Source organism: Salmo trutta, chromosome 38, assembly GCF_901001165.1.
Source record: "Salmo trutta chromosome 38, fSalTru1.1, whole genome shotgun sequence".
NCBI lineage: Eukaryota > Metazoa > Chordata > Actinopteri > Salmoniformes > Salmonidae > Salmo > Salmo trutta.
In genome coordinates, this window is record NC_042994.1 from 21295324 (window position 1) to 21367412 (window position 72089).

General features: G+C 42.0%; 3 protein-coding genes across 5 annotated transcripts; 1 reads left to right on the forward strand and 2 right to left on the reverse strand.

The window, feature by feature from the left end:
* Nucleotides 1-15947: 15947 nt before the first annotated feature.
* LOC115177591 (egl nine homolog 1) lies at nucleotides 15948-58945 on the forward strand. Of its 3 annotated transcripts, none has more exons than XM_029738472.1 (5): nucleotides 15948-17000; nucleotides 34453-34572; nucleotides 50538-50674; nucleotides 51572-51681; nucleotides 57148-58945. In XM_029738472.1, the coding sequence occupies exons 1-5, from the start codon at nucleotides 16212-16214 to the stop codon at nucleotides 57201-57203; spliced, it is 1212 nt and encodes a 403-aa protein (XP_029594332.1). In that variant the 5' UTR covers nucleotides 15948-16211; the 3' UTR covers nucleotides 57204-58945. The 3 variants fall into 3 exon arrangements, with proteins under 3 accessions (XP_029594332.1, XP_029594334.1, XP_029594333.1); XM_029738473.1 differs by having other exon boundaries at nucleotides 16212-17000; nucleotides 51572-51639; XM_029738474.1 differs by lacking the exon at nucleotides 51572-51681.
* Nucleotides 58946-61095: 2150 nt separating this feature from the next.
* On the reverse strand, nucleotides 61096-62760 carry LOC115178012 (C-reactive protein-like). The gene has a single exon (XM_029739022.1). It carries the CDS (start codon nucleotides 61714-61716, stop codon nucleotides 61096-61098), a length of 621 nt encoding a protein of 206 aa, XP_029594882.1. The 5' UTR covers nucleotides 61717-62760.
* A 2770-nt stretch (nucleotides 62761-65530) lies between these two features.
* Nucleotides 65531-67195, reverse strand: LOC115178013 (C-reactive protein-like). The gene has a single exon (XM_029739023.1). It carries the CDS (start codon nucleotides 66149-66151, stop codon nucleotides 65531-65533), a length of 621 nt encoding a protein of 206 aa, XP_029594883.1. The 5' UTR covers nucleotides 66152-67195.
* Between the last annotated feature and the right edge of the window lie 4894 nt (nucleotides 67196-72089).

Sequence of the window (72089 nt, forward strand, 5' to 3'; positions counted from 1 at the left end):
TTTTGTCATTCTTTAGTTTTTTATCTTATGTTTGTTGTGTAGTAAATATTTCTGCTTTTATTTTAATTGTTTTTTATTTGTTTTTTCCTTTGAAGCACATTGCGTTGCATTCCATGTCTGAAATGTGATGCGTAAATAAGGCTTGATTTGATTTGATTTGATGGGTCTCAGAGATATACGTTTTTTTGCATGTGGTCGCTGTTTAGGTATATTTTAAAACAAACCATAACCAAAACCAATTACATCTGTGAGAATAATAAGCCAATAAGCACACTTCAAATAAACTGTAATAATAAACACAGGGCGGGGGGGAATCTGCACCGCCCGCAACCGCAGAGTTCTCCAGAGGCCGGTGCGGTCTGCCCGACGCATCACCGGGGGCAAACTACCTGCCCTCCAGGACATCAACAGCATCCGATGTCACAGGAAGGCCAAAAAGATAATCAAGGACAACAACCACCGAAGCCACTGCTTGTTCACGCCGCTATCATCCAGAAGGCGAGGTCAGTACAGGGCATCAAAGCTGGGACCGAGAGACTGAAAAACAGCCTCTATCTCAAGGCCATCAGACTGTTAAATAGCCATCACTAGCACATAGAGGCTGCTGCCTAATACATACAGTTGAAGTCGGAAGATTGCATACACCTTAGCCAAATACATTTAAACTCAGTTTTTCACAATTCCTGACATTTATCCTAGTAAGAATTCCCTGTCTTAGGTCAGTTAGGATCACCACTTTATTTTAAGAATGTGACATTTCAGAATAATAGTAGAGAGAATGATTTATTTCAGCTTTTATTTCTTTCATCACATTCCCAGTGGGTCAGAAGTTTACATACACTCAATTAGTATTTGGTAGCATTGCCTTTAAATTGTTTAACTTGGGTCAAATGTTTCGGGTAGCCTTCCACAAGCGTCCCACAATAAGTTGGGTGAATTTTGGCCCCTTCCTCCTGACAGAGCGGTGTAACTGAGTCAGGTTTGTAGGTCTCCTTGTGCGCACAAGCGGTTTCAGTTCTGCCCACAGATTTTCTATGGGATTGAGGTCAGGGCTTTGTGATGGCCACTCCGATACCTTGACTTTGTTAAGCCATTTTGTCACAACTTTGGAAGTATGCTTGGGGTCATTGTTCATTTGGAAGACCCATTTGCGACCAAGCTTTAACTACCTGACTGATGTCTTGAGATGATGCTTCAATATATCCACATAATTTTCCTTCCTCATGATGCCATCTATTTTGTGAAGTGCACCAGTCCCTCCTGCAGCAAAGCACCCCCACAACATGATGCTGCCACCCCCGTGCTTTACGGTTGGGATGGTGTTCTTCGGCTTGCAAGCCTTCCCCTTTTTCCTCCCCTTTTTCAAAACATGGTCATTATGGCCAAACAGTTCTATTTTTGTTTCCTCAGACCAGAGGACATTTCTCCCAAAAGTACGATCTTTGTCCCCATGTGCAGTTGCAAACCGTAGTCTGGATTTTTTTATGTCGGTTTTGGAGCAGTGGCTTCTTCCTTGCTGAGCTCCCTTTCAGGTTATGTCGGTATAGGACTCGTTTTACTGTGGATATAGATGTGGACATCTTCACAAGGTCCTTTGCTGTTGTTCTGGGATTGATTTGTACTTTTCGCACCAAAATACGTTAATCTCTAGGAGACAGAACACATCTCCTTCCTGAGCAGTATGATGGCTGCATGTCCCATGGTGTTTATACTTGGGTACTATTGTTTGTACAGATGAACGTAGTACCTTCAGGTGTTTGGAAATTGCTCCCAAGGATGAACTACACTTGTGGAGGTCTACAATTTTCCCATGATGTCAAGCAAAGAGGCACTGAGTTTGAAGGTAGGCCTTGAAACCTCCAATTGACTCAAATTATGTCAATTACCTTATCAGAAGTTTCTAAAGCCATGACATCATTTTCTGGAATTTTCCAAGCTGTTTAAAGCCACAGTCAACTTAGTTTATGTAAACTTCTGACCCACTGGAATTGTGATACAGTGAATTATAAGTGAAATAATCTGTCTGTAAAAAATTGTTGGAAAAATGACTTGTGTCATGCACACAGTAGATGTCATAACCGACTTGCCAAAACTATAGTTTGTTAACAAGAAATTTGTGGAGTGGTTGAAAAACAAGTTTTAATGACTCCAACCTAAGTGTATGTAAACTTCTGACTTCAACTGTAGACTTCCACTTTAATAAATGGAACAGTAGTTACTTAAATAATGTTTACATATCCTGCATTACTAATCTCAAATGTATATTCCTTATTCTATACTATTCTACTGTATCTTAGTTTATGCCGCTCTGACATGGCTCGTCCATATATTTATATATTCTTCATTACATTCCTTTACTTAGATTTGTGTGTATTGGGTATATGTTGTGAAATTGTTAGACGTTACTTGATAGATATTACTGTACTGTTGGAGCTAGAAACACAAGCATTTCGCTACACCGCAATAACATCTGCTAAACACTTGTATGTGATCCCAAAAAATGTATTTGATTTGATAACCTTAACCTTAGCCAGAACTTTAAGTATAACCATAACCATTTAACTTGCTCCATTTTTGACATACTGTGCATGCATTTTTAATCATAAGCATAACCATATGGCTTCCTGCATTTTCACCATACTGTAGCCTACATGCATTGATTATAGCTTGTGAAATCCAGCCGACTGGAAACTATGACCACTAGATTAATCAAGTGTACAGAATGTTTTAATCAAGGTCATGAACCTTCCATTCACACACAAACACACACGCAGAGAGATACTTTTGCCTGCAGATAAGCGTAGTAACTCTAGGCTCCATCTTGTTTCACCCATGGCCAAACTCACTGTAGCCAGAAAAGAGAGAGAGACAGGGAGACAGAGAACAGAGAGAACAGAGAGAGAGAGAACAGAGAAAAAGGAGAGAAGAGAGAGGGAAAAGGTCACACCAGTTAGGCAACACAGAGGTAGGGGAGAGTTCTCCAAATCGTATCGTGGGGAGGCCAAGGGAGGCCAAGCTGAGGGCCCTGACAGAGGCAATGCTCAACCCACTGACTCATCAAAAACAGGAGGGATTAGATCAAATAAACAACCATAAAACATTTTTGGGGAAGTTTCTATTTTGATTGTGGTTCCGGGCAACTGCTGTCCCTTGGCTCTCAGCTCTCACATATATTTGACTTCGCAATGGGGGTGATTTCTATTTACAAATTTCACGTGCGCCAAAGTGACGCAACTAGGCCACACTGGCAGATGGGAGAGGCTGGTTTGTGTAAATCATGAAAGAGGACAAGACCCCCCCCCCCCCCCCCCCCCGACACTCCCTTAACAACTACTAGTGGCCCAGTGAAGCGCAGTATGTTGACCAGACAGACGCCTTGTTGACCTGTTGTAATGCGTTCATCCGCCAGGCGTGAGTGTAACTACTCAAAATTGGAGCACTGATGAGCCCAAGTTTGGGTCATGTTCATTAGGACATGCAACAGAAAATGTTTTAAAAGGTTTCACAATGAAATACTGAAACAAGTAGTTCTTATTGGACAAGTACAGATAGTGCCTCCCCATTTCACTCCATTTCAGTGCGTTTCCCTCCGTTTCATGCCTACTGAACACAACTACGGTCTAGTGGTAGTGCTGAGGCAAACCTGCCCATCCAACTGGGACAAACATCCAACTGGGGCAAACATCCAACGTATGTCCGAATGCATGTGACTGTAACATTTAAGTCATTTACATTTAAGTCATTTAGCAGACGCTCTTATCCAGAGCGACTTACAAATTGGTGCATTCACCCGTAACAACTGAATACTGGTCTGAGTTAGAGTAAGCATAGATGAAACTTGTTGAATTTCATTCATAGACAGATGAACCTCTACAACACTATAGGAATAGCGACTTCAGTCGATTGATGTGGTTCTTTTTCAAACAGTTTTATAGTGGTATTTTATTTTCATATACTGTATCTGTAGTATGTAAGACTGAAGTTGCTGAGGACCAGTTACCTGTATTACAGCGACCTCTACTGGAAGCATGTTTGAATGGTTTCGTGACAGCTCTTTTGAATTGATGGCTTGACAGATATTTTTTTGTCATGATGATAATAAAATAATTGATTTGACATTTGACGTCAAGATATGTTGTGCTGCTTGTGTGACACTGAATATTTACAGTAAATAGTGAAGGAAGCAATAAATACTATGCGATATCCTTACATTTGTATATTTTCACCAGTAGATGTGTTTTTCTCTTATTTTGAACTTTTTTTCTCTCTTATATTGTGCGCTTTAGTTATAATGATTAGCACCCAACCACAGAATAATAGACGGTACAATATCATCTCAAAATAATCTCCATCCAGTACATTTGCGGAACTGTGACACTGAGGGAAAAAAACAAGGAAAAGATTGTAGCCTATACATGAACTGTAAATCATCAAGCATATATAAAAGACCAGAAAAGTAGCTGAGCCACAAAATCAACACAGTTTAGCTAGTATTTCATCAACTAGATGGGACTCTTAATGACAACCATGAATACAAATGAGGTTATATGAGGTCTTGAGCGGCCCAACAGTAAACAATAGCTACAGGCCCAATAGCCACAGGAAGGAGAGTTTGGCACTTGGATCTATTTTTACTACGGTAATTAACATCAAAGAATGTGATATCTCTCCATTCTTTGGCCACAGTCTGACACGTAGCTTCGTCGAATGTTGGATGGCTCCTTTCAACGCTGCTGCTATCACTTGGATTGTCTCCATCTGTTGCAAGAGCATACCTCCATGATACAGATAGAAGGGAGATTGTGGTGTGAGAGAGGAAGGGAAAGGGAGCTATAAAGAGAGAGAGATAACCATGCCCCATTCAAAAAATGTAGAACCAGGAACAAATATAGGTCTTGGTTCACCCCAGACTTGACTGCCCTTGACCAGCACAAAAACATCATGTGGCGTACTGCATTAGCATCGAATAGCCCCCGCGATATGCAACTCTTCAGGGAAGTTAGGAACCAATATATACACAGGCAGTTAGGAAAGCAAAGGCTAGCTTTTTCATACAGAAATTTGCATCCTGTAGCACAAACTCAAAAAAGTTCTGGGACACTGTAATGTCCATGGATAATAAGAACACCTCCTCCCAGCTGCCCACTGCACTGAGGCTGGGAAACACTGTCAGCACCGATAAATCCACGATAATTGAGAATTTCAATAAGTATTTTTCTACGACTGGCCATGCTTTCCACCTGGCTACCCCTACCCCGGTCAACAGCCCTGCACCCCCCACAGCAACTTGCCCAAGCCTCCCCCATTTCTCCTTCACCCAAATCCAGATAGTTGATGTTCTGAAAGAGCTGCAAAATCTGGACCCCTAACATCAGCCGGGCTAGACAATCTGGACCCTCTCTTTCTAAAATTATCCGCCGCAATTGTTGCAACCCCTATTACTAACCTCTCTTTCGTATCGTCTGAGATCCCCAAAGATTGGAAAACTGCCACGGTCATCCCCCTCTTCAAAGGGGGAGACACTCTAAATCAAATCAAATCAAATGTATTTATATAGCCCTTCTTACATCAGCTGATATCTCAAAGTGCTGTACAGAAACCCAGCCTAAAACCCCAAACAGCAAGCAATGCAGGTGTAGAAGCAAGGTGGCAAGGAAAAACTCCCTAGAAAGGCCAAAACCTAGGAAGAAACCTAGACAGGAACCAGGCTATGAGGGGTGGCCAGTCCTCTTCTGGCTGTGCCGGGTGGAGATTATAACAGAACATGGCCAAGATGTTCAAATGTTCATAAATGACCAGCATGGTCAAATAATAATAATCACAGTTGTCGAGGGTGCAACAAGTCAGCACCTCAAGAGTAAATGTCAGTTGGCTTTTCATAGCCGATCATTGAGAGTATCTCTACCGCTCCTGCTGTCTCTAGAGAGTTGAAAACAGCAGGTCTGGGACAGGTAGCACGTCCGGTGAACAGGTCAGGGTTCCATAGCCGCAGGCAGAACAGTTGAAACTGGAGCAGCAGCACGGCCAGGTAGACTGGGGACAGCAAGGAGTCATCATGTCAGGTAGTCCTGAGGCATGGTCCTAGGGCTCAGGTCCTCCGAAAGAGAAAAAGAAAGAAAGAGAGAAAGAGAGAGAGAGAATTAGAGAGAGCATACTTAAATTCACACAGGACACCGGAAAAGACAGGAGAAATACTCCAGATATAACAGCCCCCCGACACATAAACTAGTGCAGCATAAATACTGGAGGCTGAGACAGGAGGGGTCAGGAGACACTGTGGCCCCATCCGACGATACCCCCGGACAGGGCCAAACAGGAAGGATACTCTAGACCCAAACTGTTACAGACCTATATCTATCCTACCCTGCCTTTCTAAAGTCTTCAAAAGCCAAGTCAACAAACAGATCACCGACCATTTTGAATACCACAGTACCTTCTCCGCTATGCAATCTGGTTTCCGAGCTGGTCGTGGGTACACCTCAGCCCCGCTCAAGGTCCTAAACGATATCATAACCCCCATCGATAAGACACAATACTGTGCAGCTGTATTCATCGACCTGGCCAAGGCTTTCGACTCTGTCAATCACCACATTCTTATCGGCAGACTCAAAAGCCTTGGTTTCTCAAATGACTGCCTCGCCTGGTTCACCAACTACTTCTCAGACAGATTTCAGTGTGTCAAATCGGAGGGCCTGTTGTCCGGACCTCTGACAGTCTCTATGAGGGTGCCACAGGGTTCAATTCTCGGGCCGACTCTTTTCTCTGTAAACATCAATGATGTCGCTCTTGCTGCTGGTGATTCTCTGATCCAACTCTACGCAGACGACACCATTCTGTATACATCTGGCCCTTCTTTGGACACTGTGTGAACTAACCTTCAGACGAGCTTCAATGCCATACAACTCTCCTTCCGTGGCCTCCAACTGCTCTTAAATGCAAGTAAAACTAAATGCATGCTCTTCAACCGATCACTGCCCGCACCTGCCCGCCCGTCTAGCATCAGTACTCTGGACGGTTCTGACTTAGAATATGTGGACAACTACAAATACCTAGGTGTCTGGTTAGACTGTAAACTCTCCTTCCAGACTCACATTAAGCATCTCCAATCCAAAATTAAATTTAGAATCAGCTTCCTATTTTGCAACAAAGCATCCTTCACTCATGCTGCCAAACATTCCCTCCTAAAACTGACTATCCTACCGATCCTTGACTTTGGCGATGTCATTTACAAAATAGCCTCCAACACTCTACTCAGCAAATTGGATGCAGTCTATCACAGTGCCATCCGTTTTGTCACCAAAGCCCCATATACTACCCACCATTGCGACCTGTATGCTCTCGTTGGCTGGTCCTCGCTTCATATTTGTCGCCAAACCCACTGGCTCCAGGTCATCTATAAGTCTTTGCTAGGTAAAGCCCCGCCTTATCTCAGCTCACTGGTCACCATAGCAGGACCCACACATAGCACGCGCTCCAGCAGGTATGTTTCACTGGTCACCCCCAAAGCCAATTTCTCCTTTGGCCGCCTTTCCTTCCAGTTCTCTGCTGCCAATAACTGGAACGAATTGCAAAAATCACTGAAACTGGAGACTCATATCTCCCTCTCTAACTTTAAGCACCAGCTGTCAGAACAGCTCACAGATCACTGCACCTGTACATAGCCCATATTTAAATAGCCCATCCAACTACCTCATCCCCATACTGTTATTTATTTATTTTTTGCTCCTTTGCACCCCAGTATCTCTACTTGCACATTCATCTTCTGCACATCTATCACTCCAGTTTTGAATTGCTAAATTGTAATTATTTCTCCTCTATGGTCTATTTATTGCCTTACCTCCCTTATCTTACCTCATTTGCACACACTGTATATAGACTTTTCTATTGTGGTATTGACTGTATGTTTGTTTATTCCATGTGTAACTCTGTGTTGTTGTTTGTGTCGCACTGCTTTGCTTTATCTTGTACAGGTCACAGTTGTAAATGAGAACTTGTTCTTAACTGGCCTACCTGGTTTAATAAAAGTGAAAAAAAATTATTATAATATTCCGGTAAAGCCAACACCATCGTGTTACGTTACATTTGAGCTGTTTGTTTAAGTACAGTTAACAAGAACACTTGTTATGCTTACTCAAACATTGACAGTACAGTATACTCAAATAATATATTTTTTTACTCAATTGGTTTAATGCAATCGGTTTCCTCAAACCATTTGAGTTAATGTAACTAATCAGGTTTTACAGTGATAGTTGCCCTATGTATGGGTGCATGTGTGGGTGCATGTGAAAATATGTTATAAATAGGTTTGGGAAAACCTGCTTATTACCTCATAACAATGGGGTAGAGTATAGCTGCCCTATGGCCTGAAACATTGCTGACTTTTGTCTACCTTATGACAACCTTATATCTACCTTATGACTTACGACAGGGTAGTTATGTCAGCGTGTGACAAGTTGTTATGTTTACCTTTTGACAAGGCAGGCACACAAACCCTTCCTCGCCAAGCTTGTGTGTTTTGTTTTTCTCTGTATTTGTTTGTTTGTTTTCTCTAAACTCTCTGTTTTCTCTAAACCACATCCCCACCCCCAGGAGTGGCAGCGCAGAGCAGTGTAGGGTGATAAATGTGTCAGAGAGGTGCCTGGCAGTGCCCATGTTTGGATGATTTGTGGCGTGTCCCCTTGGCACTTTGGCAGTAATGTGCCATTAAGCAGTCAAGGTGACTATTAGGTGACTCGTGGAGTATTGGATCAGTGGATTGGCAAGAGACGAGGCTTAAACTTTTCCCACCTTTCCCTAACATGGGTTGAGTCATTATTTCGCAAAAAGGTAGGACAGTAATTCCCAAACCCATGAGAAAATCCATTGTGCAATGCTTAAAAAAGTATTGTGGTCATTTCGATTAGGGCTATTATAAAACATGTTTAATACGTTAAAGTAAACTATATATACAAAGTAACTCAAAGGTTACTTACATGAAACACAAAATTCATTTTCAATTCAACATTCAGCAATGTTTCAGGCCACACTTTCCCCCTACGCTGATGATCTGAAATAACCCAGGGACCGTCTGGTTTATTTAAGGTGACGAGGAGAAAAGGAAGAGAAGGATAGAGAAAAAAAGACAGCACACCTGACTTTCTCCACAATAAACAGTTGTGATCCATCCCAAATGGCACCCAGAGGTGGGACCAAGTCATTGTTTTACAAGTCACAAGTAAGTCTCAAATCTTAGCACTCAAGTCCCAAGTCAAGACGGGCAAGTCCGAGTCAAGTCTCAAGTCAAGACCGTCAAGTATCAAGTCAAGTCTCAAGTCCTAAACTTTGAGTTTCGAATCCTAAACAAGTCATAATGTGCTCTTCACCAAATGTAATACCATTTCATATTTTTAACAAGAGAAAGTTAGTATATTACATTTACGCAAATCATGAATGCTTTTAAAAATATCTAGATATTTATTACTTTCAAAATAAATGTTATATTTCCATGGAAATACATGGGTAGCCATGAGAAAGACACATCCCCCCCAATAGTGATCGACTATCGAGGACCGCTGTGGGGCGCAATCGGGTGATGTAGGCTTGTACACAATCGCCCAACCCAACCTTTAACACACACACACACACACACACTCTCAGTGTGTGGTTACAGTAGGCTAACGTATATCAATGGTTCTAGGAACAGCAGTAACATCAGGCAGGATTTAGGCTACCAACTGCCTAGCCAGTTGTAGCTCAATCTCGGTGCAATGATTACGTTCCCGCACTGACTGACTGTGTGGAGGCTCATTGATTTAACGTTACGTTAGCCTACACTAGTAAAGTAATAAAACATATAGCTGTCGGCTATATTAGCCACAACTTACCGTTCTTTGTGCAGCTTCAAATGTTGAACAAAGTTGGAAATTGTTGCGCCTCCGTCTGTAGTTTTCTTCCTGCATGTTTTGCAAGTTGCAATCCGTTTTTTGTTGATACAGTGTAGTCTTTATATCAGATTTTTTTTGGGGGGGGGTATCATCTTTCCAAGGGCTCCATCTGAATTCACCCGCCGACGTTCCTCTGCACTGCCACGCACAACTTTTTCTCAGCTGGCACAATTTGATTGGCTGCTGTCCGATTCAAACTGTAATCCATTAAATGAAGAGTTGATGCATTGCACACTTTTTTAATAGCAGAATTTTTTATATTTGGGCTTGGGGAGGGTATCAAGTCAGGTCGAGTCATAAGGCTCAAGTCCAAGTCAAGCCACGAGTCATTGGTGTTAAAGTCAAAGTCGAGTTGCAAGTCATCATATTTGTGACTCGAGTCTGACTCGAGTCCAAGTCATATGACTCGAGTCCACACCTCTGCTATTTCCTGTGTAGTGCATAGGGCTCTGGTCAAAAGTGCACTAGATAGGAAAGAATATAGGGTGCCATTTCAGATGCAACCTCGAAAATGAGCTGGCGTGGTAGGCATCCAAGAATATCAAAACCTGCCCACATCGACAAAACCTCAAGAAGACACCGGGTCCCTTGTTTTCCATGGGAGCGGTGAACCGCATAAGTGACATAAAAATTAGGGCAAAACACAGACGGTTAAATAGTATATTAACGACCTCCATCTTTTGCAACACCTTCTAAAGGGGGTTGGTATATTGTCACACCCTCTAAAGGAAGTGGTAATAGAGCAGCCGTGTAGATAGGGGCAGGAATTTATATCTGGTATGCATCTGTTAAAAAGCCCAGTGCGCTTATCACTTTGGGTCGACTGGGCCTTTCCTAGTGAGACAATACACATCACAGACTGAGAGATGTGGGAGTTTATGTGGGTCATGAATGCGCAGTTGCTTGAGTCCTCTCTCCGCATTCTCTTTAAATGCTTACAGCCTTCTTCTGTGAAGGTATGGCTTATTCAAAGCCCCCATGTGAGAATAATGGATAAATTGCAACGATTTAAGGATAGCTTAGACTATTTATCCATAAATTGCTGTGTTCATTCTATCCAATCATTGATTAATCATTGATTATGATTTTGACTCTGCCTCCATAACGAACTGGTGTTGTGCACTTTTCATCCATAACACTGCAAAAGGTCACTTTACACACAGCTGTTTTGCATACACGTGCATCGGAGAGGCACACACAACTGCAAGCCAAGACTGGCAATGCCAATACTGTGATGCTTCCAACACTACGGGTGGGTTCAGGTCTACCCGCAGGTGCCAACGTCAGCACCACTACCACCATGGCAGGGCCTAACAAAGCGTTCAGTGTTGGGGCGAGTGAAGTCACTGCCGCCGTCAGATGGAGCAGAAAGGAGAAGGTGAGTTATTGCCAAACATACCCTGTGCCCCCTTGCCAATGTTATTGAGTCATTTTATATGTGGCAGCAAAGTGGGTCTAATAAGCAACCGAGGAGATGACAGTCAGGCTGGCCATGAAGTGAATATAAAGGCCTACCTACTATCCAAACATACAGTACCGGTCAAAAGTTTGGACACACCTACTCATTCAAGGGTTTTTCTTTATTTAAAAAAAAACTATTTTCTGCATTGTAGAATAAGAGTGAAAACATCAAAACTATTAAATAACACATGCGGAATCATGTAGTAAACAAAAAAAAGTTATATTTGAAATTCTTCAAAGTAGCCACCCATTGCCTTGATGACAGCTTTGCACACTCTTGGCCTTCTCTCAACCAGCTTCACCTGGAATGCTTTTCCAACAGTCTTGAAGGAGTTCCCCCAGGTATGTTGAGCATTTGTTGGCTGCTTTTCCTTCACTCTGCGGTCCAACTCATCCCAAACCATCTCAATTGGGTTGAGTTTGGGTGATTGTGGAGGCCAGGTCATCTGATGCAGCACTCCATCACTCTCCTTCTTGGTCAAATAGCCCTTACACAGCCTGGAGGTGCGTTTTAGGTCATTGTCCAAATGATAGTCCCACTAAGCGCAAACCAGATGGGATGGCGTATCGCTGCAGAATGCTGTGGTAGCCATGCTGGTTAAGTGTGCTTTGAATTCTAAATAAATCACTGACAGTGTCACCAGCAAAGCACCCCCAGACCATCACACCTTCTCCTCCATGCTTCACGGTGGGAACCACACATCATTCGTTCACCTACTCTGCGTCTCACAAAGACACGGCGGTTGGAACCAAAAATCTCAAATTTGGACTCATCAGACCAAAGGACAGATTTCCACCAGTCTAATGTCCATTGCTCGTGTTTCTTGGCCCAAGCAGGTCTCTTCTTATTATTGGTGTCCTTTAGTAGTGGTTTCTTTGCAGCAATTCGACCATGAAGGCCATGTTTCGCATTGACTGACCTACATGTCTTAAAGTAATGATGGACTGTCCTTTCTCTTTGCTTATTTGAGCTGTTCTAATATGGACTTGGTCTTTTACCAAATAGGGCTATCTTCTATATACCACCTCTACCTTGTCACAACACAACTATTTGGCTCAAACACATTAAGAAGGAAATGAATCCCACAAATTAACTTTTAACAAGGTGCACCTGTTAATTGAAATGCATTACAGGTGACTACCTCATGAAGCTGGTTGAGAGAATGACAAGAGTATGCAAAGCTGTCATCAATGCAAAGGGTGGCTACTTTGAAGAGTCTCAAATATTGTCATGTCCTGACCAGTATAAGGGGTTATTTGTTATTGTAGTTTGGTCAGGAAGTGGCAGGGGGTGTTTGTTTAGTGTTTCGGGGTTTGTTGGGCTATGTGCTTATGTAAGAGGGGTGTTTGTTTTATGTGTTTCGGGGTTTGTGGTTAATGTTCTATGTTAGTATATTTCTATGTTCGTTCTAGTCTTTCTATTTCTATGTTTAGTTAATGGGGTTGACCTTCAATTGGAAGCAGCTGCTCCTCGTTGCTTCTAATTGAAGGTCCTATTTAAGAGGGGTGTGTTTTCTATGGGATTTTGTGGGTAGTTGTTCCTTGTTTAGTGTTTGTGCACCTGACAGGACTGTTTTGTTTTATTCTTTTTTTGTATACGTATTTATTTGTTTCTCCTTCTTCAAAATAAAAAGAAGATGAGTATACATATTCCCACTGCATTTTGGTCCAATACTTACGACGACCGTGACAAATATAAATATATTTTCATTTGTTTAACACTTTTTTGGTTACTACATGATTCCATATGTGTTATTTCATAGTTTTGATGTCTTCACTATTATTCTACAATGTAGAAAATTGTTTAAAAAAAACTTGAATGAGTAGGTGTCACGTCCTGACCAATATTTAGGTATTAGTTGTATTATATTTGGTCAGGACGTGGCAGAGGTATATTTGTTTTGTATTATGGGGTTTTGTGTGTGGTGTAGTGGGGTGTGTTAGTGGTTGGTATAGGTTCTAGGGTTATTTTTCTATGTATAGTTAATTGGGGTTGGACTCCCAATTGAAGGCAGGTGTGTTGAGTTGCCTTTGATTGGGAGTCCTATATAGTAGGGTGTGCTTGTCTTTGTGTTTCGTGGGTAGTTGTTTTTTGCACTGCTAGGTATAGCCTGCGAAACTGTCTCTTGTCGTATTGTCTGCATTTCTTGTTTTTCCGTGGTCAACGTCCTTTAATAAATATGATGTTGAACACGCAACCCGCTGCGTATTGGTCCACTTTCTCCCACGATGATTTCGCTATATCGTCTGGCGACGAAGAAATCTGTGACAGTAGGTGTGTCCAAACTTTTGACTGGTACTGTACAAAGGGGTATTTCAGAATTTAGAGGTGAGAGAGTGTATTATAAGGATGTTATATCTACTTCTGAGTTCTTATGACAGTTCACAGAAAGTGTTATAATGCACTACAAGGGTAGGCATTATAAATGCATTATAAAGGCATTATAAATGCATGTGCCTCATAGAAAGTTAGCCTCCCTTCTTAGCTTATCTAAGATAGCGTTAGCAGAAAAAGTTCCAGTAAGCAAACTATTACTCAGACCGACCTTATCAAAGCACTTTTCGTATCAGGGATAATTAAGCCACAGATTTAACCACTGAGAGATGTTAATGGTTACTGTGCAAACAACAACCACTATAAAGACTTGCCGTCTGTGAGAACATCTTAACCTTAAGGTTTTACATTGTATAATTCAAGTTAAAACTCTACAGTGTTCAAACGTAGTCAACTGTATTAGTGTTAATGTTCAACTCTTTATAGTTACTGAAAGTTCCTGAAAGCTAACACTAATAGGATTAAATGTAACACAAAAAAGTGTCTATATTGTTCCACACTACACAGAGATAGCTAACACCGTGTGATATAGGACAATATAGACACTTCTGATTTAACACTTGCTTTTTTGCTGTGAGATAACCACCACAATGTTGGGCTGTCGATCCATTTTGAAATGTTGATTAAAAACTATATTTGTTTTTAAGAAAGCTTGAATTGTTGGGAAATGGCCAGTGGTCAAATCAGCATGGATGAAAAAGCAATTCATCCAGGACTGTAATCTAAAATGAACTTCAAGCTTTTAGATAACTACAGTAAAAAGCAGTTAGAAAACGCCCCTAATGTTCCCTTCAAAAACTTGGCAGACAAAATGTCTGCCCCAGACCAATTCTCTACCTCTCTCTAAGATAGCAATGAGAAATAATACTCTTTGGGTAATTTTATGTCTTATCCAAGGGTGGCATGTCATAATCAGTGTCTTGACACACTTCATGTAATGAAGTGGCTGAGTTGGCCCTGGTGCCTAGAAGAAACTTGTTAACACTTTCTAGTGTTATAATTTACTATAAGTATATCTTAAGGCATAATACAATTTTAAAGTATTGGTGCCTCATAGAAAGTGTTACCAAACGTTTCTACTTGGTGATTTGTGTTGTTGTTGTTTTTTTAAATTAAATTTTTGTCCCTCTGATTATACAGCAAAATGGGTATTATCCCAATTAAAATCTTTTTGTTGTTGTTGATATTTTAACTATATTTTATTTAAAGTGCATGCTCAACTTTTTAAATGCCCCAACACCCTTTTATTCCAAAGATGAGCAGTATAATTTTGACTTTAGCAATGATACACTTCCAATTCATGGTTTATTATAACCCTGCACGGAGACAGTAAGGTTGCAGGTGGGTCTTCCTTGTTTGTACAATGAAACACATTCATGCCTTCTTCTTCGGGAGAGGTAAAGGTCGAGTGTTATGTGAGGTCCTCCTCTCTAAAAAGACTGAAGCCAACTGTGTACGTGCAGCCGGACTCAGTTCCTGTAGCAGTGCCAATATTTACCAAGCAGGTGTTCAACTTGGTTTAATATTAATCCTCATGTATTATATGCTGCTGGTGCAGAGGAATTTCTAGGTAAAGGAACACGACCTTTTGCCAGGATCTATTTTCAGTGAATGAGTCAAACAAAATTGTTGGCAACAGTTTTGATAAGCTGTTGCTGTTTCTTATTATTACAGTCCAGGTATTTCTGGTTTATGATTATTATGTTATTATATTTATAATGTAGCATCATATTTTTTTAAATCAACTCTGAATATACAGTTTTTTATGTTCGGCTAAGTTCACTCTTTATCCTAGTATAAAAAGTACATTTGATGAAAGACATATTGCAAATGAACAAAGCTTCATTGTGGGTCGAAACACTTTCTATTTAATGACGAGAAGAATATTGAAACATCAAATCATGAAATGTACCTAAGGACTTCATAACACATTCATAACTTAGAAACGCATTCATAAGCAGTAAACATAACATGCATACGTAAACAACCACTTCAACTTTAACTGAAAATATAAAATAATGAGTGGTTATAGTTAATAATGATTTGAATGACAAAAACAACAACGAATTAAAAAAAACTGCACGCTTTGTTTCAACCTTATGAATGGGCCTTGGCTCTTAACCGTTGGCCATGCCCTCGTTATGCTGACGTCAGGGGTTGGGTTACTTTGGGCTACGTGTGGAGTGAAGTTGGGGGGGGGGGGGGGGTTGGGGGGGGGGTGTGGGGGGGGTGTACGGTGCGTCGTCGCCATGCGACTCGACCAGAACGACACACTGCAAACAAGAGTCAGACAATTTGTTATGTCGCGTTCAAACAGTTTTTATCTACTACGAAACCCCAAAGGAGCGCAAGTCACCACGTGATTCAATTATTTACCTGGGTTGCCCCCGCTCTCCAGTTTCGTTTGCATTGTTTCAGGAGTCTTCTAAACTTGCACGGTAGAAACGCGTGAAAAGACCTGGGTTTAAAGTGGCACTGGCTCTTGTATAAGCATGGAGAGAGAGAGCGTAAAGGAACGGGCCGCCGGGACCGATTTGGACAGGGACCAGCAGTATTGTGAGCTTTGTGGAAAGATGGAAAACCTGCTTAAATGTGGACGGTGTCGGAACTCTTTCTACTGTAGTAAAGAACACCAGAAAGCGGACTGGAAGAAGCACAAGCAGTTTTGCAAAGAGGCCGAGAAACCTCAGTGTCAGCCACAGCCCGAATCAACACAACAGCCCGCACGGACTGCAAAAGGAGGGCAAGACAAGCACCTAAAAAAGAAAAGCACAGAACAGAATAAAACAGCTTCTCAGAGCACCACAAACACTGGGCTTTCAAATCCGCCTGCAGATGGCGAAAGAATTAAAGATTTGATCACTTCAGCAACTAGCTCGGGTAGTGTGTCTGACAGCAAGCAGACTGGGGAAGGAATTAAACTCAGGTCTAAGACCAACGGACAAACGATGTCCCCCCCGCAAAAACTGGCTATGGACTATATTGTTCCATGTATGAATAAGCATGGAATTTGTGTTGTTGACAATTTTCTTGGAGAAGAGACAGGACAGAGTATTTTGGAGGATGTGAGAGCCCTCCACAAGACTGGTAAATTTACCGATGGGCAGTTGGTTAGTCAAAGAAGTGACTCCACTAAAGATATACGAGGAGACAAAATAACCTGGACTGAAGGAAGAGAACCTGGTTGTGAGAAGATAGCCTTTCTCATGAGTCGCATGGATGACATGGTCCGACACTGTAATGGTAAACTGGGAAACTACAGAATAAATGGAAGGACGAAAGTAAGTAAACACTGAAAGTGAGTAGCACATTATAACTTATTGAATTTGTTATTTATCTTCTCCAGGTAGGCATATTTAAAAGTGATTTATTTTTGCAGCAACATAATAATCATAATATTGAAAACAATAATAACATATTTTTACATGTGTAATAATAATAATAATATGAATATGGTATCATATTAATTATACTATAAGAATATATAACACATATAATATTATAATAACAGATAGGCCTATTCTTAAAATAATAATGAATAAGCATAGGCCTATACAGTGCATTTGGAAAGTATTCAGGGCACTTGACCTTTTCCACATTTTGTTACTTTACCGACATTCTAAAATTGATTAAATCGTTTTTTCCCTCATCAATCTACAATCTGCAAATGTAGAAAAAAAAACACGGAAATATCACATTTACATGAGTATTAAGACCATTTACTCAATACTTTGTTGAAGCACCTTTGGCAGCGATTACAGCCTTGAGTCTTCTTGGGTATGATGCTACAAGTTTGGCACACCTGTATTTGGGGAGTTTCTCCCATTCTTCTCTGCAGATCCTCTCAAGCTCTGTCAGTTTGGATGGAGAGCTTCGCTGCACAGCTACTTTCAGGTCTCTCCAGAGATGTTCGATCGGGTTCAAGTCCGGGCTCTGGCTGGGCCACTCATGGACATTCAGAGACTTGGCTGTGTGCTTAGGGTTGTTGTCCTGTTGGAAGGTGAACCTTCATCCCAGTCTGATGTCCTGAGCGCTCTGGAACAGGTTTTCATCATGGATCTCTCTCTACTTTGCTCTGTTCATCTTTCCCTCGATCCTGCATTTTGGCAAACTCCAACAAGGCCTGATTGGTGGACTGCTGCAGAGATGGTTGTCCTTCCGGAAGATTCTCCCATCTCCACAGAGGAACTCTTGAGTTCTGTCAGAGTGACCATCAGGTTCTTGGTCACCTCCCCGATCAAGGCCCTTCTCCCCCGATTGCTCAGTTTGGCTGGGTGGCCAGCTCTAGGAAGATTGTTGGTGGTTCCAAACTTCCATTTAAGAATGATGGAGGCCACTGTTCTTGGGGACCTTCAATGCTACAGACATTTTTGCTCTGACATGAACTGGTCAACTGTGGGACGTGTGTGCCATTCCAAATCATGTCCAATCAATTTAATTTACCACAGGGGACTCCAATCAAGTTGTTGAAACATCTCAAGGATGATCAATGGAAACAGGATTCACCTGAGTTCAATTTCGAGTCTCGTAGCAAAGGGTCTGAATACGTATGTAATTAAAGTATTTCTGTTTTTATGTTTAATAAATTAGCAAAAATGTCTAAAAACCTGTTTTTGCTTTGTCATTATGGGGTATTGTGTGTAGATTGATGAAGAAAAACATTAATTTAATACATTTTAGAATAAGGCTGTAACGTAATAAAATGTGAAAAAAGGCAAGTGGTCTGAATACTTTCCGAATGCAATGTATGAACGAAAATTCGGAAAGTAGCCCTGATATGGACAGGAACCCGGGTCCCTGCGTCTGTCAGTCCAACACCTCACACCTTACACCAAGAGTTCTGAACGTACTAAGGAGCCTACGCACACTACCCCATCCTGCAGAGATCTCACAAACCCCCCTTCTCCAGCTGGTACCCAGTCAGGTCCCTGCGACTGTCAGTCAAATAACAGTGATTTAATGGGGGAAATAATAATTGAATAGTGCACATTGCATTCCACTGGTGGAAAAAGTACTCAATTGTCATACTTGACTAAAAGTAAAGATACCTTAATAGAAAATGACACAAGTAAAAGTGTAAGTCACCCAGTAAAATACAAAGTTTTAAATATACTTAAGTATCAAAAGTAAATGTAATTGCTAAAATATACTTAATTATCAAAAGTAAAAGTGTAAATAATTTTAAATTCCTTATATTGAGCAATCCAGACAGCGCAATTGTCAATGTTTTATTTATTTTATTTACGGACAGCCAGGGGCACACTCCCACACTCAGACATCCTTTACAAACGAAGCATTTGTGTTTAGTGAGTCCGCCAGATCAGAGGCAGTAGGGATGACCAGGGATGTTCTCTTGATCAGTGCATACATTGGACCATTTTCCTGTCAAAATGTAACGAGTACTTTTGGGTGTCAGGGAAAACGTATGGAGTAAAAAGTACATTATTTTCTTTAGGAATGTACTGAAGTAAAAGTTGTCAAAAATATATACTGACCAAAAAATATAAATGCAACATGCAACAATTTCAAAGATTTTACTGAGTTACAGTTCATATAAGGAAATCAGTCAATTGAAATAAATTCATTAGGCCCTAATCTATGGATTTCCCATGACTGGCCATGGGTGGGCCTGGGTGGGCATAGGATTATCTTGGCAAAGGAGAAATGCTCACTAACAGGGATGTAAACACATTTGTGCACAACATTTGAGAGAAATACGCTTTTTGCGCGTATGGAACATCTCTGGAATGTTTTATTTCAGCTCATGAAACATGGGCTCAACACTTTACATGTTGCGTTTACTTTACTATTAACACTGGAAAAAATCTATAAAGTACATTCAAGTATTTACTTAAGTACTTTACACCACTGCTTGAAACAAAACAAAATCAGTGTTACTCACAATAAAATGACTTGGTGATTATTAAATTGTGTAATTAATTTAATATTACATACATTTATTAAGACTTAAACTATTACTACGATATGCTACTTTCCATATGCTAGGATATTTGAGTCATATGACAAAAAACAGAGAGAATGGGGTATTCCCTATTACTAAAGAGTCCAGATTCTCTTTTCCTCCATCACCACCTCCTTTTTCTTTGTAAGGACAATAGAGCTCTGTCGTCCTAACATATGTTTTTCAGTTTATTCATGAGGAAAGGGGCGGTGGGATTTGATCTCATGCAGTTATTGGCCATATGTGCTTGGGGCACTACAGCACTACCAATGTGCCGCACTCCCACACAACAACCTCTCCCTCTTAACACTAGAACCGCTGGGCCTCGAGGGACCCCAGTCAAGCTAATGAGGAGTCATTCTGACTGCAACATTCTAACAGTGTAATTTATACATTTCATATATGCTATCGCAAAAATAATTATTTGGTTGGGTTTATGAAGGCCTTGGGTAACATTAGAATACGATTGTTATTTTATTTCAAATAACACTACAGCATTTTCGTTAGTTTATGTTAATGTATGCTATATGTAAAAACAGAAAACACCCAAATTCAAGTGGTGAATCAATTTTATTTGTGGAGTGCCATTGTTACAACAATAAAACAGAAAGCATATGTGTTCAAACTCGGTAACAGCTTCTCTTTATAATGACAAAATAAAATAAATGCCCCAACCACCAAGACACACGGTCAGCAAGATGCGTGGTCAAATGATTAAAACATCAGTAGCCTAAACATCATTATAAGCGACAAGTAGCCTTGATAAATTGTGAAAATCATCAGAAAAGCAATAATGGCATTATAATGAAAATAAGTGTCTATGACAGCAGTCAAAAATAGTTAATTATTGTCAGCTCGTGCTTACATTGTGTGCGTCGTCACGGAATGGCATAATTTGGATTTTATTTAGCTGTTATCCCTCGTCCAACAGTTTACAAAAATCTTAATACTTTTCACTTGCTTGACACACAGTGCATTCGAAAGTATTCAGACCCCTTGACTTTTTCCACATTTGTTATGTTATAGCCTTATTGTAAAATGTATTAAATATATATATTTTTCCAATCTACACATAATACCCCATAATGAAAAGCAAAAACAGGTTTTTAGAAATGTTTGCAAATGTATTAAAAATAAAAAACAGATACCTTATTTACGTAAGTATTCAGACCCTTTGCTATGAGACTCGAAATTGAACTCAGGTGCATCCTGTTTCCATTGATCATCCTTGAGATGTTTCTACAACTTGATTGCAGTCCACCTGTGGTAAATCCAATTGATTGGACATGATTTGGAAAGGCACACACCTGTCTATATAAGGTCCCACAGTTGACAGTGCCACAGTTGACATGTCAGAACAAAAACCCCAAAATGAGGTCGAAGCAATCGTCCGTAGAGCTCCGAGACAGGATTGTGTCGAGGCGCAGACCTGGGGATGGGTACCAAAAAATGTCTGCATCATTAAAGGTCCCCAAGAACACAGTGCCCTCCATCATTCTTAAATGGAAGAAGTTTTGGAACCACCTAGATTCTTCCTAGCTGGCCGCCCAGCCAAACTGAGCAATCGGAGGAGAACGTCCTTGGTTAGGGAGGTGGCCAAAAACCTGTTCACTCTGAGAGAGCTCCAGAGTTCCTCTGTGGAGATGAGAGAACCTTCCAGAAGGACAACCATCTCTGCAGCACTCCACCAATCAGGCCTTTATGGCAGAGTGGCTAGACGGAAGCCACTTCTCAGTAAAAGGAATTTGCCAAAAGGTACCTAAAGGACTCTCAGATTATGAGAAACAAGATTTTCTGGTCAGATGAAACCAAGATTGAACTCTTTGGCCTGAATGCCAAGCGTCACGTCTGGAGGAAAACTGGCACCATTCCTACGGTGAAGTATGGTGGTGACAACATCATGCTGTGGGGATGTTTTTCAGCGGCAGGGACTGGGAGACTAGTCAGGATCGAGGGAAAGATGAACGGAGCAAAGTACAGAGAGCTCCTTGATGAAAACCTGCTCCAGAGCGCTCAGAACCTCAGACTGGGGCGAAGGTTCACCTTCCAACAGGACAATGACCCTAAGCACACAGCCAAGACAATGCAGGAGTGGCTTCAGTACAAGTCTCTGAATGTCCTTTAGTGCCCCAGCCAGAACCTAAAAATAGCTGTGCAGCGACGCTCCCCATCCAACCTGACAGAGCTGCAGAGAAGAATGTGAGAAACTCCCCAAATACAGGTGTGCCAACTTGTAGCGTCATACCCAAGAAGACTTGAGGCTGTAATCGCTGCCAAAGGTGCTTGAACTAAGTACTGAGTAAAGATTCAAGGTCTATGTAAATGTGATATTTCAGTTTTAAAATTTTATACATTTGCAAAAGTTGATAAAAACATGTTTTTGCTTTGTCATTATGGGGTATTGTGTGTAATCCATTTAATCTATTTTAGAATGTATGTAACGTAACAAAATGTGGAAAATGGAGTCAGAATACTTTCCGAATGCACTGTACTTTTGTTTAGTAATGCGTAATAGTCTCCAGTTCTCTCTTTATTGTGTCCCCGTCGCCTTGTCATTCTTCAGCACCATTGTGGAGTACAACGGCTGTGCAGGTGCCTTATTTTGCGCAGAGGGAGGGAACGAGCTCCCACCTCAATTTGTTCATGGTGTCTGCCATTGACAGTGGAGTGAAGAAATTGTTCATGGTGACATTTCTCCCCTTGCCAACCCTGATATAGGGGACATACCATTTTGTAGATTATAATTAGAACAGATCAATACAATAGAATGGCCCGTCCTGTTCTTTATTCACAGTTGGTGATTACATAATTATGCATTGTTCGCTTTCCCTCGCTCATCAACCCATTTAGCCCTTTTTTCCCCATTATACTTTACTTCATTTATTTAATCTGTTGTTGTATGTGTGAAATCAGTTTCAGTATAGTTCAGGTTTAGTTTCGAGTCAATTATTGGGGTGATTAGATGATGGGCATGGCAGGTAGCCTTGTGGTTAGAGCGTTGGGCCAGTAACCAAAAGGTGTGACAAGGTAAAAATCTGTCGTGCTGCCCCTGAGCAAGGCTGTTCCCCGGGCGCCGAAGACGTGGATGTTGATTAAGGTAATCCCCTGCACCACTCTGATTCAGAGGGGTTGGGTTAAATGCGGGAGACACATTTCAGTTGAAGGCATTCAGTTGTACAACTGACTAAGTATCCCCCCCTTTCAACTGTCGGGAGAAGGAGGGGCAACGGGGGATAACCATTCTAACACAACAAACGGTGTGTTATATAGACTTATTTAGGAAAAGTCAAGAACGGAGGGGGCAGTCAAAAGTGTTAAGCCTAAACAGAAAGGATTCAGCGATGGCTGGCCACTGACTATTCTTTACCCTTTGTCCGCCCTGAACAAGATTATTGTAACGGCTGTCGGGAGAGAGAGTAGACCAAGGCGCAGCGGAGTTAGTGTTCATCATTGAATTTAATAACAGAAAGAACACTATACAAAACAAGAAAACCGACAGCCAAACAGTCCTGTCAGCCTGTCAGGTGCAAACCACACAACAGAAACAATTACCCACAAAACCCCAACGGAAAAACAGGCACTTATGTGTGACTCCCAATCAGCAACAACACTCTACAGCTGTGCCTGATTGGAAGCCACACGGCCAAAATCAATGAAACAAACCAACATAGAAAAATGCACATAGAACGCCCACCCAATGTAACACCCTGGCCTAACCAAAATAAAGATCAAAAACCCCTCTCTATGGCCAGGGCGTTACAATTATACATGAATCTGGGAATGACGGCCAATTGCTCACGGCCAACTAACGGCGAGGGTGCGGCACACACCTGTGAGCAATGGTCGACCACAGACGGTGTTGGACTGATCGTTGGTTCCGATGCGTCCCCTACTTTATGATTGAGTTCCTGCCCGACTTTATTGCTTCATTGCATGCCAGAACTTACTACGCTTGGATATGTATTTAACATATAAGCTAACCACATCATATGATATAGCCATCTGATGCCCGACTGCACAGTTAATGATGTGGCATGCAACCATTTGTACACATCTAGTCGGGTAGGAACTCAACCTATACTTGTGTGTGAGATCAGTCTTCACCCCTCCACCAGACAGAACTGTACTAGGGTTATAATGCAGTACTGTGTTATTCATCCAGTCTATCCACACACACCAGCTTAACCACCCTGCTAGTATGCACTCATTAAGCCTAATTTCTTGACAAACTTTGAAGTCTTAACCATTCTATATACAGAGTTGGTGTGTACTGTTAACCGGTTGACAGGTGATGCAATTTTTACAAAAGGATGGAAAATAATTCCATGCAAAGCAATTTGAATACCTTCGATTGAGTTGTATTGGGAGCTGCCCCTTGCGCCTCTCTCACCAGCTGTTAATGTTTACATTTACATTTACGTCATTTAGCAGACGCTCTTATCCAGAGCGACTTACAAATTGGTGCATTCACCTTATGATATCCAGTGGAACAACCACTTTACAATAGTACATCTATATATTTTTTTGGGGGGGAGGGTTAGAAGGATTACTTTATCCTATCCCAGGTATTCCTTAAAGAGGTGGGGTTTCAGCTGTTAATGGTACTCTACTGCCAAACTCTCATGGGTTATCCTTACTTCATTCCACAATCTGTCCCCCTCGAGAGGACTAATTCACTAAGGTATGCCTCTGTTGGGGCCCCTATAGGTTCTCGCCAGGGGTTCATTGCAGTCCCCAGGCCCACAGCCAAATTGCTGTGTATCTTCTCTCTCTATTGTTCTGAACTCTCTGATATAAAAACTAGAGTCCATTTCTTTAAACAGGGACTTCCTGGCAGGCTGCACCCAATGCTACTGATAGGCTGTATTTGAGTCATCCATCGCCAGGACGACCTTCACATTTCCTGCATGCGAGGAACGCCCCTTTACCCGCCAGCTTTGGCCCTTACTGAAAAAGGTTGTGTTGTGTTTTAGAGGACAATTGCCTTAAAGATACACTATGGAAGTTTAGTTTTGTCATTGTTTAAGTCAAATTTTGGCTTGGATGTTGTCTGTATGTTTCATATGCATATTATACGTTAATAAATTAATTTCCTGTTTTATGAAATCACAGAAATCCATTTAATAGTATTAGGGAAACAATGTATGCTTTTTCTCATGGATGTGAGAAAATGTGCCTCTGTCCAATGAGGTCATTTCTGGACAATGGGCTATTTCTGTCCATTTAGGGTACCTCCTTTGGCTCAAGAGCACCTCCGGGCAGATGCTACATATAGCCTCTTTAAGTTGTTAGACCAATAGAGAAAAAAATACACTGATGTGTCAGTTACTGATGTAACTGCCATTTTGCTTGGGTGTGTGTCTCTGAACCCTTCGAGCTGCTGTAGTTTTCTCCACACTGTTGGCTAGCAAGGTGACTGAGTTTGTTTTTTCACAGCTGTGAAGAAGGACGACCCCTGATAGATCAGTGACTGTTTGGACCGTAGATTGGAGGGCTTCCCTTATCAGTCCCTATACACAGACAGACACACGCATGAAGCTGAACTTTGTCTGCTATGGAAAACAGTGCAGCTCTGCTTGCTTGTCACGCAAGCCCCAGATTCAAGGTCTATGAACTTTATGTCTGAGTGTGTAACCAAACCAAAAACGTCTAAACTACTGTGAGAATGTTGCTTTTGGAAGCCTAACATGCTCTGTGTCTTGATGTAATGTATCTTTTGTCTATAATGATTGGTTCTGTTGTTGACGTGGTGAATGCAAACACATTTCACTACAAGCAAAGCCTGGCTTTTGTGGCTACTAGAATTGGTATCTGGTGTCAAGATCTGAAAGTAATATGAAATGACAGCAATACTACACTGGAAACAACACTATGGTATGATCTTAAAGGAAAATAATCCTCTACCTAGAGTACAGATAGGGTTTTCAAGAGAAATTTGATAGGAAGTAATCCGCCCTGCAAGCTTAAATAGTGGCTTGTTTATTTTCTATAATAATTTGACATTTGCCTCAGTCATTAGTTTATGAGAAGCAGAGTAGTGTCCAGGCCTGAAAGGTTTCATTTGAACATTTTCCGGGTGTTAGGCCTAAACAGTAGGAAAATAAACAGACTGACCATGATATTGTGCGGCGGGTATTCAGATTCCCCTGCCGTATCAGCTAACAAATCGAAAAGAGAAAAAAATATTATTGTTTCCTAATTGATTGTTTCCCAGCGGTCCTGGGACTTTGCACAAATGCACTCTGTTAAGGTCTTAAAGGATAAGAAAATGTCCCCTTTCTGTGATTGCAAGGCTTTGACTTATTTGCCCCCAAACATTGCACATCTATGTGTTGTCTCTTGTCACTATTTTGAAATATACATCATCACTCAAAGTGTTTGGAGCCGAACACGCTAAAGTTCTTGATTGATGGACTGTGACTTTTAAAATGTGTTCATTTATCAACACTTTTCAAAGTTTTAATTGAACGCTTTTCCGGATAATTATAAGTAGATGTTGTGTGTTTATCTGATGTTTTTGTAAGTGTATCTGATGTTGTGTGTTTATTTGAACGCTGTGGGTGTTAAAATTGCTTAGGATATTGTCCTGTGTACTTTTCTGTTTGACAGTTCAAAGGACATGTCAACTTCAATTGATAGACTTATTCCGTTGGGAACAAATGGAAGATACTAGGCGATATTTGGAAAATGCACAACACCAGATACACTTTTGTACACATTCAAGGAAATTGGCAACAGTTTAATGCAGCTGGTCCCTGTGTCATCTGTGGCCGTGCACTACAACAGGATGTTTCCAGAAGCGCCGAAGCAGTACTTCCTGCAGACACTGATACAGGCAGCAGGGTCATGCTGGTTTCTCTGACCATTAGCGCAATAGCATGTTAGCACCTACTAGACAATGAGGAAATGCTCAAGTTACTAGGCAAATAATTGTACTCTATCCTTTCCCCTTAACATGGCCCATTGCATAAATCTGGGATCCACCTGTGCTTCCTGAAGAATCTTACTTATGGGGACCTACAAAATGCAGTGGTCCACACATGGTAATGGGAAACCTATGGCATCATTCCTCCTGGTTGTGTATACTGGTTGACTCAGGCCTCATAAAAATTCCAAAAGCCTTTAGTGAGTTACAGACTGCGTTAGGGTTGTTTGAACCAGTCCTGGCAGTTTTCTCGCCATTTTTCTCCTGTCTAGGAAGCGCTATTGATTAATTTAGGGGCCTGTTTGGACAGGCAGCGATGCAACGGGTTGACCCTCACAGGCTAAGGAGCTAAAGGCTAATGGGCGCTAAAACAGCAATTTAGGGAATGTAAACAAAACAGGATGAGAACAGGCTGAGTTTATTTTTCGTGGCAAAAATTGTTTTCCGTTGCGTGCCCTAATGAGCACGACCCTGGTGTCTCTGGGTCTGTCAGCCTATACTTCCTCCCTGGTGGTGGGTCGGTGCTGGAGCTCTATGAAATGCCCAATGCCTCTATTTCCATTCTACGGTGGAGATGCACAGGCTAAGGAGAGCCGGTTTTGCCCCGTTGTTTTAATTCAGAAGACCGAGGCTGCTCCAATCGCCCAGAACTCACAGTGGCACTGTAGACTCCCTGTGGAAAGTCCCCCTCAGTACAGTCTGTGAAACTGAAAGGAAATAAGAGTTTTATGTTACTCTGTTTGAGAGGTTATTTAAGAAATGTTCACATCATAGCAACGTCCTTTTTTTTGGATCCTTGAGTGCTTGAACTCCTTATCTGTGCTGCAGCTCGTATGTGAAAACAAAATGAATCCTGGTCCAAATGGGTTCTCATGTGCTTCTGAAATGGAATGACGTTGCTTTACCAATGGTTGGAGTGGGGCTACCGACTTTCATCTCCAGCTGCACAGAAAGCTTTGATATGATGGTACAACTTGTTGTAACACCTTCTTACAGTAGTGCAATGCTCTTCAGTCGTGATCTTGGGGACCCACAGCTTTTGCACATTCAAGCCCCTGAAAGTTTAATGTGGTGTGTTTAGCGCTGGGATAGAACAGAAATGTCCACACCCTTGGTGGTCCCCAGGACCTAAATTGTAGAACACTGCCGTAAAGAAGAGCCTATTTATCGACTATGATTGAATTGGATATTGCATGCAATTTCAAACGTGGATGAGTTGCTTCCTGTTATAAGTGAAGTTGCTTTGAAAGAGGGAAAACAGTTGCTTTTTAAAACAGCTGCTTTATGTAAATCCAACTTAAGGCAGAAAACAGTGTACAACCTACTTGAAAGTCAGTCTCACTTCAAAAGGTCACTTTGAAGGCAGCTCAGGTCCTCCATCTCAAACAACACTAAGTGTCTGTGTCAGATAGTAACTCATGTAACGTAAACTGCACACTGCAGGGTTTGTGCATGACCCATCTCAATCCTAAATTGGCTCGCTAACCTCCCTCCCTTGACCATAAAAATGTGTTTACGCCAACACCGGTTGAGCCTGGCCTGGATGCTCTTCTAGTGCCAGGACAGGTCCCCACTCCCAGCTAGAGGAGCAGCAGCCAGCTAGAAGACAGACGGGCAGCCTCACGCACCGCACGTAGCGAGATCATTAAAATAAATCCTGTCTGGATGGGCTCCAGCTGCCGATACAGCCACCGCTGAGTTTAGATCAGTTCAGCCACTCTTCACCCTGGAGTAGTCTTGGGCAGTATACCGTTTATACCGTATACTGCAGTGGAGGCTGCTGAAGGGAGGACGGCTCATAATAATGGCTGGAATGCAACAAATGGAATGGCATCAAAGACATGGAAAAAATGTATTTGATACCATTCCTGTCACGTCTGCTCCCGCTCCCCCTCTCCGGTGCTCGAGGTCACCAGTTCACTCATCATTACGTACACCTGCCACCATCGTTACGCGCACCTGCACTTAATTATGGGACTCACCTGGACTCTATCATGTAATTTACCTCATTTACCAAGTCAGCATTGATGTTGTTATGTTTCTCCTGTCCAGACGCTGGTCTTGTTTTGTTTCATGTCTATTTATTATTAAATCCACACCCTGTACTTTCTTTTCACGCCCGGCGTCTGTTACAGAACCGTTACAGAATCCTGACTCCCCAATTGGAAGCAGAGTACTTTTGTTATTTATTTATTTTTTGTTGGTGACGTTGGGTCCGGGTGCCGCTGCCGACACAATCGGGGATGCCTCAGCTGGCTCGAGAGTTTCGCAAGCCTCGGCCGGCTCATCGGGCTCCCACGCCTCGGCCGGCCCGCCAGGCTCGCCCAGGTAGGACGCCAGGTGGCACCCCTAGAGGACGGGGTACTGCCACGTCTGCTCCCGCTCCCCCTCTCCAGTGCTCAAGGTCACCAGTTCACTCATTACGCACACCTGCCACCATCATTACGCTCACCTGCGCTTAATTATGGGACTCACCTGGATTCCATCACGTCATTTACTTCCCCTATATCTGCCACTTCCTCAGTTTCATTCCCGAGTCAGCATTGATGTTAATGTTTCTCCTGTCCAGATGCTGTTCTTGTTTTGTTTCATGTCAATTTATTATTAAATCCACACCATGTACTTGCATCTCGTCTCCCAGCGTCTGTCGTTACAGAACTGTTACAATTCCACTAATTCCGATCCAGCCATTACCACAAGCCAGTCCTCCCCAATTAATGTGCCACCAACCTCCTGTGGTATACCGGGGTATTGGTTAAAGCCACAGGATGGTATTTCAATACCGTCAACTATTTCTATTAAGGTTTTTAATAAATGTGAATATTTGTACCTACCTTAAGTTAATACCTGCAGTCAACTTGTGTTATACGTTACGAGATAAAGCAGATTGACTTCTTCATTTCACCTGTCACATTATGAAGCTTACCGTATTTCCCCAGAACAGATGAGCCAGTCGTGTGTTTATTTTTAAATAGCACAGCAGGAGCCGGTGAGTCCATAGCGTTCTATATCTATCGGCGAGTCTCAGTTGTGCGGTGCACATGAGGTGATGAAGTTACGCTTGCATGTAATTCACTACTAAAATGTTTGCCATCAGATATCTTACAATGGCTTTCTGCCAGAAGTCACACTCTGGATTATCTGCACAGCTACATTTGTTCCCCCTGTGCTTCCTATTAGAATTTCTTTCCTCGATCCGTTCTTCTCCCATCTGTTCAGTGTTCACATGCTGCTCTTCCTTCAGAAAAGCATGCATCACAACTTTGTTCATTTGCACAATTTCTCTTATTTCTCTTATTACACAATTTCTCAATTTCTCTTGACTTTCGGTACCTTTATGAGCTCGATTTCCCTTTGCAATTAGTTTGTTCGGTTTTCACTCATTAGCAGTTAGCAGTGTCTTTGATTTTTTTTGTGTGCTAATTTTGTTAGCATTCCGGTAATAGAAGGTCAATTAGCTTTTTTTGCGTTTTTAGCTCCCCCTTGTGTGCTATGCCTGTAATATCCCGGAATGAGAGAAGGATGGTATCATGATATGAAAATCTGGATACTACCCAAACCTACTCTGGAAGTGGCACGTGTGAGAGATCGAGCAGGATGAGAGAGCAGCAGACAGTATTCTCACACACACACTGACACACTCACTGAGGTGCATTCACACAGACACACACTCACTTTCAAACGTTGAACCATGCAATTACACAGAAAGACTGAAATATGCACAGACACCCTCACCTTCAGACACACAAACACAGGAATACTTAGACATTTACACTCAGATACAGATACACTCACTCAGATACAGACACACTCACTCCAAGTGTGCAAAGACTGGAGTGTTGAAGTGTATTGTGTGCAATGCCTACAAGTGCAATATAGCCTATTCCATTTGTGTGGCCTTCAGAGCTGTGACCCATTTATGCATTGTGCCTACAGTAAGTGAGTACCTCGCTCCAATACATTTCTATTGCATAACACATACATTGGCTTCTCACGTCTGCTTGCAGCAGTGCCGAAGAAAATGTAACTGATCACCAACTTTATTAACATAAAACGTTCATTAAACATCTGGAAAATAAAGTAACAAGAGCAGAAATTTCAGGTCACAGTTACCAAATTACCCTCAACCCCCATAACAGTCTTGTTATGCATATTAAGTGCTTACAGTATAAGATTTTTCTTGTGTTTTGTAGACTGCTCTTGTATCATAATAAGGTACAATAAGGTACAGACAGTGCCCATACTAAACCTAGGGTTGCAAAATTCCGGATTTCTTTTAATCAATTCTCTGGTTTTCCCAAAATCCCAGTTGGAGGATTCCCGGATTCAGGATCGAATAAGCAGAAAATCCGTAATCCTCCAACCAGGATTTCTAGAAAACCAGGGAATTTATTGAAAGATTCCGGAATTTTGCAACCCTAGATTTAGTATGGGCACTGTCTGTATAAGGCAGTATGGCTGCCAACCCCCCCCCCTTCCATTCACCTGCCCTCTCTCAATGGGGGCACTTGAGAAATCGCTCTTGCACAGCACTAATGGTTGGAATAATGGATTGTGGGGGCTGTCATCTGTCATGCGTAGCCTGTCACTGACTGCCGGCTGCAGCGTGAAGATCACTCTACGGAATCCGAGGGCGAGCGCAGCGAAATCGAAGCGTTTATCCCCAAAAAAATGTAACGTCATTTAGCCGAAGCTCTTATCCAGAGTGACTTACAGGAGCATTTAGGGTTAAGTGCCTTGCTCAAGGGCACATCAACAGATTTTTCACCTAATCGGCTCTGGATTGGAAGCAGCAACTTTTCAGTTACTGGCCCAATGGTCTTAACCGCTAGGCTACCTGCTGCCCTATCCTGATGACCTAAGCAGTATTTTTTTTCTTCAAGTCTTGTCACGACTTACGCCAAAGTCGGTCCCTCTCCTTGTTCGGGCGGCGTTCAGCGGTCGACGTCACTGGCCTTCTAGCCATCGCTGATCCACCTTTCATTTTCCATTTGTTTTGTCTTGTCTTCCCACACACCTGGTTTCATTTCATCATTACATGTTGTGTATTTAACCCCCATGTCCTTGTCCGGAATTGTTTATTGTAGTGCTTGTCCACGTTATGCTGGTGTGTAATGGGATTTGTTTACCCATTTGTTTATTGTTCTATTAACGGTGGTTTTATTTATTAAACTGTGCCATTGTAAATCAGTTTTTGCTCTCCTGCGCCTGACTTCTCTGCCGCCAGTACGCACCCCCTACAAGTCTCTGCTGCCCTCGTTCCCAACGTTCTGACCTGAACATTCCAAAACTTTCAAGGATGGATTTTTCTGTTGTGCAAAAAAAAAAAACAAGACCTTGGTTATCACCAACTCTGGCCTTCACTTCACGGCATGGTTTCCACACAGACAACCACACACGCACACACACACACACACACACACACACACAAACTCACAGCTATGATCACCACTGCCTATCCCAGTTAGACTCAAGGTCTGACCCAGAGAGCCGGTGACCTATTTCGTGACCTCCGACCCCCTTTCCTCTCTTTGATTTCCTTTCTTTTGCGTGCGGGCCTGAGCAAAGACGAGGGGGTTTCCACCATCTGGAAATGACCCTGGCGAAGCGGCGTGAACGGGAGACGTGCAGAACATCCCGGTGGTTAACAGCCTCCCGTCCCCCCTCTCCCCTCATCTCATCTCACCCCTCCGTCCTCCTCCCTCCTCCACAGATGGAAAAGAGATCAGAAGGCCTTCCAGGTCACAAATAAACACATACAGAGAGAGCCCGGCGATCTGGGGAAAACGGTAGTGTAAGCAGTCTCATGTCATAGTATCATACAGTCCTGTGGGGGGGTGGGTTACACTCTGGGCCTTGTTGACAGTCTAAGAACCTATCGGAATTCTGTTATTAGTTTAGCATAGTTATGATTATTGTAGAGCATAATTGAAGAGGACTTGCTATAGGAACTTGACAGGGATATTGTTTGGAAAGCAGGTCGAATTCAGAGTGTTGTCGGTTTGCCTACTTTGGAATTGAATGGTAACAGATTTGTAGCATCAATGTCTTCTGTTTCTGTGATTAGATATGAAATATACGGTAACATTTTATTTGGATAGTCCAAAATAAATGGTTTGTATATGATTTAGGGTTAGTGGAGGGTTAGTTGAAATGTTGTTGACAGTTATTGAAGATACAGATAGTTGTCCCCCTTGATTAAATGAGTCCCCTTCCGTCAGTACGTTTGTTCGTCACACACGATTTCTCAGGCACCACTGGACTGATTTTGATGAAAACTTGCGTGATTGATATGTCTTGCCATAGAGATCCGGCATTTACAAAATTACACTGATTGGCCAGATGATGGAGCTTTAACAAGCTATTTCAAATTTGCCTCAGGGACCCAGGGATTTTCCACCCTTTGGGATTTTGTGAAAAACACTTAAAATGCAACCCACACAAAAAAATGTGGCATCTATGGACAAAAGTCTCTCGACACAATATTTTCCAGACTAGTACCTAAAACAACATAACCTTTGGCACACACGCTCATGGATATGAGTCTAGCTAACCCATGTGATATCTCAGACACCACTGGCCCGATTTTGATTAAACTTGGGTGAATGATGCATCTTGCCACAGAGATCTGTCATTTATAAAATTACACTAATTGAACCAAGGGGGGTGCGGCATCATTCATGGGGGACGACATGTTTACTGTTGCCTTGTTTGACCATCTATACTTTCAAGTTTGAAGTTGTATTGTCACATGCAGAAGTACAGTGAAATGCCTTTTTTGCAAGCTCTTTCCTAACAATGAATTAATCAATATCAGAGCACAGTGCCATCTCTTTTGATATGTAGATCATCTATATGGGACTATCCAAATAAAGTCTGACAAAATATATTACTTTGCGACTACTTAATTGTAGCCTATGTCCTTGGAAGTACTATACATCTCCAATGACTGAGCAAAATACATGTGTGTGTGTGTGTTTGTCCCTCCCCTCCACTTTGGCCCGGTCCCGTGGCAATACCCGAGAACCAAAAGGATGTATCTATTTATAAAAAATTCAATAAAGAGGATGTATCTTGTGTATAAAAAAATAATCCAGCTGGCTTTTTTTTCCCACCCACGGTTTGTTACGTAACAACTTGTGCGTGTGACCCAGAGACCGACATAATAAATAATTGTTTTTTAACACTTGAAGTAAAGGGCAGACCGATGACACAGCAAAAACAACTCGGCTACTCCAATTAACCTCTTTCGTTTCAAATCAGCCCAGCAAGCGTATCAGTCTCCTCTCTGCTTCGTCTTTCACATATCAGCAATTATGAATAACAAGCTCCCCTTTTTGTTTGTGATTCTCTTTTTTGTTAGCATGCATTGAACGGGAATAATTTAGTATATACTTTTTATACACATATGAATTTCAATAGCAGTATTATCAATTATTAATCACACAACAATTTCATAATAGGAAATATGCTGTTCTGTTATATGCTTTACCAGAGTAGCATTCTGTAAGTATTCTGAAGTGACATAGAATAGCGTGTTAAAAGGGGTCACTTTAAACAATTGGCTATGCGTTAATCATTTGTTGTGAAATGCATTGTAATGATTGTCACAAAATGTATTTAAAAATGAATTTGGAAGCAACAGCCAAGCAACTGAATTGCATCTGCAATGATATCCTCAACCGGTGTAATTTATTGCTGACTTGCATGGACATCTCAGAAATAGGTGTTGAAAGTATGCCTACTGTTGGGAAGCATTTTTAACTTGTGACAACTTTTACAACACTGTCAAAATGGCTACCCAAAATATTTCCTCCTAACATGTCCTTCTCATGTTCTTTTTCAGGCCATGGTGGCCTGTTACCCAGGCAACGGGACTGGGTATGTACGTCACGTGGATAACCCTAACGGCGATGGGAGATGTGTAACGTGTATTTACTATCTCAATAAAGACTGGGAGGCTAAGGTATGTCAAAACAATGAACTGAAAGCAAACTTTAGGTCCAATATTTAGTTTATTTTTTTAATGTTTTCTGCTACTAACCTCAAATTTGCTTTTTTCTGGTTGTAAACTGATTCTCAGTTTGTGGAGACTTCACCGGGTAAAGAAGTATTTTTCATGACAAGATGAAGATGGCGTGGGAAAGACTACATATTTTGGTCAAATTCTAACCAGTAAAAAAAAATCTGGTTCCTTATTTTTCTGGTTCCTTAACCTCTCTCAGGTATGTGGGACGAAATCGTCCCACCTAGTCAACAGCCAGTGGAATCGAGTGGCGCGATATTCAAAAACCTTAAAAATGCTATAACTTCAATTTCTCAAACATATGACTATTTTACACCATTTTAAAGACAAGACTCTCGTTAATCTAACCACATTGTCCGATTTCAAAAAGGCTTTACAACGAAAGCAAAACATTAGATTATGTCAGGAGAGTACCCAGCCAGAAATAATCACACCCATTTTTCAAGCTAGCATATAATGTCACAAAAACCAAAACCACAGCTAAATGCAGCACTAACCTTTGATGATCTTCATCAGATGACACTCCTAGGACATTATGTTATACAATACATGCATGTTTTGTTCAATCAAGTTCATATTTATATCAAAAACCAGCTTTTTACATTAGCATGTGACGTTCAGAACTAGCAAACATACCGAAAACTTCCGGTGAATTTACTAAATTACTCACGATAAACGTTCACAAAAAACATAACAATTATTTTAAGAATTATAGATACAGAACTCCTTTATGCAATCGCGGTGTCAGATTTTAAAATAGCTTTTCGGCAAAAGCACATTTTGCAATATCCTGAGTATATAGCTCGGCCATCACGGGCTAGCTAATTTGACACCCACCAAGTTTGGCGTTCACTAAACTCAGAATTACTATAAGAAAAATTGGATTAGCTTTGCTGTTCTTAATCAGAATGCACTCCCAGGACTTCTACTTCAACCACAAATGTTGTTTTGGTTCAAAATAATCCATAGTTATGTTCAAATATCCTCTGTTTTGTCCGTGCGTTCAGGTCCCTATCCGAACGGTGACGCGCGGATGCATGTCGTCACAAAAAAATTCAAAATATTCCATTACCGTACTTCGAAGCATGTCAAACGCTGTTTAAAATCAATTTTTATGCGATTTTTCTTGTAAAATAGAGATAATATTCCGACCGGGAGACGTTTTCGTTCAAACACTGAAAATAGAAAATGGTGTCTTCACGTGCACGCGCACATCCGTGTCATTGTTCTCAGATCTACCACTATCCAAATCCCCTACTGTTTTTCGCCCAGGGACTGCAGAGTCATCATTCCCCGTTCTGGCGCCTTCTGAGAGCCTATGGGAGCCTTAGAAAATGTCACGTTACAGCAGAGATCCTCTATTTTCCATAAAGAGGCTATAGAAGGCCAAGAAATGGTCAGAGAGGGCACTTCCTGTATAGAATCTTCTCAGGTTTTGGCCTGCCATATGAGTTCTGTTATACTCACAGACACCATTCAAACAGTTTTAGAAACTTCAGGGTGTTTTCTATCCAAATCAAACAATTATATGCATATTCTAGTTTCTGGGCAGGAGTAATAACCAGATTAAATCGGGTACGTTTTTTATCCGGACGTGAAAATACTGCCCCCTACCCAAGAGAGGTTAAAAAAAACAGTAGACCTATACAAGGCCTATTCATCAAAGATGCCATAATGACGTTATTGCAACCAGTTTTCTCTGCTGGGAACAACACTGTGGCTTTGTATATTGACTGTTAATTCCATGCCATCATTGTAAATAAGAATTTGTTCTTAACTGACTTGCCTAGTTAAATAAATTCCATGCCAGTCACTCTTCAGTCACCCTTTAGAGTTCAGTTTCTGGATGTAATTCCAAAGTTCACCAACCAGCCCATTAAATGAGTTTATGCGGAGGAGAGAAGCGTTGATCGATAAAGTGAGGGGAAAGGGGGGGTGTCTAAACAGGTACTGACACGCTATGGATTAATCCCATACATACTGTACAATGACTCCATTGCCTGGCTACCGAAACTCCTTGCTCCAGAAACCAATGGGTTGGGCCAGAGCCAGAACACACGTTGGTAAAGCGTCATTTTGAAAATGTATCATTGGCTTTGATAATCTGATTGGTTAGAGATTGGTTAGAGATGATCACTGATGACTTTGTTTTGTAAAGCACCCCTCATTTTGACGTCACCACAGACGACTTTAACGATGGCAGTCTGACTGAAGTATGTAGCAGATGATAGAGCAGCGGAAGAATTCAGTTTGAGTCGTCAGGTAACTGACTCCATACCATATGTATGGTGTCCATATAAGGACAGCCTCTGATGGACACCAACACCTTGTGAATCTGAAGCTGTTCTAATATGGCAACCATACATGCTACGGTGTGACAAGTGATGACAAAAGCACTTTCTGATATGGCTGACTATGGAGTCATGTTCGGATGGAATACATGTAATGGACAGTCTGCATAATTTACAGCTAATGTGGGCACTCACTGCTATTACATTTTCATGTAATTGCACAAATAATGCACACAATCCCACGCACACACAGGCATTCATGCACCAAAGGGAGTGGCAGTAACTGCTAGAACAAACCCCAGGGCTACCACTAGAACATTGTGATTGCAGGTGGAAACTATGCTGGAATGAGGATGACAGGCAGGCAGCTCCTCTCACACTCCCACTCTGACGTTGTGGGCCTTAATTCTAATCCGATAGCACCCTCCCTTCTCTTTCCCCCTGATTTATGTTTTTGCTGACCCTCCTCTCAGATCTGAAAGTATTATCGTGAATAAAGGGATAGGGAGTTATCAGTTTGGAATCCGCTAGTGGGGTCGTATAGTAGGACTGCAGCCTAGGTCCTAGTAAGACTCAACAGAAGAGAAGCTGTCAGTCTCACTGCCCTGCAGGCCTGGTGTAAGATTAGCAGCTAATTATGAAATTAGGACCACTTATAGATTTTACCTGGGTCATGTTCAGTAAGGAGAAAACAGAGTGAAACAAAGAACTACCTAAACTTTTCTAATAATGACACAGACTTTAATTTACTGTTGTTTAATTTTCCTATGGTGTACCCTACTGAGCACGACCGTAAACTTGCAAATGCCTCACCATCGGACACCCAGAACATTTTGTTGTAGCCCTGAACCAGCACACCTGATTCACTTAATCAAGGGCTTGATGATTAGTTGACGAGTTAAATCAGGTGTGCTTGCTCTGGAATGTCACATAAATGGAATGGCTGAAGGTCTCCGTGGAATGCTTTGTGGAATGCTGGAGAAGTTGATAGTAGGTGAGGTCCTAGCAATAGAAGCATCATCAGTGTTTCCAACATCCAGTCATCCAACTAATCATCAATCCCTCAATTAGTTGAATCAGGTGAGTTTGTCCAGGGCTACAACAGAAATGTGTACTGTTGGGGGTACTCGGGGACCAGGGGTTGGGAATTACTTAAAAAATGCCTGAGAACCCGGGAATTATTGTCAGACAGCTCCCGTCAAGGGCTGTTCTGAGACCCTAGGTGAAGCCAAGGGCCGGGATACAGCCCTTGGAAGGAGTTGTCACACGATAATTCCCGGGTATGAGGGCATTATTGCTTTAAGAAAATGTTTGCCAACATATTTAGAAAAATATTCATTACAAGTAAATTTGGTTTTGCATTCTGAAATTGCTACCCAAGCAGGCTGGTCGCTAGTTATTTTCTCATGTTTTTACCCAGTCATTAATTCAAATAATTATATTCATTCAACATTGCTATGCTAAACAAATCATTGGCATGTAGCTAGTTAGCAGAGATTCAATGATGATGAGAGACAAGAACCTCAATAAATAATGACTTAATAAATATCCAATAGGCCTACAGAGGCAACAACTATTATGGTTGGCGAGTCCAAGCTAACCAAGCTAGTTGGTGATGTTAATAGTGACGTTTTCCGTTGATGGCACACGAATTGAAGAACTGGTCGTTAGTTATTTTCTCATGTTTTGGCCCAGTCGTTAATTCTATTCATTCGACGCTGCTATGCGAAACAAATCGTTGACATTTAGATAGCGTTCAATGATGAGACAAGAACTTCAATAAATAAGGATTTAATAAATATTAATACATATCCAATAGGCCACACTGCGCTGGTTAATGAAGGAATCGAATTCTGAGTGTTTACGGTTTCCATGGTAAATTATTAGGTTCACGCTCGTTCTTGGGCTAGATAGCCTACTGGCACAGGAGAGATCGCATTTGTCAAATTATACATTATTGCATAGGTCGTAGAAGCAGACAACTGTTGCAAACCAAATAGTATTTTTTTTCCCCAAGGGAGATTATTAAGTTAATGAATTTCCTGCCTGGGCAGCGGGACAGTGGAATTAACACGTCATAGTATATTGCGGGAGTTGTCCCACATATCAACCCTCCAGGATCCAAACAACCTGTTTTATAATGATCTACATTAGGAACTCTGCTAAGAGGTAGATACCCGGTAGATACTTCCAGTGGGTCTTAATAGCCGCTTATACACGGAAGAAAAAATAAACGCAACATGCAACAATTTCAAAGATTTTACTGAGTTACAGTTCATATAAGGAAATCTGTCAATTTAAATAAAAAAGGAAGGGAGTGGATCAGAATACCAGTCAGGATCTGGTGTGACCAACATTTGCCTCATGCAGCATGTCACATCTCCTTTGCATAGAGTTGATCATGCTGTTGATTGTGGCCTGTGGAATGTTGCCCACTCTTCAATGGCTGTGCGAAGTTGCTGGATATTGGCGGGAACTGGAACACGCTGTCGTACACATCGATCTAGAGCATCCCAAACATGCTCAATGGGTGACATGGCTGGTGAGTATGCAGGCCATGGAAAACTGGGACATTTTCAGCTTCCAGGAATTGTGTACAGGTCCTTGTGACATGGGGCCGTGCTTTATCGTGCTGAAACATGAGGTGATGGCGGTGGATGAATGGCACGACAATGGGCCTCAGGATCTTTTCACGGTATCTCTGTGCATTAATATTTGCAATCAATAAAATGCAGTTGTGTTCGTTGTCCCTATCTTATACCTGCAAACCGCTCGCCCACACGACACCATACACACTGTCTGCCATCTGCCCGGTATTCATCCATGAAGTCGGTTACGGCGCCGAACTGCAGTCAGGTCAAGACCTTGGTGAGGACGACAAGCACAAAGATAAGCTTCATTGAGATGGTTTCTGACAGAAATTCTTCGGTTGTGCAAACCCACAGTTTCATCAGCTGTCCTGGTGGCTGGTCTCGGACGATCCCGCAGGTGATGAAGCCGGATGTGGGGTCCTGGGCTGGCGTGGTTACACGTGGTCTGAGGTCGGTTGGATATGCTGCCAAATTCTCTAAAACGACAAAACAGCACATTTTAGAGTGGACTTTTATTGTCCCCAGCACAAGGTGCACCTGATCATGCTGTTTAATCAGCTTCTTGATATGCCACACCTGTCAGGTTGGTGTATTATCTTGGCAAATTAGAAATTCTCACTAATAACAGGAATGTAAACAAATGTGAGAAGCTTTTTTGTGCGTATGGAAAATGTCTGATATTTTGTTTCTGCTCATGAAACATGGGACCAACACTTTACATGTTGCAATTATATTTTTGTTCAGTTTATTTCAGAGCACATAGTAGGATGTTAGATTACACCATGACTTGGTCTGTGCCACCTACAGCTGTGTTAATCCTTGTCTTTGGGACCCAAAGCGGTGCACATTTTAGTTTTTCCCCTAGCACGACACAAATCAACTAATCAAAGGTTTGAGGATGAGTTGATTAGTGGAAGGACGTGTGTAGTACTAGGGCAAAGCCAAAATGTCCACCCCGTTGGGTCCCCACAAACAGGTTTAAGAAACACTGATCTACAATATGGGATTATTAACAGATTGATTAACAGATCAAGTTTCTAAAAGGAGGCCTGGGTAAGCCCAGATGTGCCTTCAGTTATGGATAAATATACTTTATAAAACAAACTGCAGGATGAATTAGAAAGTATGTGTGTTTAGTGCCATTTACTCCATGCAGATACTCAGGGTGTTTTCATTGAATCCTATTGGGAGTTATTGATATACCATTTTTGAATTTCAATGAATACACGTTAAAACAGCTTTCCATAGCCCACGTGATCTCGAGAGGTTGCTTGAATTACGGGGGTCCGGTTCCCTTTTTTAGGGCAATGTGAGCTCCTCAGGTTCGCTTGTCATTATTCCCGCACCACACTAGGCTAATGCAACACAGTTTCCCCCTGACATAACCCCTCACATTGGTGCCACAAGAGAGATGGTACAAAAAAAGTGCACAGAAAACCAAAATATGTGTGGTTGTTTTAGTCAAGATTATTTGTTTGCCATATGTGATCTATAGGCTAAGAGAGCTTCATACGCTGTTTATTCAACATCATATTTGGTGAGAATCACAACATAGGGTACAAAATCAATTCTAGCTCTTAAGGGAGCAGTAGACTACATTGGGTGTACAATTTTGAATGAAAGCATTATTTAAATCTGCAGTTATTCTTTTGCTATTTATTTTGTTACTTATAATATTTACAGTGCCTTCAGAGAGTATTCACACACCTTGACTTTTTCCACATTTTGTTACAGCCTGAATTAAAAATGTTTTAAATTTAGATTTTTTTTTGTCGCTGGCCAACACACAATACGCATTATGTCAAAGTAGAATTATGTTTTGTAAAAATGTTTGCAAATGTATAAAAAATGAAAAGTTGAAATGTGAGTCAATAAGTATTCAACCCCAGTGTTTAACATTTTTGAATGAATACCTAATCTCTATAACCCACACATACACATCTGTAACGTCCCTTCAGTCGATTAGTGAATTTCAAACACAGATTCAACCACAAAGGCCAGGAAGGTTTTCCAATGCCTTGCAACGAAGGGCACCTATAGGTAGATGGGTAAAAATATCCCTTTGAGCATGGTGAAGTTATAAATTACACTTTGGATGGTGTATCAATACACTCAGTCACTATAAAGATGCATGCTTCCTAACTCATTTGCAGGAGAGGAAGGAAATCATTCAGGGATTTCACCATGAGGCCAATGGTGATTAAAACAGCTAGAGTTTAATGGCTGTGATAGGAGAAAACTGAGGATGGCTCAATAACATTGTAGTTACTCCACAATACTAACCTAATTGACAGAGTGAAAAGAAGGCAAGCTGTACAGAATACAAATATATATTGTTTTAAAGCATCCTGTTTGCAACAAACCTTTTGTCCTGAATAAAAAATCCAATACAACACGTTACTGAGTACCACTCTCCATATTTTCGAGCATAGTGGTGGCTGCATCATGTTATGGGTATGCTTGTAATTGTTAAAGACTGAGGAGTTTTTCAGAAAAAAACAACAAACGGAATGAAGCTAAGCACAGGCAAAATCCTGGTTCAGTCTGCTTTCCCCCAGACACTTGAAGATGTATTCACCTTTCGGCAGGACAATAACCTAAAACACAAGGCCAAATCTACACTGGAGTTGCTTACGAAGACGGTGAATGTTCCTGAGTGGCCGAGTTACAGTTTTGACTTAAATCTGCTTGAAAATCTATGGCAGTACCTAAAAATAGTTTTCTAGCTATGATCAACAACCAATTTCACAGAGCTTTAAGAATTTTGAAAAGAATAATGAGCAAATGCTGCACAATCCAGGTGTGGAAAACTCTTAGACTTACCCAGAAAGACTCACAGCTGTAATATTTTGTGTAGGTCGTTGACACAAAATGACAATTAAATCCGTTTTAATCACACTTTGTAACACAACAAAATGTGGAAAATGTCAAGGGGTGTGAATACTTTCTGAAGGCACATGTTAATAGTATCTTCTGATAAAATTGATTGCATTTAGTTAAAAGATTAGACAATCTATTAGCTTCCAATATGTATGTAGGCTGTCCGATAACTGATTGAATGGCTTGTCTTGCACTTTGTAAAAACCCTGAGTGCATTGAGTGAATGTTAGAAGTTATTGGTTCCTTTCGAAACATATCAATTTCAATGCAAAGAGGACTCTGATCACAGATTTGGTGAAGTGAACTGGCAAAATAGTTGAGTCCTCACTTTAAAGGCAGGGGCAGTGTGAATACAAAGATAACTGAGTTATTTTAGCTGCTCCCCGCACCAGGTTTTTTTTATCCAAGAGTTCACTTTAAAGAGGACTGTGAAAACACCCTCAAAGAGTAGAAACCATGTTGTAGACCTGTCACGCCCTGACCAAGTGAACTCGGGTATTTTGGGTCAGGGTGTGTCATGTTGGGTATTTTTCCTTGGTTTGTTTTATGTTTACGTTTTAGCCTTGTGTTGGCTCTAGGTGGGTTTTTTCTATGTTGGGTTCTGTCGATTCCCAATCAGAGACAGCTGTCGCTAATTGTCTCTGATTGGGATCACATTTAAGGTGCTGTTTTCCCCACGCTGTTTGTTGGGTGTTGTCTCTTTGTTTTTGAGCAAGTAACGTATCGGCATTTTCTTGATTTTGTGTACGTGTTTAATTCAGTGTAAAGAATAAACATGTGTTCGCTCCCAGCTGCGTTTTGGTCCGCTTCCTCGTCACCAGGCGACGAACATTACAAGACCGACTATTACCTCGTACATACCACTAATAAGTTACGGTACTTCCACATTTTCAGTTAACTTTTATAAGCTGATAGTGGGTAACAAAATTGGAGGCATAGCTGGGATTACTATGAAGGAAAACAGCCAAGAGGACACAAGTTGAGGTACCAAGAGAGTACAGACCACTGATTTACAAATGCCTAAACAGTGAATAGAGTATTTGGTTAGCCAATCTGTTATCACATAAAGTAAACTAAAAGTGAGAAAGGTACTGATTTTCAATCATGTAAGCACGAGGTATCATTTACCCTTTTTTTTTCTATTTTTATTTTTTTATTTCACTTTTATTTAACCAGGTAGGCCAGTTGAGAACAAGTTCTCATTTACAACTGCGACCTGGCCAAGATAAAGCATAGCAGTGTGACAAAAACAACACAGTTACACATAAACAAACGTAGTCAATAACACAAAATAGAAAATCTATATACAGTCTGTGCAAATGTAGGGAGGTAGGCAATAAATAGGCCATAGAGGCGAAAATAATTACAACTTAGCATTAATACTGGAGTGATATATGTGCAGATGATGATGTGCAAGTAGAGATACTGGGGTGCAAAATAGCAAGAGGGTAAGTAATATGGGGATGATGTAGTCGTGTGTGGTATTTACAGATTGGCTGTGTACAGTGATCGGTAAGCTGCTCTGACAGCTGATGCTTAAAGTTAGAGAGGGAGATAAAAGACTCCAGCTTCAGAGATTTGTGCAATTCGTTCCAGTCATTGGCAGCAGAGAACTGGAAGGAAAGGCGGCCAAAGTAAGTGTTGGCTTTGGGGATGACCAGTGCAAAATACCTGCTGGAGCGCGTGCTACGGGTGGGTGTTGCTATGGTGACCAGTGAGCTGAGAATGTGGGGCTTTACCTAGCAAAGACTTATAGATGACCTGGAGTCAGTGTGTTTGGTGACGGATATGTAGTGAGGGCCAGCCAACGAGAGCATACAGGTCGCCGTGGTGGGTAGTATATGGGGTGGGGCTTTGGTGATAAAACAGATGGTACTGTGATAAACTACATCCAGTTTGCTGAGTAGAGTGTTGGAGGCTATTTTGTAAATGACATCACTGAAGTCAAGGATCGGTAGGATAGTCAGTTTTACGAGGGAATGTTTGGCGGCATGAGTGAAGGCTTTGTTGCGAAATAGGAAGCCGATTCTAGATTTAATTTTGGATTGGAGATGCTTAATGTGAGTCTGGAAGGAGAGTTTACAGTCTAACCAGACACGTAGGTATTGTAGTTGTCCATATATTCTAGGTCAGAACCGTCCAGAGTAGTGATGCTAGTCGGGCAGGAGGATGCGGGTAGCAATCGATTGAATAGCATGCACTTAGTTTTACTAGCAGTTGGAGGCCACGGAAGGAGTGTTGTATGGCGTTGAAGCTCGTTTGGAGGTTTGTTAGCACAGTGTCCAAAGAAGGGCCAGATGTATACAAAATGGTGTCGTAGAGGTGGATCAGAGAATCACCAGCAGCAAGAGCAACATCATTGATATATACAGAGAAAAGAGGTCCGGACAACAGGCCCTCCGATTTGACACACTGAACATCTATCGATGGTGGTTATGATATCGTTTAGGACCTTGAGCATGGCTGAGGTGCACCCATGACCAGCTCGGAAACCAGATTGCATAGTGGAGAAGGTACGGTGGGATTCAAAATGGATGATGATCTGTTTATTAACTTGGCTTTCAAAGATTTTAGAAAGGCAGGGCAGGATGGATATAGGTTTATAACAGTATGGGTCTAAGGTGAAGGGGGTGGATAACTGCAGCAGCTTTCCAATCTTTGGGTATCTCAGACAATAACGGAAGAGAGGTTGAATAGGCTAGTAATAGGGGTTGCAGCTATTTCAGCAGATAATTTTAGGAACAGAGGGTCCAGATTGTCTAGCCCAGCTGATTTGTAGGGATCCAGATTTTGCAGCTCTTTCAGCACATCAGCTGTTTGGATTTGGGTGAAGGAGAAGCGGGGGGGGGTTGGGCAAGTTTGCTGCAGGGGGTGCTGAGGTGTTGGCCGGGGTAGGGGTAGCCAGGTGGAAAGCATGGCCAGCCGTGGTAAAATTCTTATTGATATGATCGATTATCGGTGGCGACAGTGTTTCCTATCCTCTGTGCAGTAGGCAGCTGGGAGGAGGTGCTCTTATTCTCCATGGACTTTACAGTGTCCCAAAACTTTTTGGAATTAGTGCTACCAGAAGCAAATTTCTGTTTGAAAAAGCTAGCCTTAGCTTTCCTAACTGACTGAGTATATTGGTTCCTGACTTCCCTGAAGAGTTGCATATCGCGGGGGCTATTCGATGCTAATGCAGAACGCCACAGGATGTTTTTGTGCTGGTCAAGCCCAGTCAAATTTGGGGTGAACCAAGGGCTATATCTGTTCTTAGTTCTACATTTTTTTGAATGGGGCATACTTATTTAAGATGGAGAGGAAAGCACTTTTGAAGAGCAACCAGGCATCCTCTACTAACGGGATGAGGTCAATATCCTTCCAGGATAACTGGGCCAGGTCGGTTAGAAAGGCCTGCTCGCTGAAGTGTTTTAGGGAGCGTTTGACAGGGATGAGGGGTGGTCGTTTGACCGCGGACCCATTACGCACGCAGGCAATGAGGCAGTGATTGCTGAGATCCTGGTTGAAGACAGCAGAGGTGTATTTAGAGGGCAAGTTGGTCAGGATGATATCTAAGAGGGTGCCCATGGTTACGGATTTTGGGTTGTACCTGGTGGGTTCCTTGATAATTTGTGTGAGATTGAGGGAATCTAGTTTAGATTGTAGGACGGCCGGGGTGTTAAGCATATTCCAATTTAGGTCGCCTAACAGTACGAACTCTGAAGATATATGGGGGGCAATCAATTCACATATGGTGTCCAGGGCACAGCTGGGGGCTGAAGAGGGTCTATAACAAGCTTCAACGGTGAGAGACTTGTTTCTGGAAAGGTGGATTTTTAAAAGCAGAAGCTCGAATTGTTTGGGCCCAACCTGGATAGTATGACAGAACTCTGCGGGCTATCTCTGCAGTAGATTGCAACTCCGCCCTCTTTGGCAGTTCTATCTTGTCGGAAAATGTTATAGTTGGGGATGGACATTTTTGGTGGCCTTCCTAAACCAGGATTCATACAGGGCTAGGACATCCGGGTTGGCGGAGTGTGCTAAATAAGTGAATAAAACAAACTTAGGGAGGAGGCTTCTAATGTTAACATGCATGTAACCAATGCTTTTACGGTTACAGAAGTCAACAAATAAGAGTGCCTGGGGAATGGGAGTGATGCTGGGGGCTGCAGGGCCTGGGTTAACCTCTACATCACCAGAGGAACGGAGGAGGAGTAGGATAAGAGTACGGCTAAAGGCTAAAATAACTGGTCGTCTAGTGCGTTCGAAACAGAGTAAAGGGGGCAGGTTTCTGGGCACGGAAGGATGGATTCAAGGCATAATGTACAGACAAGGGTATGGTAGGATGTGAGTACAGTGGAGGAAAGCCTAGGCATTGAGTGACGAAGCACTATTTAAGCCAGGTGCTGTCAACGCATGTGTGGGGGGTGGAACAACAGGGCTAGCTAAGGCATATTGAGCAGGGCTGGAGGCTCTACAGTGAAATAAGACAACAATTACTAACCAAAACAGCAATGGACAAGGCATATTGACATTAAGGAGAGGCATGTGTAGCCAAGAAATCATAGGGTCCGAGCTGTAGGCACGGAGATTCAGACAGCTAGCAGGCCGGGGCTAGCAGCAGGCTAGCAGATGGGCCTCAGGGGGACGCGCAACAGGGAAGCCTGTTGAAACCCCCTTGCACGGTAATGTCGGCAGACCAGTCGTGATGGCTTGGCGGGGCTCCATGTCGGCAGCAAAGGGTTCAAGCAAATTGGCAATAGAGGTATTATCTGATGGATTTCTTCAGGCTAGCCAGGAGATGGGCCTAGCTCGAGGCTAACTCCAGACTAACTGGTGCTTGCTATGGGACAGAAACCCCCTCGGACGGTTACGTCGGTAGACCAGTCGTGATGGATCGGCGGGGCTCCGTGTCAGCAGCAAAGGTTACAGGCCAATTGGCAAAAGTGGTAATTGAAGCCCAAGAATTCTTGATAGATATATTCGGCTAGCTGGGAGACGGGCCTAGATTCGAGGCTAGCTCCAGGCTAACTGGTGCTTGCTTCGTGACAGAGACGTTAGCCAGGAGTAGCCACTCGGATAGCAGCTAGCTAACTGCGATCCAGAGTAAAGGTTCGGAGCTTGCGGTAGGAATCCGGAGATATTGTGGAGAAAAGCAGTCCGATATGCTCTGGGTTGATATCGCGTTGTGCAGGCTGGCAGGAGTTGACCGGGCTGAAGCTGGCAGATGTCCCATTTAACGGTGATGGCTAACTAGCAGTGGCTAACTGACTACTAGCTAATAGCTGGCTAGCTTGAAGGGAGTTACGGTTCTAAAATATAAAAAATGACAGATCCATACCGCATTGGGTGAGGCGGGTTGCAGGAGAGTATGTTCAGTGCGTAGATGGAAAAATTAGATTAAAAATATATACGAAGAAAGAAACGATATATACAAGGGACGGGACAAGAAAAATCAAAACATCCCTCTGCTACGCAATCTTGGAATCAATGCTGTCATGCTTTGGGCCTGCAAGTGTATCCACATGGCACTATGGAGTGATATTAGAGCCAACAGAAATTGATTCTGAATTTAATCATGTTGAATCATTTCAAAATGATTGAGATCAGATATAATTTCTGTTGCCACTAAAATCACTCCATATAGCAATACTTTCCCTTTTAGTTATTTTCTACTTATGATGTAGGGTTAAGAACAAGTTACTATTCTCTCATACCCACCAGTTCCTCATCATTTCCCAGCCCCCTTTAGGAGGTGAACGGATAACTTGATCCCCGGAGAAGCTTGGGGGAAACATGCATGTTTGAAGGTCAACAGACCCCGCTCTCATGTCTTCTTCACACACTGCACACACACATCGCCCCCCTAGCAGTCACATGCAAACACACACACACCCTACCCATGGACACACCCCTCACACATACCTGTCACACACCGGGCCCCAAGCAGTTCACGCAAACCTGCAGTTATGAGTCATGTTTAGCAACAGGTTAGCACCCCACATGAAAAAGCCATTCTCCTTTTAACATTTTCGCACCCTTAACATTCCTATCCTGCGTGTTTCAAGAGGTGTGTGTGTGTGTGTGTGTGTGTGTAGGGATGCATGTGCTGCTGTGTGTACCTATGTGTGTTTGCATGCATTTATTTGTATGTGTGTGTCAGGAAGCATGTGTTGGGATGTGTGTGTTACGAGGAGGTGTGATATATGGCCGATATACCACAGCCAAGGGCTGTTCTTATGTACAACGCAACGCGGAGTGCCTGGACACAGCCGTTAGCCGTGTTTTATATTGGCCATATATCACAAAGCCCAGAGGTGCCTTATAGCTATTATAAACTGGTTAACAATGTAATTAGAGCAGTCAAAATAAATGTTTTGTCATACCTGTGGTATACGGTCTGATATACCACGGCTGTCAGCCAATCAGTATTAAGGGCTCGAACCACCCAGTTTATGTGTATTTTGGTGTGTGTGTTATTCTGTTTGTTGCCTTGGTGTAACTCACACTAACCCAACTTCCAGGAAACACTTGGTAACAGCTTTGTCTGTGGCATTTGGGAAGAGGTGGACGTGATTGCTCCTCTGTTTGTTTTCCATGTCATGTGTGTACACCAAACCACACTTATCTGCATGAAGTAAATAGCAACAAACACACATACTTCATCATTTAGCTTCAACTGAAGGTGAATCTGGTACAAATGGTTTGAACCAAAATACAACCCTGTTTCGCTCCCAAACCTCACAGCACTTTTTATGCACAGTCAGGGTCACGTCATATACTACATGGACAGAAGTATGTGGACACACCTTCAAATGAGTGAATCTGGCTATTTAAGCCACAATGTTGCTAAGAGGTGTATACAATTGAGCACACTGCCATGCAATTGCCATAGACCAACATTAGCAGTAGAATGGCCCGTACTGAAGAGCTCAGTGACTTTCAACGTGGCACCGTCAAAGGATGCCAGCTTTCCAACAAGTCAGTTTGTAAATTTTTTGCCTTGCTAGAGCTGCCCCGGTCAACTGTAAGTGCTGTTATTGCGAGGTGGAAACGTCTAGGAGCAACATGGGCTCAGCCACGAAGTGGTAGGCCACACAAGCTCACAGAATGGAACAGCCGAGTGCTGAAGCGTGTTGCGCGTAAAAATCGCCTGCCCTCGGTTGCAACACTCACTACCGAGTTCCAAACTGCCTCTGGAAGCATTGTCAGCACAAGACCTGTTTGTCGGGAGCTTCATGAAATGGGTTTCCATGGCTAAGATCACCAATGCCAAGTGTCAGCTGGAGTGGTGCAAAGCTGGCCGCCATTGGACTCTGGAGCAGTGGAAACGCGTTCTCTGGAGTGATGAATCACACTTCACCATCTGGCAGTCCAACAGACAAATCTGGGTTTGGCGGATAGTGCAAATTGTAAAGTTTTGTGGTGGAGGAATAATGGTCTGGGGCTGTTTTTCATTGTTTAGGCTTGTTGAAATCGGTGTGGAAGAACTTGACTGGCCTGCACAGAGCCCTGACCTCAACCCCTCCGAACACCTTTGGGATGAATTGAAACGCAGAGCCAGGCCTAATCACCCAACATCAGTGCCTGACCTCACTAATGCTCTTATGGCTGAATGGAACCAAGTCCCTGCAGCAATGTTCCAGCATCTGGTGGAAATCCTTCCCAGAAGAGTGAAGGCTGTTATAGCAGCAAAGGGGGACCAAATCCATATTAATGCCCATGATTTTGTAATGAGATGTTCGATGAGCAGGTGTTCACATAGTTTTGGCCATGTAGTCTATTTCAATCATTTTTATTACGAAAGTTATTGTTCGATGATAGTAGCTATTACTAATGAAACTTGGTGCTTGGTTTCCCTGCGAAAGGTTGTTAATATGACAATGTACCTTGCTGCAGCAAGGCATTTTGAAAAAAGTTATGTTTTGATGCCCAGAACAGCAGATGTTAAAGCTTCTTATTCGATGTGATTTTTCTTTCTATTCACACCTTTTGCTGTTTTATGAGGGGATTGGCTCTATGTTCTTTGACAAATCGAAATGGGAGAATACATTTTTATTAAATTTGGGCTTCATTTCTGAATGAATGAATTATTTTTCTCCAGAGCGGAAATGGATACATGCGGATAATTTATTGATGTCACATGACTTGTATTGTCTCATAGAAACACGGAGGAATCCTGAGGATTTTCCCAGAGGCCAAGGCGCAGTTCGTCGACATCGAACCCAAGTTCGACCGCCTGCTCTTCTTCTGGTCGGACCGGCGGAACCCCCATGAGGTGCAGCCGGCATACCACACCAGGTAGGGTGATCTCTTAGCTTGACGTCTGACCTTTTGAACCCAGAGAAAATGTCATACTGTCACGGATCCTTAAGGGCAGGAGGAAGGGGCAGAGTCAAACGCAGGAGACTTATGTCCAGTAGTGCCGAAGTTTATTTACACCGACAACACTCGGTGGTCAAAAAGGTTACAGGGTGCGCACAATGCCCAAAAGGGAAACGGGTAATCCACGAATGAAAAAATACGCACGGGGCGCAGCCCGGCAATAATAATAATCCAACGTGTTCCTCTGGGAAAACACAACAACAGCGTACACAAACACTGCCCACTGACATACAATTAATCCCGCACAAAAAAACGAACCCAAAGGAACAAACTAAATACCCCCCCCCCACTAATGACAGACAAGAAACAGGTGCGGACCTAGACAGACAAAAACCAAAGAACACAGAAACATAGATCGGTGGCAGCTAGTAGACCGGCGACGACGAGCGCCGCCCGACCGGGGAGGGGCGCCATCTTCTGTGGATACTGTGACACATACTCCTGACCTTAGACCCAGGGTTGTCTGCTTGTCTTCCATCACAATCCCAAACTTCCTGTTTTGTGTTGCTTATTGTAATGTCATTTAAGTAAAGCATCCGTCACAGGCCATTTTGAGAACTTGGCTGAAGCGTGAATTGTGACTTAGGTTAATGCATCACATGATTTATGAACAGGCATTATTGTAAAGTGTTACCACATTAATTAAGCAACACCACCAACAATATCCAGCTTTAATATATTAGAAAATGCTCAATACTGTTAGAATAGTTGGACTATGACAAATGGTAGTGTTGGTGTTAGTATGTATACCTACTATGTGAATAATTGTATGTTAGTTGACCTCTGTTTCCGTTGTCTCACTCCGCTGTCCAGGTATGCCATAACAGTTTGGTATTTTGATGCCGATGAACGAGCTCGGGCCAAGGAGAAATACCTAACAAGTAAGATGGAGTCCTGGGCACGTATTCATAAAACATCTCAAAGTAAGAGTGCTGATCTAGGATCGGTTTTGCCTTTTGGATCATAATAAATAAGATAAAATGATTCTAGATCAGCACTTGATCCTAGATCAGCAATGTGAGACTAAGAAACTTTACGAATACAGGGCCAAAGTGATCATCATAAGAACGCATTCATAAGAATATATATTTTTTTTTTTTTTACTTATTTTTTTACTTATTCTGTTCATAATGTTGCTGCTACCGTCTCTTATGACCGAAAATAACTTCTGGATATTAGAATAGCGATTACTCACCAGGAACTGGCAGAAGCTTTTTCCTTTAACGAGTCTGACGAGCCCACGTGAAGGACATACAGCTTTCCCGGGAACAGGCCCAAATCCCTGTCATTTGCGTGAAGAGAAGATGGAGAAAAAGAGGAAGGAGTTCAGGCTGCCTTCTGAGAATTCATAGGCGATCGAATAAACCCCCACTGCTTTCTGTTCTACTAGCTAACATGCAGTCATTCAAAAATAAAATTGACGACCTATGAGGAAGAATAAACTACCAACAGGACATTAAAAACTGTAATATCTTATGCTTCACGGAGTCGTGGCTGAACGACGATATTATCAACATACAGCTGGCTGGTAATACGCTGTATCGGGAGGATATAACAGCGGCGCCTGGTAAGACAAGGGATGGTGGCTTATGCATATTTGTAAACAACAGCTGGTGCACGATATCTAAGGAAGTCTCAAGGTTCTGCTCGTCTGAGGTAGAGTATGTCATGATAAGCTGTAGACCATACTAACTATCTAGAGACTTTTCATCTGTATTTTTCGTAGCTGTCTACATACCACCACAGACCAATGCTGGCACAAAGACCGCACTCAATGAGCTGTATTCCGCCATAAGCAAACAGGAAAACGCTCATCCAGAGGCAGCGATCCTAGTGGCCGGTGACTTTAATGCAGGAAAACTTAAATCCGTTACACCAAATTTCTATCAGCATGTTAAATGTGCAACCAGAGGGAAAAAACTCTAGACCACCTTTACTCCACACACAGATGCTTACAAAGCTCTCCCTCGCCCTCCATTTGGCAAATCTGACCATAATTCTATCCTCCTGATTCCTGCTTACAAGCAAAAATGAAAGCAGGAAGCATCAGTGACTCGGTCAATAAAAAAAAGTGGTTAGAGGAAGCAGATGCTAAGCTACAGGACTGTTTTGCTAGCACAGACTGGAATATGATCCGGGATTCTTCCGATGGACTACACCAGATCAGTCATTGGCTTCATTAATAAGTGCATCGATGACATCGTCCCCACAGTGACCGTACATACCCCAACCCGAAGCCATGGATTACAGGCAACATCCACACTGAGCTAAAGGCTAGAGCTGCCGCTTTCAAGGAGCGGGACTCTAACCCGGAAGCTTATAAGAAATTACGCTATGCCCTCCGAACCATCAAACAGGCAAAGCATCAATACAGAACTAAGATTGAATCGTACTACACCGGCTCTGATGCTCGTCGAATGTGGGAGGGCTTGCAAACCATTACAGACTACAAAGGGAAGCACAGCCAAGAGCTGCCCAGTGACACGAGCCTACCAGGGAGGAGGTCAGAGACCTGGCCGTGTGGTGCCAGGACAACAACCTCTCCCTCAACGTGATCAAGACAAAGGAGATGATTGTGGACTACAGGAAAAGGAGAACTGAACATGCCCCCGTTCTCATCGACGGAGCAGGTTGAGAGCTTCAAGTTCCTTGGTGTCCACATCACCAACAAACTAACATGGTCCAAGCACACCAAGACAGTCGTGAAGAGGGCACGACAAAACCTATTCCCCCTCAGGAGACTGAAAAGATTTGGCATGGGTCCTCAGATCCTCAAAAGGTTCTACAGCTGCATCATCGGGAGCATCCTGCCTGGTTGCATCACTGCCTGGTATGGCAACTGCTCGGCCTCTGACCGCAAGGCACTACAGAGGGTAGTGCGTACTGCCCAGTACATCACTGGGGCCAAGCTTCCTGCCATCAAGGACCTCTATACCAGGCGGTGTCAGAGGAAGGCCCTAAATTGTCGAAGACTCCAGCCACCCTAGTCATAGACTGTTCTCTTTGCTACCTCACGGCAAGCGGTACCGGTGCACCAAGTCTAGGTCCTAGAGGCTTCTAAACAGCTTCTACCCCCAACCCATAAGACTCCTGAACATCTAATCAAATGGCTACCCAGACTATTTGCATTGCCCACCCCCCACCCCCTCTTTTACGCCACTGCTACTCTGTTATTATCTATGCATAGTCACTTTACTAACTCTACCTACAGTGGTTTGCAAAAGTATTCACCCCCTTGGCATTTTTACTATTTTGTTGCCTTACAACCTGGAATTTAAATATTTTTTGGGGGGGTTGTATCATTTGATTTACACAACATGCCTACCACTTTGAAGATGCAAAATATTTTTTATTGCGAAACAAACATGAAATAAAAAAATAATAAACTTGAAATAAATAATAAACTTGTGCATGCATATCTATTCACCCCCCCCCCAATCAATACTTTTGTAACGTGGCAGTCGGGAAGTTAGTTCAGGGAGTGAATCATTTAATTAATAAATGAAAACATAATAAAAACCAAGATACACGAACAACGCACAGGCATGAAACTGAAACAATGACGCCTGGGGAAGGAACCAAAGCGAGTGAGAGATATATATATATATATAGGGCAGGTAATCAAGGGGGTGATGGAGTCCAGGTGAGTGTCATAATGCACGTAACGATGGTGACAGGTGTGCGCCATAACGAGAAGCCTGGTGACCTAGAGGCTGGAGAGGGAGCACACGTGACTGTACCCCCTCCCCGACGTGTGGCTCCATCCACAGGACGCCGACCAAGATGACGATCCCGGGATCAGGAGCGGACCGGTCACCTCTGCTAAGGTGTGGGAACCTGTCGATCCAGCTTAGGTGCGGGACCATGGTGACCTAGAGCACTGGAGAGAGAGCATACGTGAAAACTTTGTCGAGCCACCTTTTGCAGCAATTACATCTGCAAATCTTTGAGGGTATGTTTCTATAAGTTTGGCACATCTAGTCTGTCACGTCCTGACCAGCAGAGGGAGTGTTGTTTAGTATTGGTCAGGACGTGGCAGAGGTTGTGTGTTGTATGTAGTTTCTAGTTGTTCTGTTTCTGTGTTAGTCTGTGTGACTCCCGATCATGAACAGCTGGATATCGTTGTTCCTGATTGGGAGTCGTGTGTTTTTCTCTTGGGGTTGTGGGTTGTTTTCGTTAGCACTGCTATTATTGTAAGTATAGCCTGTTAACCTGTCTTTAGTCGTTCTTGTTTATTGTTTTCCGTGTTTGCTTTATTCATTATCATTAAAAGATGAGTATTCACATCCCGCCTGCATTTTGGTCACTTCAACACAACGACAGCCGTTACAGAACAACCCACCAAACCAAGACCAAGCAGCGGAGAAAGGAGCGGCAGGTTGAGAAAAGGGACTTTGAGTTGGACACTCGTGAAAAATGGACTTGGGAACAGATTCTTCAACACAACTTCAACACAACGACAGCCGTTACATAGTCACTGGGATTTTTGCCCATTCTTCAAGGCAAAACTTATTCAGCTCCTTCAAGTTGGATTGGTTCCACTGGTGTACCCCAATATTTAAATCATACCACAGATTCTCAATTGGATTGAGGTCTAGTCTTTGACTAGGCCATTCCAAGACATGTAAAGGTTTCCCCTTAAACCACTCAAATGTTGCTGGAAGGTGAACCTATGTCCCAGTCTCAAATCTCTGGAAGACTGAAACAGGTTGCCCTCAAGAATTTCCCTGTATTTTGCGCCATCCATCATTCCTTCAATTCTGACCAGTTTCCCAGTCCCTGCCGATGAAGAACATCCCCACAGCATGATGCTGCCACCACCATGTTTCACTGTGGGGATGGTGTTCCCGGGGTGAGGAGAGGTGTTGGGTTTGCGCTTCACATAGCGTTTTCCTTGATGCCCAAAAAGCTCAATTTTAGTCTCATCTGACCAGAGTATTTTCTTCCATATGTTTGGAGAGTATCCCACATGCATTTTGGTGAACACCAAATGTGTTTGCTTATTTTTTTCTTTAAGCAATGACTTTTTTCTGGCCACTCTTCCGTAAAGCCCAGCACTGGAGTGCACTGCTTAAAGTGGTCCCATGGACAGATACTCCAATCTCCACCGTGGAGCTTTGCAGTTCCTTCAGGGTTATCTTTGGTCTCATTGTTGCCTTTGATTAATGCCCTCCTTGCCTGGTCTGTGAGTTTTGGTGGGCGGCCCTCTCTTGGCAGGTTTTTTTGTGGTGCCATATTCTTTCAATTTTTTTGTAATGGATTTAATGGTGCTCCGTGGGATGTTCAAAGATTCAGATCTTTTTTTTTATAACCCAACCCTAATTTGTAATTCTCCACATCTTTGTCCCTGACCCGTTTGGAGAGCTCCTTGGTCTTCATGGTGCCGTTTGCTTGGTGGTGCCCCTTGCTTAGTGGTGTTGCAAGCCTCTGGGGCCTTTCAGAACAGGTGTATAGACGTGGCCAAAAGTTTTCCAAGCATTGATTATGCAAGAATGGGCTGCCATCAGTCAGGATGTGGCCCAGAAGTTAATTGACAGCATACCAGGGCGGATTGCAGAGGTCTTGAAAAAGAAGGGTCAACACTGCAAGTATTGACTCTTTGCATCAACTTCATGTAAATGTCAATAAAAGCCATTGACACTTATGAAGTGCTTGTAATTATACTTCAGTATTCCATAGTAACATCTGACAAAAATATCTGAAGACACTGAGGCAGCAGACTTTGTGAAAATTAATATTTGTGTCATTCTCAACTTTTGGCCACGACTGTAACGTGACAGATCATGTTACACTTAGATTGTACACAGGTGGACTTTATTTAACCAACTATGTGACGTCTGAAGGTAATTGGTTGCACCAGATCTTATTTAGGGGTTTCATAGCAAAGGGGGTGAATCAATATGCACGCACCACTTTCCTGTTTTTTTTAAAATTCTTATAAACAACTTTTTTTTTTATTTCACTTCACCAATTTTGACTATTTTGTGTATGTCCATTACATGAAATCCAAATAAAATATATTTAAATTACAGGTTGTAATGCAACAAAATAGGAAAAACACCAAGATGGGTGAATACTTTTGCAAGGCACTGTACCTGTACATATTACCCTGCACATTGACTCTGTACCCCCTGTATAGTCTCGCTATTGTTATTTTACTGCTGCTCTTTAATTACTTGTTCCTTCTATTTCTTATTTATATTTTTTAAACTGCATTGTTGGTTTGGGGCTTGTAAGTAAGCGTTTCACTGTTGTATTCGGCGCATGTGACTAATACGATTTCATTTGAAGAAAGAATAATTTAAATGAAGTCATTAGAAATAAGAATTTGTTCTTAACTGGTTGAATAAAATATAACTCTCACCCTCCTTCTCTATTCCGTTCTATAGGTGCAGGAGAAAAGGGAGTAAACGTAGAATTGAACAAGCCGTCGGTTCTGAGCTAATATGAGAGAAGCGTCCTGCCATCACCTGCTGCTGCTGTGGACAGAGGGGGAAAGAGGGATGGAAAAACGATGGTGGGATGAAGAGGAGAAAGACGAAAGAAACCAACTTGGACTACTCCGCTTTCTTTATACTTTAATATCCAAAGTTGACACACACAACACACACACAAACCCTGAATGTGATGTCATTGCACTGCAAAGAATCATCATTATTTGCCAAGTTTCTGTTTTTGCTTATTGCTTTGATTTTTGGCCTTTATTATGTGAAGAATGCTGGTGTAAAAATGAGCTATGGAGAAAAATAATATCTATTAAGTGAACCAAATGGGGAAAAAATATAATATTGTTGTGAATTTTGGGGTCATGAAAGAAGTGTACCCATATGTACTTATCTGTCAGACGGGTTGCCATGGTCTCCATCGGATGGATCTCTCACTGTTATAAAAACAAAAACGTACAAAAGACTGTCCCTCGACAGGAGGTTGTGACACACTGTCCGGCTATTGCCTGATGCGCATTATAGGGCCAACTCACCGTACTGCGCTAATTTGGATACTTTCTTTTCACATTATCCTTTGCATCACAATTCTAGTAAATGAGGATAATGAGTAACCACGCCAGACCAGTACAACTAGTCTCGGCCCGGTTTGGCTTAGTTGAGTGAAAAGGCTATTAATAGCTTGAGCTGCACTGACTCGAATAAGATAGAAGTTTTCACATTTTTTGAAAACGGCGGTAGTGATTTTCACATTGCAGGTATATGTTGACTGCGGTGCTGTTCTGTGTCCTGGCACTCATTGCTTGGTAACTGGGTCTTGTTCATTAGGCACCAAACAGAAGAAAATGGACTGAAACTGACATGCTCGTTTTCCGTTGCTAAACAGTTTTAAAAGTTTTCCTTGCGTGCCCTAATGAACACGGCCCTGTGTGCGCTACAGGAGCATCCTGACCTGTGATCAGTAATCTGTCTGTTGTTGCAGACGTTAATATCACCTTTGTCTTAAAAACCAAACACTGACACCTACCTATTCGCCTTGCGAATAGTTCTGAAGTTGAATTTTTTGTAAAAAGGTGGGTTTTATAAGTGCGTTTTGAGTCTACTGCTGTATGGGATCGTCATTACAGCTTGTGTGTGTTTGTGTGTATCTGCACGTATGCATGTGTGCGATTCCTTCTCTAGCCACTGAGCCGAGCCGAGGTTGAAAGTGAGTGAGAGAGACTAATAATACTGTCATGACTATTCTCTCTGGCTATACACCATCGCCATCATGTGGTCACATCTGACCTAGCGGTTAAGAGCGTTGGGCTTGTATCCGAACGCTCGCTGGGGTGGAAAAATATGCCTTTCTGCCCTTGAGCAAGGCAATAACACCCAACAACAACTGCGCCGTTGACGTCGATTAAGGCAGCCACCCGCACATCTCTGATTCAGTGGGTTTGGGTCGAACGCATTCAGTTGTGCAACTGATTAGGTTGTCCATTTCTCCATCCACCCTAAAACATACCACAGAACCCTTGCATGTGATTATGTTCAAACTGTATTTATTTGCCATTGATCTATTCATTTATCAATAAATCAGTTGACAATAAATAAGACAACATTTAGAGAACAATGTATGTATGTATTGTTTGCATCAACTTTAAAATATAAATTCCGGTATGTAATTACAGACGTTTCAATTGGTTCCATTGTAAAGGGCAAGCTCAATCAAGCACAGCTGAAATATACTTTTTTTCACCCATGTCTGAATATATTCATTGCAGTCTCCTCGGGAGCTTCTCTTCCCAGGCCATGTCTCACATTACATCCACAGGAAAGCCAAGGACCTTTTTCTAGTCCCTACTCTTTTGGTGTTTACAAATGTATGAAGGAATAAAATAGGTGCAAGGAATATGGAGGAAACTCCCCAAATAAATGTTGATGACGGCTCTGCCAACACTGTTTACGTAACAACAAATGACAGTCGCTGTACAGAGCTGTTAGAGAGAGGTTGAGTGAATAGCAGAGTCTGGCTTGTTCTGCTCTAACCAGGAGTATGGTCCCTACTATCAGGAGCAGGGCAGGGGCCCACCTATTGCATTCAGAAAAAAACACCAAGATGATTCATGATTTCGTAGTTGGCTTTCGAGTTTACATCAAGGGCAACCAAGAAGACAAAGATCAGATGAGAAATGTTCCGCCAATGACCGTCACCTTGTCTTTGGACAAATTCCACTTGAGGTATTCAGTACACTTGGCCCAAGGATGCTGGAGATGGAGGTGATGGCCAAAGCTACAACCCCACTGTAATGGGGAAACAGAACAATTGCCAGTATGGACATCATCCACCCTGCCATTCCCACGGTGTTGACCACAAACTCCATCCAACTCTGCTTCAGTGGGGCTTTAGGAGGTATTGGAGGGGTAGACAGTTCTGTACAGCATGGTCCCCCTGGTCAGGTGCAAGGCTGAGGCCCCCCAGCCGATGTAAAGCCCTCAGCTCACTCTAGGAGATCAACGGGTTGTGGGAGTTTCAGATTATGTTTCTAGCTATCCAGGAGAAAGGGATGAGGAACAGAGTTTCAGTTAGGATGAACAGAATTCCGTTAATCATCACTATGGCCTTAAACTTTTCACTCTTGATGTGCACTTGACCCTGATGAGCAGCATGACCCCCAGAACCCCCGACATGATGGAGATGATGATCAGGGCTCTGGAGGCCTGCAGGTCCTGAGGTAAGGCCAGCATGGAGACGTAGACCTTACACTGCATCTGGCCTGTGCTCTTGGTCACACATCTCATCCACAGGCCCTCCCAGATGAAAAGGTTGTCTCCTGTGGTTATCTCTATCCAAGTGGGGAGTGTGCAGACCACAATGGTCATGTTAAATCCTATGACTCTCTGTCCATGCCCATCAACATGCTCTCTTCTACATCTGCCCTTTCTGGAGGAAGGGTGATACAGTAAAAAGCCCTCTGTCTGCTTTACTGTGGTGTCAAAAATTAGGGTGTCACGGAAACACAAACAATTAATAAAGACGTGGTTGTACATTTTCATTGTATTTATTATTGAGATTTTTATTAAAATGAGAAAGTAATTTGGCATTGTGATATCAACAATTATAAGTGGACAGACACAGCTAATGCCTTTTTGGTTCTTAATTTCGAACACTGCTTGACATGGCCTCCACGCAGGGAGCCATAACTTCCATCTGCTCTAGCACACATACAAACCAAACCAATGGTGCATATAAACACTAGATGACTGACAGGTGGCGCTATTTTGAACTCACTGTCACCATTTTTGTACCCCTCCAACACTTTGTCAAGCATATTATATAACAGACACTTTATTAATGCATACTTTTAAATTTTATTATATGAACAAACAAAACAAAAAGAGTTTTTCCTTAAAGTATCATTTTTTGAGAATACGAATGTTACTGTTCACTCTACAACAAATAAATACTTAAATATATGTCATTTTGCCCTAGAAACATTAAATTGAAATAATGTAGCATTCCATTCATTCCTATGGAGGACTGCTCCTTCTGAGAAGTACCAATATGGCGGACAGTGGCTTCAAAGTCTCTCAATGGCCAATACATATCAAATCAAATTTTATAATCAACAATCTAGTGTTTTAATACATAATTTATACAAATCCCTACAGCAGGGTTCCCCAGCTGGCGGCACGCAGGCCAAATTTGGCCCGTGGGTGGTTTTATTCCGCCCCCAAACTTTTCTTGTTTTAATTTCATTGTTAGACATAAAAGACTGTAAAAACACCAAGTGATTTTAATTTTGGAAATCTGTTCCAAACTATTCCCACGCATAATAGACACATGATCGATCGTATACAAATGTAAGCATGGTTTGAAATGATCTGTTTGTGATTCTTGAGGTCAAATTTTTAACAGATCAGGTTCTGCATCCTCTCAACAACCACATAGCCATGCCTTGTGTCTTTTAGTGCGTTCCAGTTTACCACATTCCCTGGAGATAACACCTCCCCCTTCATGTAGCTTTGGATCTCACATGGGGAGAGCACTCTGTCCCACATGTGGACATCGGTCTCATGTCCGTAAAAGGAGTCATTCACATCAAACCCACCAGCATATGCATCTTGGTCCTGACCTAAAATAATACTCAGAGTACCAGAGATGGAGCCGCCGGCTTGGAGAGCTTTCCTCGCACTTGGCTTCCCATTCACCCACAGTTGAGTCAATCCTGTACTGGCATCCCACGTCCCACAAACAGAGTTCCACTCGTTCATTTTGTCTGGCAATCCCCAGAAATAGATACCTTGGTCCCCAATGTACACCCAGTAATTTCCCCCATCTCCCCTGAAGATAACAAAACCATTAGCATGAGAAGGCGTGGCCAATTTGAAAATGGTCAGATCCTTCGTCTGGTAGTCGGTGAAAAATCGAACGCAGACAGTCACTGCAAAGAAGATTTTGTTCATGTCAGGGGTTATCTTGACATAGGCGGTGTTTGACTCCACTGGGAAAATGATTTCCTTCCCTGACATGTCTGTTACAATTAGAATAATATTTGTTATTAGAGTTGCAAAGGGAGGAAATATTCCCCGTAACTTTCAAAATGTAGTGTTTGAAAATTTCCAGAACTTAGGGAAATTACAGGGAATTTTGCAATCCTATAGTAAGTAAGTACTACTGAAACACATGTAATTATTCAACAATTCATAATAGTATTTTGGGCCATCTCCACGATTTCAGTCTTACCTTGTGGCACAGCATAGCAGCACGTAAGACCATCAGAAGCCATAAGCATTAATGTTATGGACACATCCTCAAAGGATATTCCTATTTATAGTATAGAAAACGGACTGAAAATGGGAGGAACTACCTGTATGCTCTTAGGAATGCCAGCCACACATAACACATTCCACCATGGACTATTTATTGCCTTAACTCCCTTATCTTACACATAGAATAAACCAAAACATACAGTCAATAATACAGTAGAAAAAAAAGAAAACAAAAAGTCTATATACAGTGAGTGCAAATGAGGTAACTCTGTGTTGTTGTATGTGTCAAATTGCTATGCTTTATCTTGGCCAGGTCGCAGTTGCAAATGAGAACTTGTTCTCAACTAACCTATCTGGTTAAATAAAGGTAAAAAAAATAAAAATAAAAACAAACAAAAAAAATCCCCCCTTCCTTGTTTTTGATATTGGTCTAGATTAGAAAATAGAGTCATCTGAGAATCTAAATTCATATGATTGATCAACATTGCCAGTTTATCAATATGTTTTATGTTCTGCCATCAGACTTTCTTGGTCAAACCAATTTCGAGGTCAACAGGTGTATTAGTCGGCATTGTCACACAGTTATTAGGTAATGGTATTATTGAGAAAACATCATAGTAAGGTACTTAATTGTTACCCAGAAATGATTTGATATTGAGATAAAAACAGCTACATTGGACCTTTAAAACTTGCTCAAACTCTATTGAATTTATGATGTTGACAACTGTGCCATACAGATTACAAAATAGTTAGGAAGAGATTTTTGTACCGATTCCATGGTACAGGGTGTATGAGTTGATATATAAAATGGCGCAAGATTCAAGACTTCGTGCTTTTCAGCTAAAATTATTATGTAGAATTTATGGCAACAAAATATTGAATATTTGGGGCATAAAATCGAAGCTCTGCAGATTTTGTTGTGAGGATACAGAATCAATAGACCATTTATTTTGCTATTGCCCTCAGGTGGCCTGTTTCTGGTCTCAGGTTCAGGAATGGCTGAAAATGCATAACATTGATCTAAAATGTATCCTAGAAATAGTACTGTTAGGAGATCTGGAGAGACAGGGTCAGTCAATTACTAATATACTAATACTTTTAGTAAAAGTATTTATTTTCAACTCGCAATCTGTGGATTCTATTCGATTAGATAGATTGAAATTGTACGTTAAACATCACAGCATAGTTGAAAGCGTAGAAATCCGAAGAGGGTGGCCAGCAGAGATAGGTGGCATAGGCTGAGGGAAGCTGAGGGTTGGGATGTGGAATTGGAGACAAGTGGGAGTGGAGTTGCTGGGCGGGAGATAGAATGATGGTCAAAGATAAAAATATAAAAAATAAAGTTCAAATAAAACATAATAAAAAGTATGTTTGAATGACACTTAGGGGCAGTGTTTTTACAGCTAATGCCGGTGTGCCTGAGACTGATGCCGTGCAGGTGTTTGTCCACATGCATATACACATACTCTCATTCAAATACATCTCACAGCTAGCCTTCAGGGAGCTGCTCATCCAGGAGCTTGCTAGCTACAGCAAGTCCACTGCAGCACCTTCTGTCCCTTCTACCTCTGTCCCTTCTGCTCCAACCAGTGGTGTTCACCTGCCCAGATTCATCTCTGCAGGCATGAATGTGCCTCAGGGCAAAAAGGGCACAGTAGGGAGGCGTCGTTGTGCCCTTTGTCACAGGAAATGCCCCATCACCTGCACCCCCTGTTCAGTAACCCTCTGCTTTACAGCAGAAAGAGACTGCTATGGGCCATGGCACCAGCAGCACAATATTGTGTAGAGGACTGAGGTTCTTCACAATATTGTAAATAGAAAATGTGTAAATAGTTACCCTTGCTATTTTAGATTTGTACATTTTTTTAAAAATGGTGGTGGGGGGGTGTTAGAATAGCATTTATGTATTTTGTATATAGTTCTTTCCTTCAAAATGTATCACTGTACCAATTCGGCCACTTGGGTACATTTGGGTACATTTGTGTGGGACACCTGGGTGACTTCATGCTCAATGTCATGTAGCTCACTCATTTTTGAAGTTATCTGTCTAAACCTTTGCTCAGCTATTGCTGCTATCTTATGTTCTTCATTCAAATCATTCCCAGCATCCTATCTGTATGTTTGGCTGTTCTTGTTCATTTGAAAGATGATGCAGCAACAATAAAAAACAGAAAACGTATGTTTATTTCCTTATATTTTCTTCTACCAGATCTATTGTGTTATATTCTCCTATATTCAATTCACATTTCCACAGAATTCAGAGTGTTTCCTTTCAAATGATACCAAGAATATGCATATCCTTGCTTCTGGGCCTGAGCTACAGGCAGTTAGATTACCCCGAAGAAGTTAAATTACATTGTATATATTCATACTGTTTAAGGGGGCACTTTGTCATGATGACAAGGTGAAGGTGCTCTACTCAAATGGCACAACAGAATCGTTCAGATTGACCAAAGAACAGCATATAACAACCATCTCGTATAATTGAGAGATGTTTCCTTTCATATCTGGAAAAGGACAACGTAGTAGAAGTATTAACTGGTGTTGCTGCAGCATTGCTCATCTTCACAGTGGGAATCCAGTCGAGGTGTCTTGATAGAGGCCAGCTGGTGAACCTACAGCAGTACAGTGCTATCACAGTGCCATCCATTTTGTCACCAAAGCCCCATATACTACCCACCACTGCGACCTGTACGCTCTCGTTGGCTGGCCCTCGCTTCATACTCGTCGCCAAACCCACTGGCTCCAGGTCATCTACAAGACCCTGCTAGGTAAAGTCCCCCCTTATCTCCGCTCACTGGTCACCATAGCAGCACCCACCTGTAACACGCGCTCCAGCAGGTATAACTCTCTGGTCACCCTCAAAGCCAATTCCTCCTTTGGCTGTCTCTCCTTCCAGTTCTCTGCTGCCAATGACTGGAACGAACTACAAAAATATCTGAAACTGGAAACACAAAATCTCCCTCACTAGCTTTAAGCACCAGATGTCAGAGCAGCTCACAGATCACTGCACCTGTACATAGCCCATCTACAATTTAGCCCATACTGTCTTTATTACTCTTCCCCATACTCTTCCCCTACTGTATTTATTTATTTTGCTCCTTTGCACCCCATTATTTCTATTTCTACTTTGCACTTTCTTCCACTACAAATCTACCATTCCAGTGTTTTACTTGCTATATTGTATTTACTTTGCCACCATGGCCTTTTTTGCCTTTACCTCCCTTATCTCACCTCATTTGCTCACATTGTATATAGACTTATTTTTCTACTGTATTATTGACGGTATGTTTGTTTTACTCCATGTGTAACTCTGTGTTGTTGTATGTGTCAAACTGCTTTGCTTTATCTTAGCCAGGTCGCAATTGTAAATGAGAACTTGTTCTCAACTTGCCCCCAAACTTTTCTTGTTTTAATTTCATTGTTAGACATAAAAGACTGTAAAAACACCAAGTGATTTTAATTTTGGAAATCTGTTCCAAACTATTCCCACGCATAATAGACACATGATCGATCGTATACAAATGTAAGCATGGTTTGAAATGATCTGTTTGTGATTCTTGAGGTCAAATTTTTAACAGATCAGGTTCTGCATCCTCTCAACAACCACATAGCCATGCCTTGTGTCTTTTAGTGCGTTCCAGTTTACCACATTCCCTGGAGATAACACCTCCCCCTTCATGTAGCTTTGGATCTCACATGGGGAGAGCACTCTGTCCCACATGTGGACATCGGTCTCATGTCCGTAAAAGGAGTCATTCACATCAAACCCACCAGCATATGCATCTTGGTCCTGACCTAAAATAATACTCAGAGTACCAGAGATGGAGCCGCCGGCTTGGAGAGCTTTCCTCGCACTTGGCTTCCCATTCACCCACAGTTGAGTCAATCCTGTACTGGCATCCCACGTCCCACAAACAGAGTTCCACTCGTTCATTTTGTCTGGCAATCCCCAGAAATAGATACCTTGGTCCCCAATGTACACCCAGTAATTTCCCCCATCTCCCCTGAAGATAACAAAACCATTAGCATGAGAAGGCGTGGCCAATTTGAAAATGGTCAGATCCTTCGTCTGGTAGTCGGTGAAAAATCGAACGCAGACAGTCACTGCAAAGAAGATTTTGTTCATGTCAGGGGTTATCTTGACATAGGCGGTGTTTGACTCCACTGGGAAAATGATTTCCTTCCCTGACATGTCTGTTACAATTAGAATAATATTTGTTATTAGAGTTGCAAAGGGAGGAAATATTCCCCGTAACTTTCAAAATGTAGTGTTTGAAAATTTCCAGAACTTAGGGAAATTACAGGGAATTTTGCAATCCTATAGTAAGTAAGTACTACTGAAACACATGTAATTATTCAACAATTCATAATAGTATTTTGGGCCATCTCCACGATTTCAGTCTTACCTTGTGGCACAGCATAGCAGCACGTAAGACCATCAGAAGCCATAAGCATTAATGTTATGGACACATCCTCAAAGGATATTCCTATTTATAGTATAGAAAACGGACTGAAAATGGGAGGAACTACCTGTATGCTCTTAGGAATGCCAGCCACACATAACACATTCCACCATGGACTATTTATTGCCTTAACTCCCTTATCTTACACATAGAATAAACCAAAACATACAGTCAATAATACAGTAGAAAAAAAAGAAAACAAAAAGTCTATATACAGTGAGTGCAAATGAGGTAACTCTGTGTTGTTGTATGTGTCAAATTGCTATGCTTTATCTTGGCCAGGTCGCAGTTGCAAATGAGAACTTGTTCTCAACTAACCTATCTGGTTAAATAAAGGTAAAAAAAATAAAAATAAAAACAAACAAAAAAAATCCCCCCTTCCTTGTTTTTGATATTGGTCTAGATTAGAAAATAGAGTCATCTGAGAATCTAAATTCATATGATTGATCAACATTGCCAGTTTATCAATATGTTTTATGTTCTGCCATCAGACTTTCTTGGTCAAACCAATTTCGAGGTCAACAGGTGTATTAGTCGGCATTGTCACACAGTTATTAGGTAATGGTATTATTGAGAAAACATCATAGTAAGGTACTTAATTGTTACCCAGAAATGATTTGATATTGAGATAAAAACAGCTACATTGGACCTTTAAAACTTGCTCAAACTCTATTGAATTTATGATGTTGACAACTGTGCCATACAGATTACAAAATAGTTAGGAAGAGATTTTTGTACCGATTCCATGGTACAGGGTGTATGAGTTGATATATAAAATGGCGCAAGATTCAAGACTTCGTGCTTTTCAGCTAAAATTATTATGTAGAATTTATGGCAACAAAATATTGAATATTTGGGGCATAAAATCGAAGCTCTGCAGATTTTGTTGTGAGGATACAGAATCAATAGACCATTTATTTTGCTATTGCCCTCAGGTGGCCTGTTTCTGGTCTCAGGTTCAGGAATGGCTGAAAATGCATAACATTGATCTAAAATGTATCCTAGAAATAGTACTGTTAGGAGATCTGGAGAGACAGGGTCAGTCAATTACTAATATACTAATACTTTTAGTAAAAGTATTTATTTTCAACTCGCAATCTGTGGATTCTATTCGATTAGATAGATTGAAATTGTACGTTAAACATCACAGCATAGTTGAAAGCGTAGAAATCCGAAGAGGGTGGCCAGCAGAGATAGGTGGCATAGGCTGAGGGAAGCTGAGGGTTGGGATGTGGAATTGGAGACAAGTGGGAGTGGAGTTGCTGGGCGGGAGATAGAATGATGGTCAAAGATAAAAATATAAAAAATAAAGTTCAAATAAAACATAATAAAAAGTATGTTTGAATGACACTTAGGGGCAGTGTTTTTACAGCTAATGCCGGTGTGCCTGAGACTGATGCCGTGCAGGTGTTTGTCCACATGCATATACACATACTCTCATTCAAATACATCTCACAGCTAGCCTTCAGGGAGCTGCTCATCCAGGAGCTTGCTAGCTACAGCAAGTCCACTGCAGCACCTTCTGTCCCTTCTACCTCTGTCCCTTCTGCTCCAACCAGTGGTGTTCACCTGCCCAGATTCATCTCTGCAGGCATGAATGTGCCTCAGGGCAAAAAGGGCACAGTAGGGAGGCGTCGTTGTGCCCTTTGTCACAGGAAATGCCCCATCACCTGCACCCCCTGTTCAGTAACCCTCTGCTTTACAGCAGAAAGAGACTGCTATGGGCCATGGCACCAGCAGCACAATATTGTGTAGAGGACTGAGGTTCTTCACAATATTGTAAATAGAAAATGTGTAAATAGTTACCCTTGCTATTTTAGATTTGTACATTTTTTTTAAAATGGTGGTGGGGGGGTGTTAGAATAGCATTTATGTATTTTGTATATAGTTCTTTCCTTCAAAATGTATCACTGTACCAATTCGGCCACTTGGGTACATTTGGGTACATTTGTGTGGGACACCTGGGTGACTTCATGCTCAATGTCATGTAGCTCACTCATTTTTGAAGTTATCTGTCTAAACCTTTGCTCAGCTATTGCTGCTATCTTATGTTCTTCATTCAAATCATTCCCAGCATCCTATCTGTATGTTTGGCTGTTCTTGTTCATTTGAAAGATGATGCAGCAACAATAAAAAACAGAAAACGTATGTTTATTTCCTTATATTTTCTTCTACCAGATCTATTGTGTTATATTCTCCTATATTCAATTCACATTTCCACAGAATTCAGAGTGTTTCCTTTCAAATGATACCAAGAATATGCATATCCTTGCTTCTGGGCCTGAGCTACAGGCAGTTAGATTACCCCGAAGAAGTTAAATTACATTGTATATATTCATACTGTTTAAGGGGGCACTTTGTCATGATGACAAGGTGAAGGTGCTCTACTCAAATGGCACAACAGAATCGTTCAGATTGACCAAAGAACAGCATATAACAACCATCTCGTATAATTGAGAGATGTTTCCTTTCATATCTGGAAAAGGACAACGTAGTAGAAGTATTAACTGGTGTTGCTGCAGCATTGCTCATCTTCACAGTGGGAATCCAGTCGAGGTGTCTTGATAGAGGCCAGCTGGTGAACCTACAGCAGTACAGTGCTATCACAGTGCCATCCATTTTGTCACCAAAGCCCCATATACTACCCACCACTGCGACCTGTACGCTCTCGTTGGCTGGCCCTCGCTTCATACTCGTCGCCAAACCCACTGGCTCCAGGTCATCTACAAGACCCTGCTAGGTAAAGTCCCCCCTTATCTCCGCTCACTGGTCACCATAGCAGCACCCACCTGTAACACGCGCTCCAGCAGGTATAACTCTCTGGTCACCCTCAAAGCCAATTCCTCCTTTGGCTGTCTCTCCTTCCAGTTCTCTGCTGCCAATGACTGGAACGAACTACAAAAATATCTGAAACTGGAAACACAAAATCTCCCTCACTAGCTTTAAGCACCAGATGTCAGAGCAGCTCACAGATCACTGCACCTGTACATAGCCCATCTACAATTTAGCCCATACTGTCTTTATTACTCTTCCCCATACTCTTCCCCTACTGTATTTATTTATTTTGCTCCTTTGCACCCCATTATTTCTATTTCTACTTTGCATTTTCTTCCACTACAAATCTACCATTCCAGAGTTTTACTTGCTATATTGTATTTACTTTGCCACCATGGCCTTTTTTGCCTTTACCTCCCTTATCTCACCTCATTTGCTCACATTGTATATAGACTTATTTTTCTACTGTACGGGGCTCCCTTAACTTGTCCTCCCAGGTCCATCCCTCCTCCTCGTCCGTCCACTGCTTGGTCCTTTGGTGGTGGGTAGTTCTGTCACAGAAAATGTCGTACTCGTCACGGAAAATGTCGTACTGGAGAGAAGAGGACCAAGGCGCAGCGAGAATGTGAATACTCATGGTTTTAATTTTTTTTAAAAGGAGTAAAATATCCACTGACAAAACAATAAAGGTGACAACAGCAACAGTTTTACAGGCTCTACAAACGCAGTGCAAAAACAACTACCCACAACCCCAAAGAAAAACACACACACCTATATAGGACTTCCAATCAAAGGCAACTCAACACACCTGCCTTCAATTGGAAGTCCCAATTAACAACACAAACATTCACACACACAAAACTGCCACGTCCTGACCCCAAAACTACTACAATAGCTCCATCTGCTGGTCAGGACGTGACAGTAGCAGATTAGGAGAATTTAGGTGGGAGGTTAGACGAATTGGGCAGGTTTGGAGAACTAAGTTAAGGTTAGCTAAAATGCAAAAAAAAAAAATACCTTTAACAATTTGATAAAAGCTGGATTCCTTTTAGCCAGGAACCCTTTTTCATAGGCCTAGATTACATGGTTTCATTCACGACAAGGTCATTTTTATTTTATCTGTTGTCAGTGTCAGAAGAGTAGGCCTAGGCTACCATTGTATTAAAAAAGATTCTGCTAATTTTCCAGTAATTTAAAGTGTAGCAGAATTGCATTAAATGTTTTTCAAAGGCCATATTTTTCCTGTGCAAAGGAAACGTCTTTGATATAGCCTATAAACCTATGTCGCTATGTGCTTATTAATAGCCTAAATTATCACTATCCAATTGACTCATAACATTTGGAATATTAGGCTTACATTTGTCTGCAAACGCGATGATGTTATAAAGGTGATTTGTTTATGATGAAAAATAGCTTCCCCAAAACGTTAAACACGCTACACATGCTAATTGCTAGACTACAAGCTATCTAGCTAGCTAATTTTGGCTAATTTAGTGTTGTTGTTAACACCTGATTAGCATAACAGCTAAACTAAACTCGAAATCGATCAGACTTTAAAAAAAAGTATTCGTTATTTAACCCTTATTTTACCAGATAAGTTGACTAAGAACACATTCTCATTTACAGCAACGACTTACCAGTGATGAAATGATCATAGCAGACCCGTTACTGACAGCTGTCTGAGTACAGGAGAGGACTAAGCACACACCCCTGAGGGGCCCCCGTGTTGAGGATAAAACTGGCAGATGTGTTGTTGCCTACCCTTGCCACCTGGGGTCGCCCCGTCAGGAAGTTCAGGATCCAGTTGCAGAGGGAGGTGTTTAGTCCCAGTGTCCTTAGCTTATTGATGAGCTTTGAGGGCACTATGGTGTTGAACGCTGAGCTGTGGTCAATGAACAGCATTCTCACATATGTGTTCCTTTGTCTAGGTGGGAAAGGGCAGTGTGCAATGCAATAGAGATTGTTTAATCTGTGGAGCTGTTGGGGCAGTATGCGAATTGGAGTGGGTTTAGAGTTTCACAGGATTATGGTGTTCATGTGAGCCATGACCAGTCTTTCAAAGCACTTCATGGCTACAGACGTGAGTGCTACGGGTCGGTAGTCATTTAGGGAGGTTACCTTGGGCACAGGGACTATGGTGGTCTGCTTGAAACACGTAGGTATTACAGACTCGGTCAGGGAGAGGTTGAAAGTGTCAGTGAAGGCACTTGCCAGTTGGTCAGCGCATGCTCTGAGTAGGGGCGCAACTTTCACTGGGGACCTGGGGGACATGACCCCCCTACATTCTGAAATTACTGTTTGACTTAATAGAAAAAAGTATTTAGTCCCAGTGCTGAGCTAGTAGTATAACTGACATGTAATGTTAGCTAGTGTTTCATCCCCTCTCAATTGAAGTTCTGTCTGAAGTGAATGAACCAGCTAGCGAGCTAGTAGCTACCACAGCCAGTTCAACTCAAGCCTCTAGCTATTTGTTAGGTAGCAGTGTCTAACAGCTGTTGTGTGTGGAAATGTTTTGTAGACCCCCCCCCCCCCCCCATTTGCTGTTTGTTTTGGTTGTGTTTCAGATTATGTTGTGCCCAATAGAAGTGAATGGTAAATAATGTATTGTGTAATTTTGGAGTCACTTTTATTGTAAATAAGAATATAATATGTTTCTAAACACTTCTAAATTAATGTGGATGCTACCATTACAGATGATGAGTGAGAAAGTTAGACGCACAAATATCATACCCCCAAGACATGCTAACCTCTCACCATTACAATAACGGGAGGTTATGATATTTGTGCATCTATAACTTTCTCTGTCATCATTATTAACATTTCATACAGGATTATCCATAATCATGGTAGCATCCACATTCATGTAGAAGTGTTTAGAAACATATTCAACAA

Coding starts and splice junctions, on each gene's coding strand:
- LOC115178012 (XM_029739022.1), bottom strand. CDS start 61,716: ATGTCAGGGAAGGAAATCATTTTCCCAGTGGAGTCAAACACCGCCTAT.
- LOC115177591 (XM_029738472.1), top strand. CDS start 16,212: ATGGAGAGAGAGAGCGTAAAGGAACGGGCCGCCGGGACCGATTTGGAC. Junction 17,001..34,452: donor GAATAAATGGAAGGACGAAA/GTAAGTAAACAC, acceptor GTTCTTTTTCAG/GCCATGGTGGCCTGTTACCC. Junction 34,573..50,537: donor ATAAAGACTGGGAGGCTAAG/GTATGTCAAAAC, acceptor ATTGTCTCATAG/AAACACGGAGGAATCCTGAG.
- LOC115178013 (XM_029739023.1), bottom strand. CDS start 66,151: ATGTCAGGGAAGGAAATCATTTTCCCAGTGGAGTCAAACACCGCCTAT.